We start from the raw sequence: 70,816 nt of genomic DNA, 5'->3' as shown, positions 1-70,816 counted from the left end.
CCCGGCGTGTGGTTCCTCCTTCCCCTCCTCTCCTGCTGCTATTCAAATGGTCCCTTCCTCATGGGGCGCAGGGCTTGGATGAACTATTCACAGCAATGCCCCGGAAATGAGTAGTGGGGAACAGAGAAAACCAAGACACAAGGCCCACACTTTCCTCCCTACTCAGGCTTTGGTTTTGAGAGAACTTCAGGAGTTTCAGGAGATGTTGACAGGTTTTTAAAAACAGAAAGATCAAGTCAAAATTGAAAACTCTTCTCTACAGATTATCCAAAAGGACTCTTGGGTTATTGAATCAGATCATCTCTCTACAAATCCATCTAGACTCCTTTATTTGCCATAATATTACCAGTCCCAATATTATGATTTCCTTGCAAGTAAGTGGAATAGATACACAGTCAATTTTTAACTCATGGAATCTTTCTAAACTATAAATCTGATTGAGTTGTTCCCCCACTAAAACCCTTCCGTGGTTCCCTTCTGCCCTCAGGATAAAGTCTAAAGTCCTTAGCCTAGCCCTTCCCAATTTCTTCATAATTCACTCTGCTTATTCCTCTAGTACCATCCTCTTTCCAGGTCGTGCTCCTGCCATGCAGTTCCACTCACCCTACTCCCTGCCTCTAATCCCCCCTCGGCCCCTTCACTCAGCTGATTCCTACTTATTTTTCAATTCCCAGTTTAGAAATTGCTTCCCTGGGAAGCCTCCCCTGGCTTTTTCTCTGGATTAGGTGCCCTTCCTATATCCTCTCATAGCATCTGTGCTTGCATAAATTATCAAGATTCCAGTTCAGCTGCTTGTCTGCTCCACTAGACTCTGAGTTAGGAGCTAATAAATATTTGTTGAACAAATGTACAAATAGAGAAGAGAAAACCTGAAACAGCAGATAATCCAAAATTCCTATCTGCTTGACTTTGAGATACATACTTTGTAGCCAAGCAGCCTTTATAAATCTGACTCAGGTAAATATATAAATGGTATTACATTCCTCGTAGAAGGCAATATCAAAATGAAAAGTGTGAAGGGAAAACCAACTGTGATAAAACCTTGACCACAGATAATTCATGGCATGTATAAGCCACACGTAGGTGACAAAGAATTGTTTGCCATTGTGGATGCTTGTTTTAGAAATATCAGCCTGCCTTGGATTGCAGGGAACCATCTAACCCTCAGTTAGCGGGTCCCTACTTATCTGAAGGCATCATGCTCAGCTCTCCGTAAGGACATCCCCTAAGCCAGAGGTTGTCACTCAAGGGGCCATAATTAAGATACCTGGGGAACATTTTCAAACTTCATATCCTTACCCTCTGGAGATTATTTTACAACTAGCCCCTTACTTCTTGTGACTGCTCTAAACCATCCCAAACGACAAGAACCTGTCCTAGATTTAAAGGGACGAGACTCGAAAACTTTCCTTCACAGGAAGGCAGCGTAGTTTAGTAGTTAAGAGTAAGAGCTCTGTAGATAGACTTCTGGGGTCAAATCTCAGCTCAACCATTTCACAGCTACATGATTTTGGACAGATTCTTATCCTTATTTTTTATTTTTATTTATTTATTTATTTTTAATTAATTAATTTATGTATTTATTTTGAGACAGAGTCTTGCTCTGAAGCCCAGGCTGGAGTGCAGTGGCGCGATCTCAGCTCACTGCAACCTCAGCCTCCAGGGTTCAAGCGATTCTCTTGCCTCAGCCTCCCGAGTAGCTAGGATTAAAGGCACTCGCCACCATGCCCAGCTAATTTTGTCTCTGGACAAATTCTTCACCCTCTATGTGCTTTAGTTTCCACAACTGAAAAATGGGAGTAAATAAACTTCATAGGATTGTTAGGAAGATCAAATGCAGTAATGCTTGAAAAGTACTTAGCTCAGTACTTAGCAAAACAATATGTACTTACTACAATCTACCTAATACTTAATATTAAAATTTGATCCAAAGTCCTTCAACTTTGAAAATGAATTCATCTTTGTAAATGTCTAGCCTCAAAATAACCCACTGAAACTTGAGCTTGTTGGCTGGCCCTCATGAGAAAATAAAGACTGTTTTATTCTGTATAATTTGCCTTGAATCTCTGAGAACTCTAATCAGATACCCTTGGGCCTGCTGCTGGTAAACACTTTGGAGGGTCCTAGTCTTACTGAGTTAGAGCAGGTAATGAAAAGGCCAAGGCTCAGCCAGGCACAGTGGCTCATGCCTGTAATTCCAGCACTTCGGGAGGCCAAGGCAGATGGATCACCTAAGGTCAGGAGTTCGAGACCAGCCTGGGCAACATGGCGAAACCCAATCTCTACTAAAAATATGAAAAATTAGCCGGGTATGGTGGCAGGCAGCTGTAATCCCAGCTGCTCGGGAGGCTAAGGCAGGAGAATCACTTGAACCCGGGAGGCAGAGGTTGCAGTGAGCCAAGATCATGCCATTGCGCTCCAGCCTAGGTGACAGTGAGACTCCCTCCCAAAGAAAAAAAAAAGAAAGAAAAGGGCAAGGCTCATATATTATAGTAAAAATAATAATAACTGACATTTATTGAACATTTACTATGGGCACTACATTGAGTATTTTACCTGTGCTTCCTCACAACAACTCTAAGAGACAAGTCCTATTGTTGTCTTCATTGTGTATGTTAGAAAACTGAGATTTAGATAAGCCAAGAACTCGTGCAAAGCCACACAGAGAACAAACGGTTGTGCCAGGATTTGAACAAAGACTGATGCCAAAACTCAAGTGAACTCCTATGCCACGCTGCCCTCCTTCCCTACCGCTCTGTTGGGATTGTACACAAGTTTCCTTCAACACCCCAATTCCTAAAATGGACACAGATTGAGAGGGAGGCCACAGTTTCCCTTTAGTGGCTCCTTGGACCTCAAGAATACTGTCTTCTGTCCAGCCAGCCCTAAAAGGAAGAAATGATTAAAAGAGGAACACAGCACGAACAGTAATAATAATCATACATTTGCTTCACGTTATTTCCGGAAGAGGCAGTACTGGGCACTACAATAGTAAGAGCAAAGAATATTGAGTAATTTTCTGGAGTGGAGCCATAGCTCTTCTACTTAACTATATAAATTTTGATAAATTGCTTAATCTCTCTAAGCCTCAGTTTTCTTATCCATAAAATGGAAATGATAATATTTGGCTTACAGGATCAATATGAGAAATAAATGAGAAGATACAAACTATCACACACTGCTTGTGAGGGCCACCATCCTGGTACAGTCTCCATGGAATTAAATGTGCACACGCTCTCTAACCCAGCAATCCCACTCCTAGGTATACATCGCAGGAAAACTCTCTGGGTTCATAAAGAGGCCTAGATAAGGATACTTATCACAGCACTGTTTGTGGTAGTAAAAAGCTGGAGGCAATCCAAGTGTCTATCACTAGGTGAATATGTAATAAAATCTACTGTATGAGCATAGCGGTCAGAAATAATGAAGTTGATTTCCATACAGCAACATAGATAAAGCTCAGAAACGATGTGAAGTGGAAAAAGTAAAAGCAGGATAAAGCATATAGCACAATGTCATTTATGTACATTAAAAAGCGGTCAAAATGACACTGTATTTTTTAAGGATACAGATAGATCTATTTTAAAATGTAAATCAGATCATGTAATTCCTGTGCTCAAAACCTTCCTCTGGTTTCCCTCCTTATTCAGAATATAAGCCAAGATCTGTGCTTACAGTGGTCCACAAGGTCTTGCATGATTTGCCACTGACCCAGCTACCTCCCAGCCTTCTGTTTCTCTCTCTTTTCTCACTCATTTTGCTCTGGCCATTGGCCTATACTGACCCTTCTGGCCTCCTAACATACCAGGCAAGACCTGCCTCAGGGCCTTTGTACTTGCTGTCCACCCACACCTGAACCACTCCTACCCTAGACGTCCACATGGCTGGTCCTTAATGTGCATTTGATGCACCACACCGTTTCAGTGAGGCTTTCTTACATCACCCTGAAGAAAGCGGCAATCTCCTCCTGACCACCCACAATACAACTTATCCCCTGCCCTGATTTTTTGTTTGCATAGCACTTATCACTATTTAACGTATCCACTCATTTATTTGTTCACAATCATCTCACCCCACTAGAACGTAAGCAACACAAATGCAGGTTTTGATTGTTTTGTTCACTGCTGTGAACACCTACAACTGTGCACCTACAACTTCTCAGCACCTGCAACTCTGTTCAACACATAGCAGGCACTTTATATTTGGTGAATGGCTGAATGTCTCTAAATAAACATATAGAGTATGGATTGGAAGAGCACTAACTAAATACATGAAAGCAGATGGCTCCCACAAGGAAAGGAAATGAGAAATAGAGTGAGGGGTGAAAGGGAAAAATAGAAGGAACCGCAAAGGGGCCTTATGTGAACTGATGATGCCGGTGTGCTGTGAACGGGGCTTGGTGATTAACTCAGTTCTGTGCACTTGAGCTTCCACAAAGGAATTGCATGAGATAATGTTGTAAGAGGACACTTCTGACTCCCTCAACTTTATCACACAGGGTGGTCCCTGGGCCCTTCCCACTTTTGCTGAAGATAAAACTGGACGTACAAAGAATGAAGATACAAGGGAAGCAGCTTAAAGAACAAAATATGGGAATTAAATAGTCATAACCCATGACTCAAACAGAAGCATGCAGAACAAACAAACAAACAACCAGACTGACAGAAGAAAAAGCAAACACATGATTGGGAATCCTGAGAAAGCCTAACTGCAGCCCAGTGTCTAACAATAAAGAGAAACATCTTCCTTGAATGCAATTCTCAGAAATATCTTTCCCTGTGCAATAATCTGCAGTTATTCTAATGGTTTATATTCAGTCTGTGTTCTTCAAACCAGCTGTCAGAGCCCCTTCCTAATCATGCCCACCTCTATCCTCAAGCCTATTACCTCACTCCTAACTCAGCTCCTCACATCGTGACTTACCCTGCATGCAGCAAGTTTGGCCTGTGACAGTTACTGGCATGGCCAAGAGGTGCCCTCCTCACTCCTTTCTATCTGGTCTTGGCCCTCTAGCTCTTTTCAATCCTATTCTACAATCTTTCCCCGACTTCTAGAAACCTTCCCTATGCCATCCTGACTGATTTCCCTATCTCCAACCTTCCTTCGCATTTCATCAGCACTGACAGCTAACCCTGATGCTCAGCCGAAATTAGTTTTCCCTTTCTGTCTGATGGTGTCCTGGGTATGTCCCTTAAATTCCTTTATATCTAAAAGCCTCCAGAGGGCAGGGCCATGATCTATGTACCTGTTCCTTCTGAATTCCATGCTCCCACCACCGACCCTTGCTACGCAGGACAAGGATCTACTCAATTGTACCGAGCAACCAAAAGAGACACTTAGGACAGAGAAAATAAACACATAGCTGTATTGATTAACTGATTAACAACTATGTCTTAGGATGCCTAGAAGTAGGAATTTTTTTTTTTTGAAAGAGAGAAAGGGCCAGACAGAGGTGGGAACAGGAGACTAGAACACGCACAATCTTCTATTTAAAGAGCATTTCCTAAGGATATTTCCTAATAAGGGCCCTGGGCCTGTGGATCTCAGTTTAATTAGGAAACAGTCTCTCCCAAAGGAGGTGCTTGGCCCAGGGGAGGTGCTTAAAGAAATACAGAGAAAGGCCAGAGAACACGAAGTCAGCTTGTATGAATTCCATCATGCCCCTGGCTCCCTCCTTCCCTCCCTCCTCCTCCCTGTGTTTCTCTCATTCTCTGAGCTCTTTCCAAACTCCAAAACAAAAGTTCCATCCCAAGTAGCCAAGAAGAACTCATGTCGAATCCAACAATCCACCCACTAAATTGAAGGCTGTCTTGTTTTCCCAGCCAACCCCACCTACTCTCCTTCATCCTGAAGGTCATTGTGTTCATTCCTCTGTCTCTAAGAAGGGCACTGCCCTCACTCAGGACCTTTCCTTTTCAAAACATTTTTCCAAGGAAGTAAGTTCCACTGGTTCCCGTGCTTGGGTGCTAACAATCCTGCCAATCTGGAAGTTTGGCCTCATGGCTCCTGCTAAACAACTTCAAATAGAGTGTGGACACAAAATGCCCTCCTAGAAACTTGATAAACGTTCACGAGAGGAAAGCTATGGAGCTGCTACATAATTATTTCAGGTCTCAAAGCTTCCAAGGAGTGGACTTTAAAATGCAACATCTCCTAGAGATTATATCAATCTCTTTGCATGTAAATACAACTCCTTTCCTGATCCCAAATTATATGAGTTTGCTCTTCCTTAAAATTTCCAGAGAATGAAAACTCTGGAGCCAATCAAACCAATGTCTCAAAAAAAAAAAAAAAAAAAAAAAAAAGGTAAAGGTTTCTGGATATCTAAGCTTTCCCAGAGTTTCCAAAGCCCTGACTCAAGTACCTCTGCAATTATGGTTGGAGGCAATCAGAAATACAAGAGTAGAGGCTTTGTGTTCAAGGTGACCGCTTTAAATAATAATAACCATGGCGTATGCAGTGCACCAACAGCTCTAAATGGAAACAGTTCAAAACACATAAGAAAAGGTAAACTGTATAAAAGCCATCATGAACACGGGGTCTGAGTTATATATCCAAGGTCTAGAAGAAATTAGTTAGGGCCAAACAAAAAACAGAATCTTCTCATATTCTCTTCCTGTGTGTGCCTTCTCTAGAAGTCTATGTCTAGTCATGGTCCCTCATTCATTCGTTCAACAAATATTTACTGGTCCTCAACTATTCAGCACTGGGGATACAGCAATTAAAACACACACACACAAAAATCCCTCCACTCAAGTCACTTACATTCCAGCAAGAAGAAGCAAACAACAAACAAGTAGTAAGAATACATATTGTGTTAGGCTGGGCGCGGTGGCTCACGCCTGTAATCCCAGCACTTTGGGAGGCCGAGGCGGGTGGATCACGAGGTCAGGAGATCAAGACCATCCTGGCTAACACGGTGAAACCCTGTCTCTACTAAAAATACAAAAAAAATAGCCAGGCATGGTAGCAGGTGCCTGTAATCCCAGCTACTCGGGAGGCTGAGGCAGGAGAATGGCGTGAACCCGGGAGGCAGAGTTTGCAGTGAGCCGAGATCGTGCCACTGCACTCCAGCCTGGGTGACAGAGCAAGACTCCATTTCAAAAAAAAAAAAAAAAAAGAATATATATTGTGTTAGATTGTGGTTTGTGCTGTAGAGAAAAGTAAAGCAAGTAAAGGTTAGGATGTGCTCAGGATGGGAGTTGAGATTTTAAAACAAGTGGTCCAAGAAGGCCTTGCTGAGATGACACTTCACCAGCAGCAGGCGCAGGTGCAGGAAAAAGCAATGGTGCAGATATCTGAGAAGTGCAAATATAAAGACTCTGGCCATTGTTTATTGTGGTAAAATGTACATAACATAAAATTTACCATTTTAACTGTTTTTAAATGTGGCGTTAGGCCAGGCATGGTGGCTCACACATGTAATCCCAGCACTTTGGGAGGCCAAGGCAGGCAGATCTTCTGAGACCAGGAGTTCGAGACCAGCAAACATGGAAAAACCTCATCTCTACAAAAAATAGAAAAATTAGCCAGATGTGGTGGCAAGTGCCTGTAATCCCAGCTATTCAGGAGGCTGAAGTGGGAGAATAACCTGAGCCTTGGGAGGTCAAGGCTGCAGTGAGCTGTGATCATGCCACTGCACTCCAGCCTGGTGACAGAGCAAGACCTTGTCTCTAAAAAAATAAAAATAAAAGTATATAAGGCCGGGCGCGGTGACTCACGCTTGTAATCCCAGCACTTTGGGAGGCCAAGGCAAGTGGATCATGAGATCAAGAGATTGAGACCATCCTGGCCAACATGGTAAAACCCCATCTTTACCAAAAATACAAAAATTAGCTGGGCGTGGTGGCAGGCGCCTGTAGTCCCGGCTACGTGGGAGGCTGAGGCAGAAGAATCGCTTGAACCCAGGAGGCGGAGGTTGCAGTGAAGCAAGATTGTGCCACTGCACTCCAGCCTAGGCAACAGAGTGAGACTCCGTCTAATAAATAAATAAATAAATAAATAAATAAATAAATAAATGCAGCATTAAATACATTCACATGAGGGTCAATCATCATCACCATCCACCTCCAAACCTTTGCCATCTTACCCAACTAAAACTTTGTGCCCATTAAACATTAAATTCCCATTCCCTCCTGCTCCCATTCCTCAGAAACCACCACTTTACTTTCTGTCTCTATGAATTTGACTATTCTGGGTACCTCATATAAATAGAATCATACAATATTTGTCTGCTTGTGTCTGGCTTATTTTATTTAGCATAACGTCTTCAAGAGTATCCATGTTGTAGCATGTATTCGAATTTTCTTCCTTTTTTAGAGTGACTAATATTTCACTCTATGTATATACCACATTTTGTTTAACTGTTTGTTTGTCTATCTATCAATAGACACTTGGGTTGCCTCTCCCTTTTGGCTATTGTGAATAATGTCACTATGAACGTGGGTGTACATATATCAGTTTGAGTCCCTGCTTTCATTTCTTTTGGATATATTCCCAGAGGTGGAATTTCTGGGTTATATGGTAATTCTAAGTTTATTTTTTCAGGAATCGCCAATTTACTGTTTTCCACGGTGGCTGCACCATTTTACCTGCCAACCAGCAGTACACAAAAGTTCCAATTTCTCCACATTCTCACCAACACTTGCTATTTTCTGTTTTTTTAATAATAGCCATCCTGAAGGGTGTGGAATGGCACCTGACCATCTTGGGCTGGCACAGAGTGAGATAAGAAGAAGTAGTAGGGGATGAGGTCAGAGAGAAATCAGGAGGCCGGATCATTCATGGAGGGCCATAGAGTCACTGTGAGGACTTTGACTTTCACACTGGGTATCATAGAAACCCTAGATGAATTGGCAGTTTTGCATATTGGCTACTGATTGTCATGTTCTTTGAACTAAGTATTTGGTTCTCAAACTATGGAACAGGCCTCCTCCAGAGTTTGAAAATACAGCATAGAAATGGGTTCTGCAGAGTTCTCCACAGACATCTCATGGTTGTGACAACAAAGTGAGAGCTAAACAAGCTGAGGCCCTCTCTCACCGGCCTCCCTCTCCAGATGCCATATACCCACCCATGGGAGATTAACATGATGGATTACTTTCATCCAGGTTGTTCACTTTATGGATTATCTTTAGCCAGGATTCAATCACTTAAAAAAACAATAATCTTTGTCTCATTCACTATTTTGGATTATCTCCTCCATTTTTCTTGGTAACCAAGAGCTGATATGGAGATGAAGGATAGATACTTTTTCCCAGAAACTGATGAAATTAAGGACTGCAAAGACAAAGGCAGGTAGATTCTCGGAAAAGGGGCAGGAGCAACGTGAATCAGGCACTCACCAGCCTTGCAAAATTAAATAGATGAATTCAGTCCCAAGCCCTGGATGCCTCAGCAAGGACTGTCAGAAATGTCTGAGATGATCAGAGCTAGGGAGAGAAAGGGCCCCAAAGGGAAGCCTGAAAACACATTTTTGAGAGGCAGAGAGTACCTCTCATAACCTCACTTCCCCCAGGCGACAGGGATGAAAGCTTCTACATCAAAATGAGAAGTCCAAGGAGTTATAGATTTTCTCAACAATAAATAATCTGGAGAGAATGGCCTCCCAACCACCATTTATAAATGTTAGAAAATACACATTTGTGTGTGGTGAGGGCAGGGGGATGGAGAGTGGAGAAAGAGAGAATTATGGAGTTGTCCCCTCTGGGAGAGGAGGAGGGCCAGAAATCAATTTTCACTATGGCATTCTTAGGATTCAAATGGGGGCTAGGAGAGGGAAGTATGGTCAAATCCGGAAACCTAAATGACAAATTTTTCTCAGTAAGAAAATAGGCCAGGTACTCTAGGATTCTGTGTGCTATTTTTCTTTCCATCTGAGGACCACCTTGTTCATCCTCCTGTCTATACACAGTACGAACACCACCACCACCCGCCCTGGGTAAACAGAAACTCCGTGGCTTCCCTCAGGCCATAGTCCCTCCCTTATATTCCCTTCTCGGTGGTCTCATTAAAGAAGTCTTGGGTTACTCTTTTCGGCCCAAAGATTTATAATAAAAATGAAACTAGGATTTAGCAGAAGGCTGCTCTTCTCTCTCTCTTCAGGTAGAAAAATAATGAACCTACATGGCAGTGAAAGTTTTAGGTCATTCATTCATTCATTCAATAAGTATTAAGTACCTACTATATGCCAGTCGCTGTGCTTGGTGCTAAGAACACAACAGGGAGGGGAAAGACATGTTCCCTGTCTACGTGGCACTGTCTTTAAAAATGTTCTTATCTAATCCAAAAGTGCCAGAAATGCCTAATCTGAATCTAATGATGAAAACAATCCATCAAATTCAGACCCAGTGACTTTCTACAAAACAACTGACCGGTACTCTTCAAAACTGTGAATGCTATGAACAACAGGCTAAGGAATGATTCCAGATTAAAGGAGAATAAAGAGGCATGATAACAAAATACAGTGCATAAACTTGAATTGGATCAGGGCTAGGGAGAAACATTTTACTATAAAAAAAATTATTCAGCTAGCGCAGTGGCTCACACCTGTAATCCTAGCACTTTGTGAGGCTGAGGAGGGCGGATCACTTGAGCCCAGGAGTCTGAGACCAGCCTAGGCAAGATGGTGAAACCCTGCCTCTATTAAAAAAAAAAAAAAAAATTTTAGTCTGGCATGGTGGTATGTGCCGGTAGTCCCAGTTGCTTGGGAGGCTGAGGCAGGAGGTTCACCAGAGCCCAGGAGGTAGAGGCTGCAGTGAGCTGTGACCATGCCACTTGCACTCCAGCCTGGGCAACAGAGTGAGACCCTGTCTCAAAAAAAAAAATTAGTGGACAATTAGCAAAATTTGAATAGGCACTGTTTTACATATGTGTGTATATATATACATATATGTATATATATACATATATGTATATATGAGAGAGAAGGGGAGAGCACACAAATGTGGCAAAATATTAGCAATTTGTCAATCTTGGTGAAAAATGAATGGGTATTAATTACACTATTTTACAACTTTTCTGCAGGTTAATATTTTTCAAATTAAAAGGTTGGGAGGAAAACAAGAATATTCCGACAGTAAAGGTTATGGATTTTTCTTCTCTGAATAATCTTTATAAACAAACTTGCCATCATTTTTTTATTGGAAGGAAATCCTATCCAGAATGATCTAGCCCTGAATCAAGAACTCTAGATCAGAGAGGTGGGTGGGAAGACAGAACTCCTTTGTCTTTGATTTACAACCAAAATTGTCAGCAAGTAAAAATGCCTGGAAAGAAACCACAACCTTGACTCATGTTAGTATGGTTATAAAAAGTACATACTGTTATTGCCATTTTGTGGGACTAACACAAATTAATAAATCAGAGCTCTAGGCTTGAACACTAAGAAGCATTGGGGAAGACGTGCAGAGGCTGGAGACAGAGCAAAATATCTGGCAAATGGCATACCAGGGATAGAATTATGTGCAAGAATTAGGGTTACGTGGAAAGAGGGGTGAAAGGAACCAGAATGTGTTGAGCTGCAAGCAAGGTTCATATGCTATTTCATTTAACCCCTATTTATTCAATGAGAGAAGTATTATTATTCAATCTTGAAGATGAAGAGAGGTTAAATAACTTTTTCAAGATCATATAGCCAGTAAAAAGAAGAGTTAGAATTTGAACATGGTTCTTCATGAATTCAAAGCCCATGTTCTTCCTACTGTGGCACCCAGTCTCCACAAAGAACAAGGAGTCTAAGGGCATGGCTACTAAAAGAGGATTTGAACCAGTTCTTACCCTTATGCCCAGGTCATCCCCTGCCAATGCCTTCTCTTTCCTCCCACATAGACACTGATGGACCAGAGCTGGAAGCAGAGAAATCATTAAATCTGAAAGTTCCATCTAAACCATTTCCTGCTAAAATTCTAATCCAATCAGGTGCCAAAATGTCTCCAGACAATCTTTTTAGATGCCAAGAAAGGAGATTCCAAAGCAACCCTGTAACTATTCCAATAGTTCATAGACACAATTTTACATCTAATTATAATTCCTGCTCCCACAACTTTAACCCATTGCCTTTTGCTTGGTTTTTAGTGGAAAATACAGGATAAAAGATCTCTAGATGCCAAACATAAGTAACCCCTCTGAGACTTCTTCCATCACACCGTTCTGTCATCATATTCCAAATCTTGTCTACTCACTATCTCATTCTTGAGAGGAAAAAAACCATCTTCAGTGCAGGTTAGGAAGTGCTACAGAAGGAAATGAAAGCTTGATTTTCACTGGCCAAAGGAAAATGGGGTGGTGGGAAGGGAAGCGGGTATTTTTTTTTTTATGGTAGCCCAATGGCAGGAAAATGGTTGCAATTTCCCTGACAATCTACATACCTCTAGATTTGGCCTTCCCAAACCTCAGCAGTCACCTAAGGATTCCAGATGCTACCAGCACACACCGTTAGGAAACATCTGTCACAAAGAACAGCCCCAACTGGGACAAAGGAGAGTAGGAAGGCAGATGGTGCCAGTTTAATGAGGATGGTTTAACAAAACATCTTTTAAGCTTTCTAATTCACTTGGCCCTTTGCTCCCCAGACTTGGCTGCCAATCAGGAGCAGACTGTGGGGGGATGTTTGCCAGAGAATGACAATCCCTGATCCTTAACTCAGGAGAACCCAGTACCAGAAAAATGTCAGCTTGTCAGTCATTCTAAAATATGATTAACCCCATTCCAGAGCTAACAATTCATGGTGATACTGGGGAGAAGGCCTTGAACTACGTGAGGTTGCTCGGTCTGGTTTGGTTGTTCTTGACAGCCAAAGGCCTTACTTAGCAGAATATCAAAAACAGGTATTAGTGTGCCCCATGTCCATGTCTAGCTCTGAGCTCATGACAACTAGAGCATTTCTAATATTTATTAATCATTCATGGAAATAATCATAAAGACTAATGGATATCTGGCATCAACACTGATCTCTTAGCCTTTCTATTTTTAGATTGCCTCATTCTTTTTTAAGGTTATTAAAGGATATGAACTTGAGATAAGAAATAATGGGTTTTCTCAACATGTTATCAGTATAGAAAAATCCACGAAGAAGATAAATTACTTTTCCATTTCAGTTTCCAAGGGAAGAAAGCCCCAGATATGGCCAAAGACAAGGGGATTGACAAAGCAGCCTCAAAGGATCCTGATTTTATTCAGGGGTGTTGCATGAAAATTTGGATTAAACCTAAGGAATCCCAGCTGAAATCACTGGTTTCAGATATATGTGGATCATTATCCGAGGCCTGAATTCAACCTAGCTGACATGCCATTTTTCCCACCAGAACTCTATCTAGTAGATTCCTACAGTTTGCAAAGACTGCATCCCAGACTCCCGCTATACTCCCTGATCCACCCTCCTGGCCTTTAACATTGGTAACTCTAAACAATGAGATCCTCACAGATATCACTCAGATTCACCCCGGCAACCATCAGAGAGTGCTGCTGCCCTTCTTTAAAGCAGGCTACAGCCCTAAATCACATTCACCGTGATTGCTGCATTGCAGCAGATAACTGAAGTGTGAGTGCCCTCTACCCTCCTTCTGGAAAATGACACTTTCTTCAAGGATTGAAAGCAACACACACACACACACACACACACACACACACACACACCCCCTACACCTTCTTCCTACCAGACCTGCAATTTTCTGCTCTCTGTTAAATCCAAACTTTTAAGATTGTATTTCCAGATCTTTCTTTTCATTGTTCCCCTAACCCTTACTCTTATTATTAACCTTTTCTGTAGCTCTTTCCTTGAACAGGACCAATCTTTCCCCATATATGAACATCTTGCTATCATCACCTCAACCATCACATGGACAGTCCCTCTCTGCCTAGAACACCCTTTTTCCAAACTGTCCAACAAGCCTCTCCTTCAGGAAGCATCTCTAACCACACCTACAGATGTCTGACCTCTCCGCTATGCCCTCTTTGCCTGCTCTCGTCCCCTCATTACTGTCCAGAGTTCTGTCCATTTGCCCCTAACTTCTTTCCTTGCTGCACTGCCAGTGTCTGTGCCTTGATTATGTGTCCAGCCTCCTCCATCAGACTGACCTCCTCTGCTCCCCCTTCCTTTGGATTAGTTGGCAGTGAGTATGAGTCTCTTGCACAGGAGGTTTTAGGACAGAATGGCATAACTCACTGGCCTAGAACTTTGCACTGGGAAAACGCCTGGTTAGGGAAGAGGGTTAGCAGTGGTAGATGGTTAGGTGCAGCGAAGTAGCACAGCTCCTGCCTGATGACGCTTTCAGCTTGCCTGTTCTTCCCCAGCTGAAGCCTGAGGTACAGAGTTAACTGGCCACAGCCAAGGAAGCACCCCATGATCTACAGCCTAATGTGGTGACGTCAGAGATAATGAAACAAGAATGCAGGTCCAAGTCTCTTCCATACCACAAAGTGAAAATGCAAAGGAAGTAACCCAAACTGGCTGGGACTAAGGACGTTATCTGTGACACTTACTATTGGCTCCAGTGTCATCCCCTTGATGTCCTATGACCAAATTGACAAACAATACAGTTTTATTACTTTCATTGCTTTACTTAATTGTGAAAATAAGTCACCTAATACTTTGGCATTAGGCAACCTGGTGTGATACTCAAACTGCAATAAAGAAAACTCAGCTTAGACTGCAGAAAGGAGGAGTGCTCCAATAATCAAATGGTTGAATATTGTTTAGAATAGGATTTTCATTTGTTTTGGGAGGATGGGGAAGTGTCCATGAAGTACTTTTATATTGTAAGCTCCCAGAAAAGAGAATTTTCTCTGTTTACTACAATTTGTCCTGTACTGTCTATAAATAAGTTCACAGATGCATTCTGTTTAGTTTGGAATCGGTCTACAGTGAGAAATTGGATGACCTCTATATGGTTTGGTGTTTCCCTCAAGTGGATACCACTAAAAGTTTCTAAGTGACAAAGGCTGGACTCAAACTACCGAAAATCAGATTTCAACTAAGTGTAAGTGAATACAAAGACAAATTACAAATTAGAAAATTCAAGCACCAAAATGATTCCTTTTGCAAAGGAATTCAAGCAAAAGCAACGTCTTTTTTCCCTAAATTATTGCCACCACCACGACCACCAAATCACCACACACTCACACACACACACACTCACACACTCACACACACACTCACACACTCACACACTCACACACAATGCAAGACAAATCACTCACACACCATGCAAGACAAATGGTGGCAAATAGAGAACTCCCCTCTTTGGGAGCTTACATTTAAGAGATTTTGTGGCTACTTCCCCGCTCCTCAAAATAAGTAAAAGATATGTAAACCATGGACTGAAACGTATAATCCTCAATCAGAAACACACAGAAAAGTGTTTATATCAGAGGCAAGGGCATGCCAAGATCCCAGATGACATCATAGTTGACAGAAGATATGAGCAGGAAGGGCTTCATTTTCCAGTGTTGGCAAGATTAGGGAGTATCTTCCCTGCACCTCAGGTCAGCCTGAGAAAACTTCATGGAAGAGGGGGTGATTGCTTCATATGGGGATTTGGTTTCCCTGGGAAACATCAGTTCAATCTACATCTTCATGGTGGTGAGAAGCTTTGCTATGAGCCAATAAATCAAACCTCACTTAGGCCTTCCTTCCATGTCTCCCATCAAAAACAAAAAAAAATAAATAAATAAACTCTACATATGCTTTGAACCAGTAAATCCAGTTTGCTCAACTACACAGATCCAGTTAAATGTTTACTACAGATTCTAATACAAATCTAAATATCAAAATATAATAATAATAATTCTCAGTCTGTGTTGAAAAGGAAAATAGAAAGAAACAATTTCAGTACTAATAAGTGTGTTACTTCTCCGTAGGGAAAGAGAAGTAAAGCTGAGATGGCTTCCCTAAAAGGTTGGAAAGAAAGCTAGGGTAACCAAATCCAACTCATACTAAAGAAAATAAATATCCAAGCTTATCTCCCAGGAGTCTTCTGAGAATGACACCACCAAACTGACTGCTTACCAGGCATCTTCCCACACCTGTGAACTTTCTGAGTCCTGCATTCTGTCTGAATGATACTTGAGAGAATACTTTGTCTCCCTATCTAAAATAAAAACTCCTTAGGATAGAAACTGTTTTATGTTCACACACTAGGCTAGAAATTATAATTCTGCAATAAATATTACTGGCTCAACCAAGTATTGAACTTGAAAATTATGACAGCCCCCAAACTGCTCGGGAGACCAAGGGGAAACACAGCCGCCTCCTCCAATTCACCTACCTACCCTACCACCCCAGCACTGCAAGTCTTAAATCTCATTCTAGCTGGGCAGAGGCCGAATTCCAAGAAAACCCATTCCGATGTAGACCAAACCACTGCAGGCCAAATGTACACCAAAATGATGTAGACAAAATCTATCCAGATGCAGGCAAAATTCATGTAGATACAGACCAAAACATTTTTGCTTTCTTCCCTCCATATTATGCAGTCCCAGCTACATGCAGACACTACACTAGTACCATTGTGCTATGATTTGGGTAAATAATCAGACATCCAAAGCTTCTCTAGAGGCTACGTATACTTCCTATTATCTGGTGTCATTTCAGAATGGTTGTGAATAACGTGGCTTTTCTGAGTTTCTCTGGGACAACTTCAGAGATGGCAGAGTCAAATCCAGGTCTCTTCATTCAAGATTTGACACATTCACAGGTTTAGTTTCAGTCAGAATCCAATTCTGGAAATTGTTAACATTTCTATCACACCAAAAAAAGATTATCAACTTGACAAATCAGAAAAGCCTGGGCTTCTGCTTCTAGAGCTCTTCAGAAACTAGATGGGCTACCAGGATGAATCAGAATTAGATTTTCCAAACAGAATCACAACGAGAACTGGGAAAAGCCAGGGAGGGTGTAAAAGGTTAGAGATTTAGGCTGGGCACAGTGGCTCAAGCCTGTAATCCCAGCACTTTGGGAGGCCAAGGTGGGCGGATCACGAGGTCAGGAGATCAAGACCATCCTGGCTAACCCGGTGAAACCTTGTCTCTACCAAAAACACAAAAAATTAGCCAGGTGTGGTGGCACACACCTGTAGTCTCAGCTACTCGGGAGGCTGAGGCAGGAGAATCGCTTGAACCCAAGTGGTGGAGGTTGCAGTGAGCCAAGATCAAGCCATGGCACTCTAGCCTGGGTGACAGAGCAAGACTCCGTCTCAAAAAAAAAAAAAAGAAAAAAGATTAAGAGACTTAAAAAGTGATGTGTGGCTGGGTGCGGTTGCTCACGCCTGTAATCCCAGCACTTTGGGAGGCCAAGGTGGGTGGATCACCTGAGGTCAGGAGTTTGAGACCAGCCTAACCAAACATGGTGAAACCCCGTCTCTAAGAAAAATACAAAAATTAGCTGGGCGTGATGGTGGGTGCCTGTAATCTCAGCTACTTGGGAGGCTGAGACAAGAGAATTGCTTGAACCCAGGAAGCCAAGGTTGCAGTGAGCCAAGATCGTGCCATTGCGCTCCAGCCTGGGCAACAGAGCAAGACTCCCCCTCAAAAAATAAAAAAAAGTGATGTGATACATTGAACAGCAAAAATCAGTTTCTTCTCTCCCTTCCTCCCCTTTGATTCTCTACTCCCCTTTTCTCAACCCAGCATCATATCAACCCAGCACTCCTCAGAAAAGTCCTCACAAGAAAACAGTAGAAGGAAATCCATCTGCATGTCCATCTTACTTTCCAATCTGCAACTGAAACATAGGATGGCCTTTGTCTGCAATGAACCCTGATCCACACTCATTTTTTCTAAGAAGACTTGCTAACCAAACTTGGTTCTGTTTCTTTCCCAAAACCCTTCATTTTCTTGTAAGCATAGACTGTAGAAGTCCACCCAGTGGTCCCATCTATCACTATATCCTGTCTCTACTCTTAGACTAGCCATTGTGAATGGTCATTGTGAATGGCCCCTTCTTCCATGTATCTCCTCCCAACACCCACCATAATGTGCTACACACCAGGTAGCACAGGAAATGCCAGCTGTCTCTCTGGTTATCTTCCTTCATGCCTTCAAATGTATCATTCTGTCCTCCCTTGTAAATGGTTGGCTGTCTCTCTATCCTCTCTTACAAGGCTCTGCTGAATTCCTCTCATAGCCTTAGGCAGATGCTCCATACCCCCACCATCCCCCTTAGAAAGTTAATTTGTTTTATTTTGTTGTAGGAAAGACATCAGGTCATCTGAGTTAAATGAAGGCTGTATCATACCTCAAAGTCCAGAGTTTTTATCCATATAGATCAATATGACTTCTCCAACCAGAACCCACCTGCCTCACTCTTGCTTATTATGTCATAATTCACCACAAAGAGCCCCGACAGCATGCTTTTTAGGGTACGTTCCTTATCCTCATTCCCTGGTTCTTTCTATTCCCTCATCTGCCTTGTGATTTCTGTGATCATAAAAGAAAAAAGACCAGACACAGTGGCTCACACCTGTAATCCTAGCACTTTGAGAGAGGTCAAGGCAGGAGGATTGCTTAAGGCCAGGAGTTTAAGACCAGCCTGGGCAACATAGCAAGACCCCATTGCTACAAAAATACCCCTCCAAAAAATTAGCCAGGCATGGTGGCATGCATCTGTGGTCTCAGCTACTCAGGAGGCTAAGGCAGAGAAATCGCTTAAGCCCAGGAGTTAGAGGCTGCAGTGAACCATGATCACACCGCTGCACTCCAGCCCAAACCACAGAGTGAGATCCTGTCTCAAAAAAAAAAAAAAGTGACAAAGATAAACCAAAAATATATAATCAAAAATTATTTTTATTAACTTGGAATATACTTTTTAAAGGAAATTGGGTTTTCCACATGATTTTGCTTAAACTAAGATTGAAATGAGTCTGCCTTCTGGAGACTCACATGTTAACTGATAAGAGAGATGTTTTCCAAAGGCACTGGACAGCAAGACAAAGTGAACCTAGAATTAAACGATTGCCACATACAGTCAATAACTCAGGTGTCATACATGGATAGGTGTTGTCTGGGTTTCTGGTATTGGGGGTATTGCCGAAAGTGTATGTGTGTGGGAGGTGGGGAACAATTTAAGACTCCAAGGACCTTCAAAATTAAACAGCTTTAAACATGTTTTGTGATAGAAAGAAACTGCCTCTTGGAGACCAAGTAATCCAGTCCTGTTTCAGGCTTCTCCGCTAAGCCTTTATCAATCAGTAAATATGCCTATCATGTATATAAAATTGATAGATTCCAAGAGAGAGAATAGAGCCAACAGGTTTCAAGGTTTATTTAGTGCTGCCTCATTTGCAATATACTTGGGACCTGAGACAAGCCTGCCTTCAGTGTTTTAAAGACCACTAGCAGCCCCACCCCAACGGAATTTGGTAATCTTTCCTCCTGTAGCTAATCTGTAATTCCCACCACTGCTTGTTTTTTATTGTATTTTATTATTATTATTTATTTTATTTTATTTTATTTTTAGCTACTTGAGCACCTAGGAAGAAAACCCTCAAAGTCCTCTCTCTCATCATTGTGCACCACCTTATCAAACTGGAGCTGATATTCTGCAATGTCCACATCAGTGTCCTCCCTAAGTAGATGAGCCACAGATAGTTTCAGAATCTGAAGTGACACCAGGTGGTAAAACAGGAAGGAGGCAGCAGACCCAGGTGGGAAAATCTTCATTCATTCAAACAACATGTCTGTGCACATACCATGTGCTGGGCCCTGTGGGAAAGATAAAGATAAATAAAGCAAGCCCTAAATAAATAAAACAGGCCAGAAGGGAAAGCCAGGAATGGAGGCATGCAAAAAGGAGGGAAGAATGCTGGAGGACAAAGGCTAGGAAATAACCTCCCCTAGCTTACATGTTCCTAGGACCAGCTCTACTGAAGTTTTCTGGCTTGGAGTAGAATGGAATGTAGGCCCCAAATCACTCCACCCCCAGCAAACTTACCCACCCTCCTCAGGCCCACAAGGCCTCTGGTCTGCACTCCTCAATCCAGAGCTCTGCCCTGGCACCATGGAATGCTCTCTGCTCAAAGCCCTCAGGGGTTCTACACTGGCACCACTCCAGGCCCAGTCTCCTCAGCCTTCTTCCTCCCTGGCTGTCTCAGTTATCTTACCAACCCCATAACCATGAGGAATCACTTATCCATGGTCTTTTTCTGGTAGGGGGAGAGGGCAGGAAGTGGGACCCCAAGGAGGCTGGAAGTAGTGGAACTTTTGAAGGGGGTTTAGGAAAGGGGACGAACAGTGTGAAGGAGGTGGCATAGCCCAGAATCCAGGAAGAAAGCTGGAGGCAGGCAATGGGAGAAGCAGGGGCACCCAGTTCAGAGAGACAGTGGAGTGGAGCTTAAATGGAGCTTGGTTGGAGACCAGGCAACAGGAAATGGATTTTTTTTTTAAAGATGGAGTCTCGCTCTGTCACCCAGGCTGGAGTGCAGTGGCACAATCTTGGCTTACTGCAACCTCCACCTCCTGGGTTCACCCGATTCTCCTGCCTCTGCCTACCGAGTAGCTGGGACTACAGGCCTGAGCCACCACACCCAACTAATTTTTGCATCTTTAGTAGAGACGGGGTTTCTCCATGTTGGCCAGGCTGGTCTTGAACTCCTGACCTCAGGTGATCCACCCGCCTCAGCCTCCCAAAGTGCTGGGATTACAGGCATTAGTTAGTTACTGCACCTCGCCAGGAAATGGATTTTGAAGTAAGCATGTGTGCCAAGAGAATACTGGATATGGAAGAGGTCCTGACTGGTTGAAGGAGAGGCTGAGAAGGGGTTGGTGCCTTGCCTGTGAAAATACGGGGGTCGGGGCCGGGTATGGTGGCTCACACCTATAATCCCAGCACTTTGGGAGGCTGAGGTGGGCGGATCACTTGAAGCCAGGAGTTCGAGACCAGCCTGGCCAATGTGGCAAAACTTAGTCTCTACTAAAAATACAAAAATTATCCAGGTGTGGATTATGCCTGTAATCCCAGCTACTGGGGAGGCTGAGGCATGAGAATCGCTTGAACCTGGGAGGCGGAGGTGGCAGTGAGCTGAGATTGCGCCACCGCACTCCAGCCTGGGCAACAGAAGGAGATTCTGTCTCACAAAAAATAAAAAGATAAAATAAAATATGAGAGTCAGTCCCAGGTCCAGATAAAGAACCTCCACTCAGGAGCCCTTTCAACAAGGATAGACGCACCAGGCTCCCATACTGGGTTCCTCTACCATCATCCCCCAATTCTCACCCCCCTACCCACATTGTCCCTCACCCCAGAGATAAAATTAAAAGGGAGCTGGTTTAGGCTTCACTGTGGGAGATCTCCTAAGAGAGTCATTCAGCATTCATAGCATATGTTAACTGACTACTCATTGATTATTGTGATGGAGGAAATAAAGACGAAAAAGATATAGTCCCTGCCTACAGAGTTTCCTGCTCTCTGGAATGGAGATATTCAAACAGTAGGGCTTCCAAGACCCTGAAACAGGTGACCAAAGGAAGGTATCTCCTCCTTCCCTGATGTCAATCTTCAAACAGACGAGACTGGACTCCCAGGGATGGAATAGGTGGAGTCGGCATAGAGACTAAGGGCTGAATGGACAAGTGATCAGCTCAAGAAGCCACTGGTCTCAAGGGAAAGGGGTACTGCTGCCTTGACTCAATAGGGCTGCTAATCCTCTACACCCTAAATGAGATGAAAGAAAGACTGGGGTGGAGGCGAGAGAGGGGAGGAGAAGGGTAGAGGCAAGACCCTGGAAGTAGAGTCTATACTAATTATATACTAAGACATAATACTGGAATTAGAGCAGAGAGAATTGCTCCAGATCTCAGAAAGAATTGCCAACTGAGAAAAACCTAAACATCACATTGACTTTGCCATAGTGCTTCTCTATTAGACATGGACCAAGGGCATTAACTGAGCACCTCCTTTGTGCCTGGCACTATGCTGGGTAGTGGATGAGTGGCCCCAGTCAAGACTACAGAGCCAGGATGCCTAGAGGCAAAGGAGACAGGCAGGAATTGGAAGGATGGCTGTAATGACAGAACAGTAGGGGAGAGGCATCTGGGTGTTTGATTTATGTCTGCTCCAACAGTCCTAAGCTGTCTTCCCCTGCCTCAAGCTGGGATTTTCCCAGATGTGCATCGCTTGAGGGAAAGAAGGGCGGCACAGGGGGAGGGTCTCCATGTCCTTGCATCTGGTCCCAAGAGCAATCCCTTCTCCTTTCTCCCTGTGCTGTTCACTGCCTGCTGGGTAGAGGGTGGGAGGCTGGGGGAAATGCCAGGGCCCCCAGATAATCACCAGGTAATGAAAAGAACTGGCCCAGGGCTGGTGGGGAATGCAGAAGATGCCGAGTTAGGGCTGTAAATCTCCCTGGGAGAAGGGGGTACAGAATGGGGGACACTGACAGTTGGAGCCCATCCAGGTGATTTCGCATGAAGTATCTGAACCTTGAGGGGTGGGATGGGGGAAGATGAGAGGCAGGCAGGGGTGTGAGCCAGAGAGAGGAGAAGACGCTGAAAGAGACAGGGAGAAGAGAAGCAAAAAGGAGAGATGGAAGGCAGGGCAAGAGATGGGAAGAGAGATGCGAAGAGCGATGGGGAGGCAGCCAAATGAGACAGATGGGAGGGGAGGTGGATGGAGAGACTAAAAGGCACACACAGTGAAACTCATAAAGACGTGATGGTATGACAGACCCTCCGAGACTGAGGGAGGGAAGCGGGGAGGGAGAGAGAAGGGCTGATGGTGGACACAGTCCTAGAAAAACTCAGACCAAAAAATATCTGGAGTCAAGGAGATAGACAAAATGGCCGACAGACAGACAGACAGACCTGCCTGACAGAGATGAGGGTGACGGAGGCAAAGAAGGAACAAAGAAAACAAGGTTGCAGTGAAAAGGGGGGAGGGAGGGAGACAAAGAGAGAGAAGGAGGCAAGTGTAGAGCAGGAGGAGGGAGTGAGGCCAGGGAGGGGGATATATATTTTCTTTATGATCCTCTTCAATCTCACTCAGCTCGCTGCTGAGCCGCTTCCCCTCTCAGGTGCTGCTCGGTGGCAGATGTGCCCAGAAAGCTGATACGGTGAGGCTGCTGCCAGAGCCCCCAGGCTCTCTCCCAGAGCCAACCTGGGGGGCTCGCAGAGACCCCTACATGGACATGACAACCCAACCTGCCTTCCTGTCCCCAAAATGCTGCAGTCCAGAGAGGCCTGAAGCCCAGCTCTTAATTTTTCACAGCGAATGCAGCCTGGCACAACCAGTAGAAGGGGAAGTGGGGCGGAGGAGGAAAAATAGAGGCAGACAGCCAAGGGAGGTACGTTCTGGGGAGGGTGCTGGGGACAGTCTTTGGTCGGGGTCAAGGGGAGAGGAGTAAAGAGAGGTAAGGACTGAGGAGAGATCTGCATTTGAGAATGAAATTAGCATCATGCAAAGGATAAGGGAGATAAGACACCAGTGACGCCCATTACTTTGGGGTCAACAATTTATAGACACCTACTGAGAAGCCATGACCGATGCCTTCAAGCAACTCTCTACTAACAGACCCCACAAATATATACATGAAACCCATGAAAGGAGAAACTGAGGCATACAGTAGAGATCCTGAGACCAGTGAATGTGCATGAATCTAGGTTTTCAGGGACCAGAGATAGAGTAACCAGCCAAGTTTCTGAAGACCTAAGACAGCATGACAACCTGGACCCTGCCTGTTTTCCCCAAGCTTTCTTGAGGCTGAGGAAGTAGCTGAGCTCTGCAAAGACCAGCTCCCCCAGCTCCTCTCAGGGCCGGGGAAGACCCTAAGAACATTAACTCAGGCAATCTGAAGGGAAATTGTCCCCACTCCTTCCCTGCCAGCCTCATGCAAGGTCCAAGAGGCCACATGTCCCAGGATAGCCAGAGCCTAAGGAGTCTGCTTAGCAGCAGGAAGAACTTTATCACAGCTTATTTGGGCCTCCCAGAGGTAAATTGAAAGGCTTCGAGGAAACAACTGAGGTCCCTACCTATTCCTACACCCATCCCAAAGGGGTATGGGTAGAAGGCCAGGGGACAGAATCAGAAGGACTTTACAACCTAGGAGAAAAGGAGAAAAGCCGGTTCCCAGGCAACAGCTAGGTCAGTCAGTAGCTGAAAGACCCCCAAGGCAGCTGTAGATCTCTGTTCCTTGCCTGAGTCTCTCAAGCGGGCAACAGGGAAGCTCTGAAATACCAGAGAGGGCCGCTAGGGAGTGCTCGCCAACAGCCAGGCTCCAGAAAGGAAGCAGCCGGCCAAGCCAAGAAGACCGGAAGGCAATCGATCAGAGTCGCCCTGGCAACCGGGCTGAGCCCGAGACAGACAGCACGTCGATAATGAAATCATCGTTAAATGACTTCAAGCCCTAATTAATAATCCAGGCCAACCGAGGCCATGCCTGACTGGGGTCAGGGGAGGGGATGTCATTGTTGGGGAGCGCTGGAAGCTTCTGGACAATTAATCAATTAATCTACTCACTCAATAATTGGCTCCTTTGTCCTCTGCCATGCCCCCTCCCCCACCTCATCCACCTCTGACTGTGGATAGGGGAAGAAGAGATGTGGGGCTAATAGTTTCCAAGGGTCACAGTTCCTCCCTCTCCCCTCCTTTTTTTCCACACAACTGTTTCCTGAGCCAGCTCCCAAAAGCTTCCCTAAGTCAGGACTTGCCTGCACTCTTCCACAGGACCTACCAAAGAGTGAACATTTCAGGGCCCGGAGTCCCCTGCTATCCAGGTACCTCCCCAGATCCCCTGCTCCCTACCCCACTTCCTCCCATCTAATCCCCCCTCCCCAGTACACACACACACACACACACACACACACACACATCACTGACCCACAGCCCATTCTGACTCTGACTGAGGAAAGAGCACTAAACAGTGAATCATGAGAGTTACCTAAACCCTAGCCACACCAGCTCACCACTTACATACATAACCTTGGGCAGGTTACCTGCCCTCTCCAAGGCGTCCATTTCCTCATCTGAAACCTGAAGGAGGCCAAGCGCAGTGGCTCACGTCTGTGATCCCAGCACTTTGGGAGGCCGAGGCAGGAGGATCGCCTGAGCCCAGGAGTTCAAGACCTAGCCTGGGCAACATAGCAAGACCCCCATCTCTATTTAAAATAAAATAAAACCTCAAGGGATCCAACTGATTTCCAAGGTTCCTTCCTGTAGTATCATCTATTATTACAATAATCAGACCTGGATCATTTCCCACTCCTCTCTACTCCGTTCCCTTACTTTGGGGAGGTAAGAGGGAGATTGTAAGGAGTTCCAGGTCCTCATTTATCAGGTGCTTCATCCCCAAAGAACTCACCTCGAGAGCCAGAAAAGGGGATGGTAGAAGAGTACATGGAGGGAAGGCGCCCCCAGCCCATCCCCCACCTGGCCCGTCCTTCTGGCCTTTGCCACCCACCTTGCTTATTGCTCTCCACAACCCCCAGCAGGAAATGAAAAGGGTACAGGAAATTGCACTCTAAATCCCCTAGCTCCTGGCTCCCTCCACCAAGCCAGGGAGCTGGGGGCAGGCTAACTTCACAGACCAGGCTTTCTCTGTTTGTAATTAGTAAGACACTTAGGAGGAGAAGGGGGTCCCTGCAAAAAGAGCCCCTCTCTCCAAAACAGCTAATCAGGTTATCCAAAAAAGTGGTGCTGGGGAAAGCATATGGATTTGCAGAGAAGGAAGAACCAGAGGATCTTGGGCAAGATAAAGACAGCTGGTGAGACATGGACTGGATAGGTAGGTGGTAGCCTCCTTTCTGGGAGAGGTGATTTATAGCGCCACCTGAGGCCAGGAGAAATGGTGTGCAGCCAAACGCTGGGATGGGCAAAGAGTGTAGAGAGGGGACATTCCAGAGACGCCCTGCAGAGAGGACCAGGGAGCAAAACCCACCAGGTCCATCCCACCCCTGTGGACACTTAAGAGGTTAATAAAGTTCAGAATGTTCAGGGCTTACGTGTAATTAAAGCCAGGAGCTGGGTCATTCCATTTCTTCGAGTTCCATCTTTTACTTTCCCCTCCCCGACATACACACATCTTTTACAAAAGACATTGAACCAGATCCTGGACTTTAGATAATACCTCCACTAAAGAGGTGGGCTTACTGTCAGCAAAAGAAATGTAGAATAGACTTTAGAAAGGATTTCCTTTGAGTTAGGGTTGGTAAATGCTAGGGCAAATGAAATGATATAGAATCTCCAACAACACATTTCCTACCACACACACACACACACACACACACACACGCACACCCCAAACAGGAAAAGGAAAGCCGTCTCTCAATTGCTATTCTTTTTCTGGGGGATTGGCCTCCAGGTGATGTGTCCCACATCATGGGACAAAACAGCCTCTCTAAACATTAGGAAAATAACTCCCGTCCCACCCTTCACTCCAGGAGGAAGATGATTGTTTCCCTCCCCAGATCTTGGCAAATGCCCTGCTCAAGGATCACATAGCATGTGGTTAAGAGCCCTGCATGCAGCTTGGTGGCTTCCCCCCAAGCCCTCCCTCTCCTGTTTTATCTTAACCTCTCTGCACCTCGTGTCCTTTCTTTGGACGCACCCTATGAACCCAGTCCTGGAGAGAGGGAAGGAGTGCAAAGGCAGGAGAGGACAGGGTCTTGCTCTCTGGGATGTGAGAAGGAAGACACAAAAGACAAGAAACCGAAGCAGAGAAAAAAAATTCAGCATATACATCAGTAGAGTGTAAACAGATCCTTTTAGTGCTGAAACATGCATAGGAGAGTGAAAACAGAGATTTAAAGTATGAAGCAAGATCAGAGGGAAGTAAATGCCAGGTTGAGAGGCTGGAGAGAGTGCAAAGGGGTTGGGAGGAGGAAGACTGATGTCCCTAGCAGGTATGAAGAGAATAAGCTGGGATGATATCAAAGAGGAGGATGATTTTTAAAGCCTAATAAACTTAGATTCAACTGTACACAGTTCTTTTTGCATAAATCTCATTTTACTCTCAGTAACAAGCCACGGGAGCAAGTATTAGTGTTGTCATTTTATAGATAATAAAGACACAGAGAGGTTAAGTAACTTGCCTCAGGTCACGGAACTGGTAAGTAGCCAGGAATCAAGTTGCTGCATTCTGATGCCAACTCTTGCCGGTTCTGTCCTGGGAAGCAGCCAATTTTAGAGCCTGATTGCACAGGGAGAGATTAACCCCCATCTCCCCTACCCAGGGCAAAAGACCTGCTTCCTCATGCCCTTTTCAGCCTGTTCTGCCTGGGAGATCTCGATCAAGTTGGTTAACTTGTGTAGCCTCATCTGTGAAATGGGGAAGTAATATCGAACCCTTTGAAGGTGAAAGCCTAGACTAGATAATTTATTGAAGATTTTTTAGCTTTAAAATGAATAATTCAATCCATGAAAGGAATGAGTAAAGGAGATAGCCAGGAAAGAGGTCTCGAGCCTTCCATCTTCCCATTACCCATCCCCATCCCCACCTCTATCTCCTCCCTCTTTCTGTTTGGGGACCTCTCCCCACATTTCATAGCCTGAGCAGCTGTCTCCACCTAGCCATGGTTCACTAGCCCATGAAATCCAGACTCATTCATCTTCACGCCCCACGAGGACATATCAGGGCCCAGGAAGTCAGCCTGGCTTCCTAGCATCTTGCCTACCCAGCCCAGGGTCACGGTAGAGCTACAACAGCAGGACATTTTATGTTGCTGTCCTATACCTCTACCACCACTGCTACCCTATCCCAGGTGTCTTCAAGAACATCTCAGCCCAGGCTCTCTGCTGCAGCCCAGCAAACCTGCCCTCCCAAGCCCTGCATCCTCCCCACCTCGGTCTCCTCAGTACACATTCCCCAACACACACACACACACACGTACACACACACACACCCCTATGCATTCCTTCCCTATCTGCCTCCAAGGTTCACATTAGCCATCCCTTACCCCAAGATAATGCACTTCACTGAGAGTTCTAATTTGCTAGTTCTCTTCTTTCAGTTTTGCTGCTCCCTGCTAACTAAATGAATACCATTCTCCCTACCCTCTAGGGACCCTCCTAGACTTCCTTCAAATCTTCCTCCATCCTTTCCTATTTGGTCATTCCCAGTCTCCCCAGTGCTAGAGTCACAGGACTTGTTCCAGCTGCTCCTGACCAACTCAACTGATAAGCCTTTGTTGAGGGCGTGCCCAGAGCTCCATGCCTCTTGGTTGGTCTTGATGACCAGCCTCATCTTACCATGAGCCTAGGAGTTCCGGCAGGGCAGGATTTGTGCTCCTCCCTCTGGATCTCCTCTCAGCGCCCAACACAATGGGCAGCACACACAGGGGAAGGTGTGCGACTCGCTGATTCTGCTTCTTAGGAGTCAGGAGGGAACTAGGGAAAGAAACTCAAGCAGAGACAGAATTCCAGGCCCACACTTTGCAATTTTCCTTTAAAAATCTCAAAGGACGCGTGTGTGTGTGTGTCAGATGTATAGATGGGAGAGAAGTATGATGGTATGAGGTTCTAGGAGTCTGGTTCCTGCCTTGATGCAGGAGTCTTGGGGGAGCTGGACTCCTAGATCCACTGCAGCCCCCAAGAGGACACAGTCCCATGACTCTGCAGCCCTAAAAGGGCAGCCATACTGCTGAGGCACGACTAATGCGGGTTGACGTGTCCCTTAGGTTTTAATTTGCTCAGTCCAGTGTGCCAGTCCACATGGTTTCCTTTGTTCTGCAGTTCAGTCCGATCCCGGTCCTCCCTTCTTGTACACACTCAACAGCACTTCTTGCAATCAGAGCCTAGTGCATTTGTTAGGCTGAACCATTTGCAATTTCTGATATTCAATTTTTGGGGGCCTATAAACTCTGTGACTTTGGTTTTTCTCTCCTCAAAACACTTCAAGAAAACTCCAGGCTAGGGAGAGGAGCAGATTGAGGAAAGGCAGAAGGGAAGAGCTAATAGACTAAGTCCCATGTGCCAAGCATGTTACATTCGTTATCACAGCGCTAATTCCCACAACATGAAGCACCAAAAATTATTTCCTACATTTTACAGCTGAGCAAGCCCAGGTTAAGACTCACATGGTGAGGCCCAGGGCTGGGATTCAAACTTAGCCACAGACCCACCGCCACCTAGAACCAGGGAAGTCCTGGCAGAGCCGGAGGGCCAGCAAGCAGTGTCTGCAGCTTCGCAAAAAAGGGAGAGAAGAAAACGAGCCAAATTCGACTTCGCTGGTTGGATCGGTCCAGAAGAGCCCCAATTAGTAGGGTGCGGGAGCAATGCCCAACCTGAAACCCGAGGGTAGACGGCCCAAACGAAGAACCCAGGCAGAAAGAGAGAGGGTGGGGAGAGGCCTGGAAGGCGGCGGCGGCAGCGGGCAGAGAGGGGAAGCGGAGGGGACCTTGGAGGGGAGCCCAAGGGGGTGTAGGCAGCACCGGTGGGCAGCGAGGAGCCCGGCTGCAGAGTCTACCACGCTCGGCATCCGGGGCGGGCGGTGCGGGGCGGAGAAAGTCCAGGAGAAAGTCTGACAACCACGGGGAAAGGGGGAGGGAGAGACCCTGTGGAAGAGAGACGGAGACTGCGGCAAAAAGAGGAAAGGAGGGTTACGGGCACCGAGGGGGAGCTGGAGTCAGCCGCAAGGAGAGAGGGAGCGGGGGAGGAAAAGAGGCGGGAGAGAGACCCTAAAAAGCAAGCTAGACGCTCCAGCCGGTCGCTCTGGTGTGGGGAGGGAGCGTCATCTCAAGGACACTGAAAAAGGCAGGTGGATGGTGCAGAAATGCGGACGCCGCGGCCCCGGGCGGGCGGGCACCGGCCCGCTGCCCTCGCCCCGGGACGCCCCCGCTCTGCACCCTGCACGCCCGAATCGCACCCCCACCCCCGACCCCACTCCCGGCCCAGCCAGTGCTCGGCGCTGGCATGAAATTGGCTGCAGCGGTAATGAGTCCGCGCCGCGCGGAGGAGGCTGAGGGCCCGCCAGGGAGCCCTGCGCGCCTCGTTTAGCTTGTTTATTGTTCAGGCCTAATTAAAACGTTCCACCGCGCTGCGTTTACATCCGCCCCCCGCTAATGAATTCTCGGCCGCCGGGCGATTTCGGAAACTGCCGCGGGCCGGAAGGGGGGTGGGAGGCGACGGGGCTGGGGAAAGAGTGAAGGAGAGGACACCCACGCACACCCCTTTCCACGGCCAAAGGAGCCATTAGGTATCTGGCCATTGGCTCCGAGGTCCGAGTGAGCGCCCCGAGCCCCAGCGCCCCCAACCCCTGCAGGCGTTGGGAGGTGCGGAAGGCCGGGCCGCAGGGCTCAGAAGAGGGGAGGCGGAAGGGAGGCCAGGAGCGAGTGTGTGTGTGTCCTGTGCGTGCGGAGGCCTGTGGGCCGGGAGGGTATTGCGCGTGGGCACACCTGCTCCGTGAAGCGTGTCCGCGGAGCAGCCTGTGTGCGCAGGAGTGAGTGTGTGCGTGTGTGTGTGTGTGTGTGTGTGTGTGTGTGTGTGAGTGTCCGTCCCTTTGGCTGTTCATGTGCCTTTCTCCTCCGCAGGGGGAGTCTGCGCTGGGCTTACAATGTTCTTGTTTCTCCCGCCGTAGCTGTTTGCCGTTTCGCTGTTTGCCTCCTTGTCACGACCTCAGCGAGGGCAGATGGAGCCAGTGGAGGGAGAGAGACAGACGGCAATGCTTGGGTAGCCAGGGCTCCCTGCCGGCCCCACTCCTCCTGCAGACACGAGCACACACACACACGCGCGCGCAAAACACACACGCTGCCCTTCGCCACACGTAGCCAAGTAAAATACACAGAAAGCAACTGAGATACCATTCGCACATGACCACATGGAAACACACAAATGAACAAACGCATTCAGGCATAGCCACATGCCAGTCACACAGATGGATAGACAAGAGCCTGGGGTACAAAGCCACATGGCACAAAGCCATCTGGATGTATATGCCCCTACACACGCACACAGAAAAAAATATGCAAACTTAAGTACACACCTATCCAGACAAGTGTGAGTGCACGCACACACACTCACTCTACCTGACACGTCAGTGCATCCCCATTGGGCCCCAGTTTCTCTCAGCAAATTCAGATCACCCAGCCTGACTTCAAAACCTGCCCCCTTCCATTCCCCTTCATGATGGTTCCTGAATCCAGCTCGTTGCTCCAGGCTAGCAAAGCTGTCCCCAGCCTCATTTATGGTTTGCTCACCTGCCTCAGCACCATCAGCCAGAGGTACTCCTGCTCTTCTCCTAATCTATTTCATGCCCTGTTGGGTTTCTCTTTGCACACCTCTCTAACTCCCCCACTCCTAGCAGCCTTCCCTGATGAACTAACTGGCTGGGATTCTGAATTTGCCCTAGTCATTTGCACTTGTTGATCTTTGCTGTGGTGAATGTCCACGGGGTAACTTTGCAGCTATAAACATAATGTTGGCAGGAAGGATGACTGTAAGATGCCCAAGGCTAGCACCACTGTGCCCAAGATCATCAGATGCCAGGCCTCATCCCTCCAGTGCCAGGTTGTGAATGCTCCTGGGAGCATTACTGCCCAGTTTTAACAAACAGACAGAAAAATGAAACTGGCCCTCAAGCAGCCACTGGAAGATCTCCTTCTGTCATATCTTGCAAGGTTCCCCTTCAGGATGGCCTTTCAGAGCCACTTTGGAGGAGGGCACACCCTTCTCTATGTCTTCCCATTTTCACCTTCTTTTTAACTGGAAATACTACTCCCCAGCTGGGTCCTCACCTGATTCTCCAGCCTTGATTCCTAACACTTAGGCTGTTTTCAAAAATTAGATCTACCCCTAAAGGATACAAATTTGCCACTGGTGCAGATGCTCAGAGCTATACTGCAGGCTCTAAAGGTGATCCCCAAAGAGAAATTGCCAGGAATGACCCAGGCACCTGCAGCAGCAGCTGAAACCTTCTATGTTAAAGGAGATAGCAGGCATTGGAATAGGTTCTTTGTACTTAAAGAAAATGACAAGGTCACCCTAAAAAAAAAAAAAAAAAGGAAAGAGAAAAACTCATTGATTGCCTCCCCAGTTCACTGCAGGGTTGTTTCATCAGGTAAACATGATGCTGGGTTGATTCCAGCCCAGCATGTCCAGGTAGATAGGTGCCCTGCCTGCTTTCCCTCCCCCATTTCCCCTTAGTCTGCCTCCCTCTCAACAGCCCCCTCTCTCTCCGTGCCCCTCTCGCCCTCCTGCAGTTAGAGGTACCCTCTGCTCCCTGTCTTTTATACACACACACACACACACACACACACACACTCTTCTTGCCTCCATCATATTTCTTTCTCCACCTCTGTCTTTCTCTGACTGTCCTCTGCCAATTTCTCTACTCCCTTTTTCAATATCAGTTTCTCTCCCTCTGATCTCTGCTGGGGCTCTGCCATTCTTTTTCTTTCTCAAACTTCTATCTTTCTTCTGTTCTCTCCCTCACACCCCACCATAACTGCCCCAAGTGATCCATGCAGAGGGAGGGTGTGTGGCTGTCTGGTTCAGCACCAGACAACTCTGGCATTTTGAAGAGCTTGGAATTGCCAGGTTCCTGCTCACACACACACAACACACACACGCACACATACACACTCACACATATGGGCCTCCCCGCCCACCTGAGTCCCAGGCCCTGGAAGGCCAGCAGAGCCCTCAACCCAGAATCCCCATCTCACCCCCTGCACCCTCTACCTGACCCTTCTTACGGCCTCCCCACCATCGCTCTCATTTCCTTTCTCCTTGGAAACCCATCTTCTCCCTCCCCTTCTCTGCTTCTCTCAGTCTACTGATACATTCTGGTATATTATCGGCCCTGGCCCTGGCCCTGGTCCTGGCCCTGGGTCAGTGTGCCTTTGGCTCAGGGTACATGGCTTTCAGTTTCTCCCTGGGCCTGGGACCTTCTCGTGCCTCTGTGTCCGTGGCTGCTCTGCTATGGCTGGTTTCTGGGTGGCTCTGTCCTTGTGTGAGTCTTCGATCTTTCTGTCTGCTCTCTGGATGATCCTCTGTCTTGGCTCTGTCCTGTCTCTAGGTCTGTCTCTCCTCTGTCTTTCCCTTTCCACTCGGCAGTGTCTCTGTTCCCTCTGTCCGTCTCTCTTCATCTCCAGAGTGCTGGGACCCACTCTGCCTTATGGGTCCCATTCTGTCCATCTTGGCTTGAATTTACTGGGTCTTTCTGTCCCTGTCTGTGTGTCCGTCGTCTCCCCCCTTCTCTGCCTCTTTTCCTGCCCCGCAGTGTTGGGGATGGAGTTGGGGGGGGGCGCTGGCGCGGAGGGCTTGGAGAGGGAAGGGGGCGGGTGGCCCTTTGTGTGGAAGATTGACGGCCCGCGGCGCAGCCTCCGCAGCGCTGATTAGGATGCAGCGCGGTCTCCGACTGCAGCATTCTCCTCCTCATCGAACATTCTCCACACTCCAAATGGAGATCCCCTCCCTGTCTGCTCCCCTGGCCTCTCGGGATAGTATGGCTTACCCCTGCCCCCAACCCAGTTCCTCCACTGGGAGCCACTGGAAATTCTGGGAGGGCACCCAAGGGCCCCCTCTCCCACCCAGATATCTACATGTCTTGTACATTCTAAGAGAAAAGGAATGAGGAGAGGTGGGAAGCCGACTGGAGGAGCTTTACTGGAAGGGGGTGTGGGAAGGTCACAAACTGCTTGGGAGAGTTGTCTCCGCATCCCCAGCCCGGCAGCACCTTGCACCCCTCAGACACACATGGAGCAACAAGTGCAGGGAGATGTGGCAGGTCTCAAAACACAGGAAGGGGAGCAGGAAATAGGTGGCATACCTCTTTTATCCCCTCAAAGCACCTGTAGACCTACCCTGTACATAGTAAGTCCACAGTAAAATGGTCAGCTCCTATTTTATCAGTTCTCCCCAAATCAGTGCCTAAATCAGTGGAACTCAATTCCTTTTACTATGCCTCCTGACCCACCACCCCCAGTAACTCAGTATCTGGCCCCTGAACAATATCCCCAGCCACACCTTCCAAGCACCCCAGTAATCATCAAATCCCAGCTCCAAATCCCAGTCATTCCAACCACGACTCCTCCAGCATCTGCCTTGTGTCCCTGCCCCTTCGTCTTCCTCTTCCTCTCCCTCCCTTGCCTACCCCCCCGCAGCTTGGCCCACTGGGTTTCTCCCCCAAAGACAGGCAATCACTAATGAGCATTGAGTGCAGGGAGGGGAGGGCCAAGGGCAGCCTGGTGGGTGGGAGGGGATTCCAGAGCTAGCAAATAATGAGCCCTGTCAGCATCTGTCAAATATGCCGTCTCCCTCCATCATCCCTGCCTCCTGCCTCCTGGCTCCTGCCAATCCATCTCCCTGCCGACACTGACGGACTGCGCTCAGGTGCAACTGCCAAGAAGCCCAGACGCACAATGCCTGGTCTGCTCCAGATCCATTTTCCCCAGGAATGTCACCAGACCCTGATTTTAAAACTCTGAGCAACCCTAGGAATACAGGGTTGCAGGATGAAACCCAAAGAGGAAGAAGAGAAATTGCCCTCTGTTCAATCTCAGCCCCTTGTCTCCACTATCCACTTTCCAAAACCAGAACTTAAAACTTCAGGCAAAGGTATAGAGTGTTAAATCTCCGGAAGACCTTGCCAGCTTTGAAGAGGTTGTGAATGCCTCCAAAACTAGGGAAACTGTTGGGGGAAAGCTGCGGCTAGAAACCCAAGATCGCTTCTTGTAATATACGCAATTTCCACCAGGGGGCGAGGAACGCGGCTCTGCGGAGGAGCGGAATCTTCTCAGCAGCAACCTGCGAAGGGCTCAGCGGCCACAGGAGGGCAGCAGAGAACAGCGCTCCCTACAGATCCAGACATCGGCCCTGGATGCTGTCTGGAATCCAGGCAAGGCCAGGCTGGGCTGCCCCAGGCTGGGAACGTCTTTAGCTCGAGCAAGAACCCATGAATTTCTGAATTCAGGAATCCTTGCATCCCTTCTCAAGCTCTCTAGTACCTGAAATGCCATCGCCCTCCTCAGCCTCCCTTCCATTTCTCGTTCTCCTAGCACTGGGGCTGCTGGCACAGAAGGACCCTGTGGCTTTTCCCTCATGGTATAGCAGATGACACCCACGCTCCTCCGTGACATTCCCTAGGGTCCCAGCTGATAACTGGAGCCAGAACTAGAACCCACGACTTCTTGGTTCTCAGCGCAGGGGTCTTCCCATTGTGTCAGCTGCAGCTCCTGAAATAAAACCATACCCTACAGGCCACAACCAGACAGCATATCAAATCCCTGGCTTAAACAATCAATGCCAAAGCTACTGTGTTCCATATGTTTACATATGGAACTGGTGCATACAAGACTGTTAACCCAGGACACAGATGTGTGCTGTAGCTACCTGGCTGTGCACCCCTCATCCTCAGGTACATGGCCCTCTGTCCCTTCTCTTCCTACTTTCTGAACTGCAAAAGAAGCTTCTCTTCATTTATAATTTGGGCTTTTCACTGGAGTTCCAGAAACTCCTCAAAGCTGTAGACACAGAAGCCTTTCCCAGTTCTAACGTTGGTCTATCTTACCACAGCCCTTTACACCTGGAGGAGAGGGCCTGCACGTGATCTTCAGCTCTCTCTTCCCAGGCATCCCCTCACCTGGTCCCATCACTGCTTCTTGCCTCTCCCGTCCCTCTGCTGACCAACCCATGCCTCCTCCAGATTCTTCTTGCTGCCACTGGTTCTCCTTTTATCTCAAAAGCTGAGCCACCCAGGGAGGTAGGCATAGAAAAGAGAAAGGAAGAAAGGTAGGAGGGCTTAGGAAGAAAATCTGTCTACAAGCCCGAAGAGGACTCTGTCCCTGCCCCCTTTACTCTCAGCTGGTAAGTTCTACTTAGAGTCTGACCTCAGTCCTCTGGCTAGTCCTCACTTTATCTACTCTCCTTGAAGCTAAAGAGCTAGAGAAGCTGAGAGTAAATGAGGAGAAATGGATCCAATTGTGTCGGGGGTATATGTGCAAGCTTGTGCACTGATGGCCTGAGTGTATGTATACACTTGCATCACACACCACCCCTTCCCCATTGCCCGCACACACACACGTATTCCATGCCATCCCCAATCTAGGATTCCGCCTATAAAACGAGGAGAAAAACATCCCAACCTCTCAAACACCTTATTCTAACTTTCATCCTCCAGGCGAAACCTAAAAAGACAACACCCTCCCCCTCTGTTTCCCACCTTCCCATGTCCTTGTCTACTCTGATTTTTGAGATTTCTTCTTAAACCGCATGGGGTGCAGCCCCTACACACCTTCCCCAGAATCCAGGAGGCACTAGAGCCTCCTCCCTGCAAAGGACTGAGACAAATGCCAATCACGTCGGGGCCTCTTGCAGTGCCCATTCTGCTATGAATTTCCAAGGTCAAAACCATTCTGGTGTTATTAAAAACATAAATGTTGCATACCAGGCAGCGGGGGGAAAAATTATAAGGCAGCCAGATGAGAGGGAGATGGAGGGGCCAGTAATTGTCTTCGTCTTCCCAGAGTCAAGCTCCACAGGGCTGGAGCCGCACACAGAACATTGCTTTTTAATTTAACTCAGTAAGGTCAGCGGCAGCAAATGAGGCAGGGGAGGAATGGCACCTCAGAGGGAGGGCGCCGGGGCCTGCAGAGCCGGGGCTCCTGGCCAAGATCTCCAAGAAGTGCCAGGGGAAGCAGAGAGAGAATGGCAGGGAGGATTTGGTGACCCTTGGCTCACCAGAGAAGGGAGCTGGACTGAGGGGGAGTGATATAGGAGCTCCAAGAATCATTATAAGAGCTTCTGAGAGCCTGGGATTTAAGTGGAAAGAAAGAAAAAGGCTTCAGAGGGACTCCTAAGTGAGACCAGAAGGCCTGATAGAGACAAATACCCCCATCTTCACTCTCCCCAGTACCCACTCTACAGAGGAGAATAACAAGGCTCATGGTTGGAACTCAGAAGTTCCCCTTTCCCCCAGTACCTATGAATCCTGGAACCCAAGTGGAGAGAATTCTCCAGTGAGGTGGGCCACTCTGTCGCATCCCCTTCATCTCCAAGGATCCAAGGGGGCAGGGGAGAGGAAGATGGCAGGAGAAACTGAGGCAGAGCCGCCCTCCCTCAGAAGCTTCCTCATCTTTCCCACTTTCTTAGGGTCGCAGCTTCCCATCTGCAGCTCTGATAGCTGTATGGTGGTTCTCTCCATTTCCAGTGCTATAGGAAGTATTGGAGTTAGACTAGAGAAGGGACTTCCCAGATCAGCATCTTGGTCATAGGCACAACCCAGGATTGGGTAGAAAGGCTAAGGAAACTAGGATTTTCTGAATAGGACCAATGAACTGAGCATGATGGGATTAAGGAGCCTGGAGAAGGTGGGAGACTCACTGACTGGGAGTGGAGAGGAGCTGTGAAAAAGCCGTGCAACAGTCACAGGCAGAGCATCCAAATACACTTTGGGACTTACTGGAACTTCTGCAGATCAGACCTCAGCTCCTCCTGCTTCAGTTTCAGACTGTTGCCCTTTTAGGGTTTTTGTTTTTGTTTTTGTTTTTGTTTTAGGGAAGGAGGATTAGAACAATAAGTTTGAGACTGAAGGACAGTGTTTTAATTCTCTGTCTCCATCCTTAAGTGTCCTTGCTACTTGGCAGGTTTCTACTTCCCTGTCAGTCAGGAATTAGGATACCCCAATGTCAATTTGGAAATCTGAGGTTTGCTACCCTCATAATGTACAGCCCTGCCATCATCTCCTCCTCCCTTTCCAGAAGGTCCCACTTTCAGCGCAGGGACCCCAATCCTGCAGTTCTCCATATCTGCCACAAGGTGGCGGCCAAAGCATCGATTGATCCAGAGCTAGACCTGGTGCCTCACTAGAGCCAGGACCCTGGCCTCCACCCAGTCTCCACTCACCCCTTCCCCACCTGGGGGCTGCCAACCCCGAAGGACCCAGGAAAGGAGAAATGTTCTGGAAGGACTCCAGCTCTTCGGATAAATGGGCTGGGTGAGGATTGGGCGGGAGAAGGAAAGGGAAGGTGCAAGGGAAACCAGAGAAACACAAACCGGAGAAACACTCACCTGGAAGTGGGGGAGCAGGCAGTCAGGAGCGGTGAGAAGCCAAAGTTGAGAATCACAGAGGGGCTGTCTGCCGCTGCCCATACCACACCCAGCGCCCCAGGGGCTCCAGCACAGCAGCCTAGAGCTGTTAACTTGCCCAGAGGCAACCAGAGCAGGAGAAGTACCAGGAGCTGGGGTTGGGGGAGCCTACACCAGAGTAAGCCACCAAGATCCGGTCAGGGAAAGGGTCTGCACCACCTCCTCCTCCTCAGTATGAGACCATGAGACCCAACGGGACTCCGTTATCCCTGCCATTCCCAGAAAACATTAAACAGGGAAGGGTTCAGTCAATCTCCCCTGCAGTACTGATTCTCCTGGTGCGGGAAGAGGATCCTGGAAGACAGGAAAGAAGAAAGAAGTCAGATCCCTAGAGAGAAGAAAAACAGCCCTGCTCACAGGGAAGTGCCAGTATGTGGGGAACAGGAAAGATAACAGGAAGAGGCCTGCAAGCACCTTGGCAGTGGTTTCGAAAGGAAACATTTGGGATCCGGAACCAGGAGGATCAGTCAAGGAGGGCTTCCTAGAGGAGGACAGTATGGGACAATCTTGTAAAATGCTGAGAGGCTGGTCTGGAAAAAGGAGAGATAGTTCAGGCTGAAGACAGACTATATGTATGAAACTGTTTGGGGTCAGGAGATGACTAAATACGTGGATGGCTGCTCAGGTGGCGCTTAGAGACCACACCACCCTGCAGTGGGAGAATGGGGAGTTGAAGGAACAGGCATGGTGCATGTGAGGCAATGAGGCCTCAAGACCCAGCTGGCATGGCTGGGTAGCACCCGGGCCTAGCTGAATATTCCTCCCTCTCCCCCACCCCCACATAGCCAGGAGAATAAGAACAGAATATAGGATCCTCCAAATAGGGCACAAGAAGGACTCCTAGACCAGGAGTCAGGGGCCTGGGTTTTTCAGAAGCAGCTACTGCATAGCAGGGGACACTGGGTAAATCTTCCCACCTCTGAGGACTCTGGCTGCTGTCTATACAGGCTGAAACTGATGCTCTCTGACCTCCCTTTTCTGAGACTGTCCTGTTGATGACTGCCCTCCTCCCAAAGAATGGTCTGACTCATCTGTGACCTGCCAGGCTTTAGCCCTCCTTCTCTCAGTGTCCCTATACTCCAGACACACTCCTCCATCCAGAAGAAATTACTCCATTTCTGTGGTGGAGGGATGGAGGTGCAAGGCCCCAATTTCACGAACTTAGCCTGGGCCTATTGGGCATCAAACATGACAAAGAGGATCTGAAGTTAGACTCAAGGAAGAACTTCCCAACACAAGTGGCCTGAAAACCTCAGCTTGTGTGAAGTGCAGTAAGAATATATACCAGCGGCCGGCCAGGCACGGTGGCTCACACCTGTAATCCCAGCACTTTGGGAGGCCGAGGCAGGCAGATTATGAGATCAGGAGTTTGAGACCGACCAGCCTGACCAACATGGTGAAACCCCATCTCTACTAGAAATACAAAAATTAACTGGGCATGGTGGCGTGTGCCTGTAATCCCAACTACTCAGGAGGCTGAGGCAGGAGAATCGCTTGAACCCGGGAGGCAGAGGTTGCAGTGAGCCAAGATGGTGCCACTGCACTCCAGCCTGGGCAACAGAGCAAGACTCTGTGTCAAAGAAAAAAAAAAAAAGAAAGAAAGAAAAAGAAAAAGAAAGAAAGAAGGAATATATACCAATGGCCTCCAAGAGACCAGGAAACTGTTTTGGACCTCTCAATAGTGCCAATGAGACAGAGAGAAGTTTTGACTGTGGTTATGGTCCTCCTAGTTAGAAGGTTGCACATAAAGACTTCTGGGGGCCGGGCGCAGTGGCTCATGCCTGTAATCCCAGCACTTTGGGAGGCCAACGCAGGCGGATCGCGAGGTCAGGAAATCCAGACCATCCTGGCTAACACGGTGAAACCCCGTTTCTACTAAAAATACAAAAAATTAGCGCAGCATGGTGGTGGGCGCCTGTAGTCCCAGCTATTCAGGAGGCTGAGGCAGAAGAATTGCTTGAACCCGGGAGGCAGAGCTTGCAATGAGCCGAGATAGCACCACTGCTCTCCAGCCTGGGCGACAGAGCGAGACTCCATCTCAAAAAAAAAAAAAAAAAAAGACTTCTGGTAATTCTACCACCGTGAAGTGGAGTAGGGTGAATCTAGAGTTAGGAAGTGCAGGTTGGTTAGAAGCTAATGGTCAAAACCTGTGGAGTGGGTGGCAGAGAAGAGAAGTGAGTAGGCCTGAATTCTCCACAGTCTAGGCAGCCTCCCATCCTGGCCCCACCTCTTTATCACCCTCCCAGGTCAGACCAGAGCCTCTGAGCACTTCCAATTCAAACCCTGAGTGAAGGCCTCAGATCCTAGTCTCCATCTCAGACCCTGGACCCTGATGCTATCCCTCTGTGCCTGGAAGGGCAAAAGCACCCACTTCTCAGGCTCCCCAACCAAGTAGAAACAGCCTTCCTCTCCTGGCCTCCCACCTCAGCATCACCACCTACCACATCCTAGAACCTGCTAGAGATTTGCATAAATCAAAGATATCTTCACCTGAGTCTTCCAGCTCCCCCAAGGCACACCACATGCACACATACACATATGCACACATTCGCCTGCACACATGCAGATACACAGGTGCATACTCATACATGCATCATACATGGACACACATAACCTCAAAATACACGCATATGCAGACACACCCTCATCACAAACACTCTCGCATACATGCAACATACACATACTCATAAACTCACCCACATTTACAGACACACGTCACATGCAAACTTACACATACTCACTCATCAAACACACTTGTTCACACTCATGTGCACATCCTCCGCTATTCCTTTCTATTGACTAAGGATCAAGAGCCCAGTCTTCTAGATTCTAGAGATTTAGAATGTCCAGCAGAATGCATGTAAACTCACAGGAAACCTATTTTGAGTTTCTTAGCCCAAACTGGAACTTCTTTACCATATCTTCTTCCCTGCCTCCAGATCTCTGGACCTCTGGTCCAGATCATGGAAATAGAGCCTGCAAAGATAACTCATTCGTTCATGCAACAAATGTTTTCGAACACCTGCCACCTATGTGCAGGAAGCTGAGGTAGACACATAAAAGCATAAGACATTCTGCCCCCTAGTGTAGTGGAAAGAGCAAGAGCTCATGAGACAAGGATCTGAGTTCAAATCCTGCCTCCGTCTCAACAAGCTGTGTTACTGTGGGAACATTACATAACCTCTCTGAGCCTCAGTTTCATCACCTGTAAGGTGAGGTTAATAAAACCCAGTAATGCTGTGAGGAGTAAAAGGCAGGGAAAACCTCCAACAGCAATGTGCCCACCCATGAAAAGGGTCCCCATTCCCTTCCCTAGCCCCTGCAGTGGAGGTCGGGGGAGAGCGGCTCCCCAACACCCTCCCTGTCCTGCCGTCACTGAAGCAGAAACCCAGTCTCCTTCGGCCTCAGACCCCACAGGTGCTCAAACTTCGGGAAACTTAATCTCGGACTTGGGCAGCTCCGATCTGACTCCCCCGCCCCCGCCCTCGCCCTCGCCCCCCCCCCGCCCCCGCCCTCGCCCTCGGCCCCCGCCCCTCGTGGTCCATCATGCCTCTCGCACGTTTTCAGGTCGCGTTTTCCGTAATAACCTTTAATGCGGCTGGCCACGGCCCAAATGTTCGCGATGGAGCGCTGGGCCCAGCGCATCAGATGGACGATGAAGCGTTAATCATCCCCCAGGGAGCCGTCCCGCGGAAAGTCGTCATTAATTTCTCTGAATTACACCAATTCCGAGACATTCTTTATGGACAGACAGTGCGGGAGACAGTTATATGACAGGACTTGCTGTGCTAAGCAGATGTGGGAGAGATTGCGTCGCCCCATGAATACTAAACAATCACTCCGAAGAAACCCCACTAGCTCCTGCGCTCAGAGCTGGGACTCGGCTTAGCCCGTCTCCACCCTGATGGGCACACCCCTGCAGGTGCCTGGGGTTGGGGGAGGAAGGCTGGCGCCCATCCCTGCTGCATAGGTGGCCTCCTCGGCTCCCCTCCGAAGTCAGGCCTCGGCCTCAGAGCAAGAAGTGGCTCTGGGACTCTCACCCTCACCTTTCTGGGACCCTGCAAGGACCCACAAACACCCTTGCCTTCCCTGCCATAGCCTTTGCTCCCTGCATTCCTTCCAGGGCCTGAACTGCTTCTGAACGTCTTGCTGTCTCCCCTCTCTCCCACTCTGATCCTCCTCTAGCTCATCACCCAGACGACTCACTACCTGCTCGTTTCTGAGTCTCCATCCTGGTTCTCCCACCTCCCATCCTGCCCCGCCTCCATCCCTCCGACCCCCTCTTCCTGCCCACCTCCCACTCTGCTCACTTCCCCAGCCTGACCACCTTCCACCCTACCCAGGCTACCTGCCCATCTCCCCAGACAACCCCGCCTGGCAGTGGGCATAGCTTTCCCATTCCCTCCCTCGCTCCAACCGGCTGCACCCTACACTGTGCCCCATTTCAAGTCATCTCTCCTACATCTGCTTTCACACCTCGCTCACCCTTCAGAATCTAGCGGGGGAAGGACAAAGTTCAGAGCAGAATGAAAGGAAGGAGGTGTGACCCTTTTCTCTCTCCTGCCCTCTGCCTGCCGTCCTCTCTTCTTTCTGGGATACTGGGAGGGGAGTCAACGAGAGCTGGGGACACCTCCCCACCAGCAGAGGGGTGGGCGCCAGGGAGTTGGGTAGAAGGAAGGGGGTGGCCGGGGAAACCTGCCCAGGCGATGGGTCCCACCTGGGGAAAGCCCCGCCCACCACAACGAGCTCCGCCTCCCCTGAGCGGCGGGGGAGGCCCCGCCCTAAGGCCCAAGGGTCCGCCTTGGCAGCCCGGGGACCTTGGGAGGGTCAGGTTTCTCGGTCACCTCAGGCCACTGTCCCTCAGGGGAGGACAGAGGTAAGTGCACACTGTTCTTGTCAGGCCGTCCCTCCGCCTTTGCCGGAGGGAGGACCCCCTCAGCGCCTTGCGCGGGTCTGGGGGAGAGGAAGGAAAGTGCGCAGCCTCTGCGTCTTCCCTTCTCGCAGGTAATTTATGTCTGAGAGCGGAGCAGATGGCGGGTAATTTAGCAATTACCGTGTGCAGCAACGGGACTCGCGCCTCCACATGGAAGCCAAAGATTCCCCGCCGCAGTCTCATATCATTTGCTGCCTGTTTTCTCTATTTTGTCTGCCCTTCCCCCGCCACACCTCGCTGAATCCCAAAACTCAGGCGGAGGGGATCTCCTGCTCGGGGTCCCTTTTCATCCTGACCCCTCTCGACATCAGGCCTAGGTTTTCTGCCTCAGAAAACACGAGGTAGAGTCTGTTTGCTCACTGGGAGTCTTTCCTTCCCCTCTCACCTTCAGCCTTCTTGCTGCTGTAAGTGACCGTACTGTACTGAGAGGCTGTGGGGTTCTCTCCCAACCTTCTCCCCTACTGCCACTTCTTCAGGCTTTCCACGATATTTTCCTCAAATATCTGGGTTCCAGACCCCCGGTTTCAGAATAGGCTTCTGGACCCCAGAGTTAACCCAGCGGCTAAGGAGCCTGGGTGCCTGCATGGGCAGCAAGGGGTAAGCAGTGATTGTTAAGGTGAGAGGAGCCCCAAAGCCCTTTGGAGCTCTGTACACGCAGTGAGCATGTAATGAGTATGCAATGGCTGACAGAAGCTGGCCTGAGTGAGGAGAGGGCAGGCAGAGGGGACAGGAATGAGGCTGGAGGCATCTGACATGCCTCCTTCCCCTTCTACTCCCTTAGTTTCTGGGCCACCTGGGGAAAGGATGCTGTGAGATAGGCCCTGGGCCTGGAGACCTCCCTAAGCTGCATGGGAGTCGGGGGTCTCCTCCCTTCCCTGTGCCTCTATCCAGCCCAGCCCAGGACACAGGACACCCACAACCAAGAGGCTGTACCCCACACACACCCTGTCTTCGGCCAGGGCCCCTAGATCTCTGACCTTCACTGTCACCCCTAATCCTGGACTGCAGCTTGAATGCTCCCATTCCAACAGGACTTTAGGTGACCTCTGGGCTCTGCAGAGCTGGCCTCTCAGGCTTTGAGACACCCTCACCACAAACTCCCCCAGCTCCTCCTCATTCCTCAACACCAGAGGAGCACTAATTAATTAGCGTGTGCAACCAGCCATAGGCACGATCTCGTTACTCACCACAGGGACCCGCTGTTAACATACCAGACCCCCGGGACGCAGGCACTCGCCAATTACACAGCTAGCAGCTCGGCTAATCACAGCTCCTGGTGACACTGTGGCTTACAGAGGAATCCCCACGTCCTTCCTCCCACCTCCCCCTACACTCCTGCCTCTGGGAACAGGAAGCTGGAAGGGAGGATGTGAAGACTGGATGGGGAAAAGTTGAAACGCTGGGGAACAGGAGGCCAGCCATGGAGTAGCTGAGGTGAGAGTGGGACTGAAAAGTTAGAAAGAAGAATTCTCCTACAAATCACTTTAGGCTGTAAACAGACACTATGGAATTAGTAACTGCAGCAAGAGGGTGTGCTGGTGGACTACAAGAAGGACTTCCTGATGGGGCCATTGCTAGGGTAGGATTGGACCTGACAAAGAAGCAGCCAAGGGAAAATGGCCTGTGAGGTGGAAGAGGAAGGGAAAGAGGGGAAGTTCCAGGAACTCGGGTATCTGGTGCCATCCTGTCCCTCAGCTGCAGTTCAAGGGTACAGAGAGGAGGCGGCCTCACTGCAGACACAGATAGACGGCTTCCCTCCCACACACATCCCATTGACTTTGCCATTCTGCTGTCACTCCACAGCTTCTCCGAGATTTAACATATTGACTCTCTGAGCTGCAGAAAATTGAATTTTCTTCATTACGACTGTCTCCCGACAAAAGCAGCTCATAAATTCTCCAACTTTTTCAGGTTTCCCACCCCCTCACCACCCAACATCTCTCCAGGGTATTCACATATTTGAACACGCCATTCACGTGGGTGTAAAGGCAAGGCATGACCAGCACTCCCCACGGACACACCATTCACAAAGACAGCGTTCACCCCATCCCTCACTGCCCATACATAGATCCAGTCTACACCCAGACCTGGCCACTGTCATCAGAAATGAGGGTTCATGTCTTCCACAACCAGGGTGGGTCCAAGTATATGGTGCCCCATATAGCAGATTCACATGTCCCATATCAAGGGGTGAAAGGTCCCATGCCTTAGCCAATGCGTGTATGTCTATATTGTGCCCCATTAGCAGTCTCATGGATGACACTGTCACGTGGGACAGAGTCATCTGTCCTGAGATACAGTATTCACTCCAGGTCCACCTCATTGCTACCTGGGCATAGCTACAGGTCCCTCCCCACAGTACTGGAATCCCTGCCCACACTCTCACCTGGGAATATGCCCACAAGTATGAAACATACGCAAGTCTCTCAAGCTTTGTATAGTCATAGACATGGAAGGAGGTGAGGAAACATCTCCTAGGACCTAGTGGGGAGTCTTCCTTCACACCACAGCAACTTCTCCTGTCTCCTCCCAACACTGTCCCCTGCCCATACACATGTTAAGCAGCTGGTCTTCTTCCACGACTATAGTACCTCAGCAGTACTCCTTAAGGCACAGACACCTCCCTTCCACCATCAAGGGATGTTGGACTTGGCCTCCCACTCCAGAGTGTGCTCTCCCCATCTGACTCTCTCCTGCTTAGGCCCCAGGAACATCACTGGGGGAGGGCAGGGCCTAGTTCCTTTGGCACCTGTGCCAGCCTGGCAGCTGAGGCTATAATAGATGGGCAAGAGGCCAGGCTGATGGCCAGCACCATGTGGCTTGTGCCCAGGGCCAGATTGGGGCGGGAAGTGGTGGGCTAGGTGCCCAGGCACTCCACCTTCCAAAATGCCACACAATCTGTGAGTGGAGAGAAACAGAAAGAGGGACTCAGATAGATTCAGACAAGGACACCCCCTGAGACCAGACTAAGTCAATCTCTGGCCCTTCAACAGCCGCTCCCACCCCTACAACACTGACCCAGGCACAAAGGAAGTCACACAAACAAGAGTGGACGACCAGTTATTTTCAAGAATGACTAGCCCAACCTCACCAACAGCAAAACTAGATTGTGGGGGTACAATCAGAAACAATGATAAGAATGATTCCTCTATTAGGAGAGGGGCTGAGACTTGGGAGGTCTGCATGCATTTTTATGTGAGCTAATTAATATACAAATGTTATGTACAATGCAGATGAACGTCTATTGCCTTTGCAATCCCAAACCTGCTCCTCTTGGTACTAATACACACACACACACACACACACACACACACACACACACACACACACACACACACAGAGTCTATATGATTAACTGGACACACACACACACACACACACACACACACACACACACACACACAGTCTATATGATTAGCTGGACTGTTTTTTCCAGCAAGTAGGTTTCTAAACTATCTTCCGTCTTATCCCTTAAGAGCAAGTTTGGAACTACACAAAGATGGCCAGGAAGGTTGGGATCCACAATACAAGGAAAGGCTTTCTGGAGACTCAGATGTACCTCAAATCCTCTTTGTCCAGAAGGAGAACAACCTCCCCCATGCCAGCCTTACTAAGGCATGCCCACCCATAAACCTACTCCTGACTGGGCACGGTGGCTTACACCTGTAATACCAGCACTCTGGGAGGCTGAGACGGGTGGATCATTTGAGGTCAGGAGTTTGAGACCAGACTGGTCAACATGGTGAAACCCTGTCTCTACTAAAAATAACAACAACAACAAAAAACTAGCTGGGCATGGTGGCGCACGCTTATAATCCCAGCTACTGAGGGAGGTGGAGGCAGGAGAATCGCTTGAATCTAAGCGATTGTTACAGTGAGGTTACAGTGAGCAGAGATCACTGCGCTCCAGACTGGTGATAGAGCAAGACTTCGTCTCAAAAATAAATAAATAAATAAATAAATAAATAAATAAACAAACAAACAAACCTACTCCTTCTGCCAACATCCCCTCTCAGGGAAGGACTGCATCCACTCAGATGCCCAAGCCAGTACCCTGGGATCAGCCATGACCCTTCCTTCAGGTTAGGATGAGACATGAGAGCCTGTTGCATGTATTAAATGACTTAGTGACTTTTTTTTTCTTTTTTGAGACAGGGTCTCCCTTTGTTACCCAGGCTGGAGTACAGTGATGCGAACACAGCTCACTGCAGCCTCGACCTCCCGGACTCAAGTCATCCTCCCACCTCAGCCCCTAAGTAGCTGGGACCACAGGCATACGCCACCATGCTCAGCTAATTTTTGTATTTTTTGTAGAGACGAGGTTTTGCCATGTTGTCCAGGCTGGTCTTGAACTCCTGAGCTCAAGCAGTCCTCCCACTTCAGCCTCCCAAAGTCCTGGGATTACAGGCATGAGCCACCACACCTGACCCCCTTAAGTGATTTTTTTAAGCTAAAAGTTTAACTTTTTTAGCATCACATATCTACAGACATCAAAATCATTACTTCAGAAATCAAAATGTCCTGTTTCCTTCATTGCCCACATCCTGCATGCTACTTCCTAAATATCTCTGCGTCTATCCTATTTGCTGCATTCTCTCTGGCAGACGAGAGAGAGGTCTTAGCAAGATAACTGAGCTGCTTCCTTGTTGCGTTCTCAGGCTCCAGGGTTAACCTCCCCGCTTCTCCCAATTCCCATAGCGCTAGGGAGGCCAGAGAAGCATAGGGGACAGGCAAAGCCACACAGTTTCCCAGAGAGAAGTATTTTGAAACTGCCAGAGAGCTGATAGAATTGCAAAGTACGTGAAATCAGCTATTTAAATTGTGACCACAACACACAGCTATTTATTTTGTGACAGGGGAAAAATTTTCAAACTTTTTATCAATAGAATAATAAAAATAAAGAAACCCTATAACCATATGAATAACACTATCTTGAGGGAAATCGGCCACATTCATGACCAATCAGCCTGTGGCCTTATGCCCCATCAACATTTTGGTTGGCTGAATTCCAGCCTTTCTTCAGCAGGGGATCTTTGCTTATGTGTGATTCACAAAGTTGATGCTCTATAAATTTCAGTGGAATAAATGTGACACTAATAGAGGTATGAGCATATGGCCAGATTAGAATCAAAAGTCTTCTCATCAGAGGTATCTCTTCTCCCAGGACAACTCTGCTGATTCTAGAATGTTGATTCAACCCTTGTTGATAGAGCATGGAATGGGCACAAGACTAGATTCTATCTCCAGCCCCTATTATATGAGGCCATATGATGGGTTCTCACCAATACGATATAAGTGGAAGTAATGTGTTACTCCCAAGCTGTGAAAGTTTAGAGTGTGTGCCTTCTCCACATGCTCGCTCTTCCCCATCTGCTGGCGGTGACACCTGGGCAATCTGAAGCCACATATTTCAGATGGCAGATCCACAGCATGAACAGATCTGGATTCTTGAGTCACCTGACCACAAATATCCACATTGGACTTATGTGATACATAAATTCTTATCATGTTGAGACGCTGAGATCTGGGGGTTGTCTGTTGCAGCTGTTATATCTACTCTAATACACGAATCAAGGTAATGAGGCCAAAATGGCAAAAAAAAGGACTTGTAACATTGTCGAATTTGGACTGTGATGGATGCAGAGGGCACAGGAGAGCACTCTCGAGTCAGGAATTCTTGATTTAAATCTCATACTAGGGGCTGGGTACAGTGGTTCATGCCTGTAATCCCAGCTTTTTGGGAGGCCAAGGCGGATCACCTGAGGTCAGGAGTTCGAGACCAGCCTGGCCAACACAGTGAAACCCCATCTCTACTAAAAATACAAAAGTTAGCCAGGCATGGTGGCAGGCACATGTAACCCCATCTACTCAGGAGGATGAGGCAGGAGAATTGCTTGAACCCTGGAGGCAGAGGTTGCAGTGAGCTGAAATCATGCCACTACACTCCAGCGTGGGTGACAGAGTAAGACTCTCTCTCAAAAATAAATAAATAAATCTCATACTAGCTATGTGGCTTTGCTCAAGTTATTTAATCTTTCTGAACTTTGGTTTTTTTCATTGATCAAAATTATATAATAATAATATGATCTGAACACTTTGATAGTAGAGTGGCTTGACGGGTCTGCAGAGTGAAGGAGCTGCAGACCTGAGTATAGTTGAGATCTCTAAACCATTCTTCCACCCAGCCCGGGGTCAACCAAGGAACTAAGAGGACAAAAGAAAATGGGCCGGAGACCTTAAAGAAAAGCCCCAAGGAAATCAAACTTTGCGCTAAAATTACGTCAATGTTTTTCCTACTTCTCACAGAGTCCACAGTTTGGAAACATTCAGAACAGCCTACAATATCTGATAGAGCTGCTTCTGTGTGTTTGTAAAGCATCCAGCAGAGTGCCTGGTACATGGCAGACACTCAGTACTATTAATAACACTGGTCATTATTATTTTCTCAGAAAGCGTCTTGTTATATTGGGAAAGGTATAGGTTTCAGAATAAGATTGTTCTTAGAGGCTTTTTTTTTTAGACCGGTCACATTCTCGTCGCCCAGGCTGGAGTACAGTTGGTGCATTCATGGCTCACTGCAGCTTTGATTTCCCAGGCTCAAGTGATTCTCCACCACAGCCTCCCGAGTAGCTGGGACTACAGGTGTGCACCACCACACCTGGTTAATTTTTGTATTTTTAGTAGAAACAGGGTTTTGCCATGTTGCCCAGGCTGGTCTCTAACTCCTGTGCTCAAGCAATCTGCCAGCGTTGGCCTCCCAAAATGCTGAGATTATAGACATAAGCCACCACGCCCAGCCAGTAAGTTACTCTTAAGTCTCAGTCTCTTCATCTGTAAAATCTGGATAGCACCTTGCACAGTTATTGTGATGATTCAATGGTGAAAGAGCACCTCTGACATAGTAGGCACTCAACTAGTGGTAGCTCCTCAAAGCATTCCCAGAGTCCAGGGCCAGCTTCCATTAAACATTTATTATGTGGTGGGCACCGAGCTACATGAGGCAATACCAGAATTAGGACTTTTGCAAAAGAGAAAAGAGACAACATTTCAGGGAAATGGATTCATTTTTCAGCAGCTCCTTCCCCAGTTCTATGGAGCCCTTCGACAATCATGGCAGTCATCTCCCTTTCCCAGACAAGAGTTAAACTATATTCTGAAAAAAAAAAAACAACAGTCCCCAAATCTCCCACTGTCACTCAGAAATATTCTTTGATCCCAATAACTGTAACTTCCACCTGTCTTCACAGTATTATTCCCCTTTTTCAAAAAATCTTCAGTGACTAACTTCCCATTCCTGATGGGAGTGAAGTCCAAACCTTTGCACGTGATGTATTGATTAGGAAAACAGTAGCTACTATAAAAAATAAACCCCACACTTTTAGCAGTGTAACAATTGAAATTGATTTATTGGTCAAGTGAAATCTAAAACACATGATCCTGATTAGTGGTCAGCTCTCTGCCAAGTGATGATTCAGGGAACCAGCTGCCTTCCATCCTGTGGCTCCACTGTCTCTAACATGTGGCCTTCAGGGTCACTGTGCCTAAGGTCATCTTCATCAAGCTAGACAGGAAAAAAAATATGAAGGATCTTTTTTGGAGGGTTTTATGGGCCAGACTTGAAAATGGAACACATTAATTAAAGGAGAAGCTTTAAAATGTGGTATAGCTAGGCCGGGCACGGTGGCTCACGCCTGTAATCCCAGCACTTTGGGAGGCCGAGGCGGGTGGATCACAAGGTCAGAAGATCGAGACCATCCTGGCTAACATGGTGAAACCCCGTCTCTACCAAAAATACAAAGAAATTAGCCGGGTGTGGTGGTGGGTGCCTGTAGTCTCAGCTACTTGGGAGGCTGAGGCAGGAGAATGGCATGAACCCGGGAGGTGGAGTTTGCAGTGAGCCAAGATCGCACCACTGCACTCCAGCCTGGGCAACAGAGTGAGACTCCATCTCAAAAAATAAAAATTAAAAAATTTAAAAATGTGGTACAGCTGTGTGTCCAAGAAAAGAAAGAAACAGGTTCTGATAAACACATAGCAGGCTCTGGCTCATTTGACATTCAAAACTCTCTATACTCTGGCTTAAGTCTGTCTTTCCAATTTTATCTTCCATTATCCAATTATCCAACTGTAGCTTCTTTTTGTCGTTGTTGTTGTTTGTTTTGTTTTTTGAGACAGAGTGTCAACTCTGTTGCCCAGGCTGGAGTACAGTGGTACCATTCTGTCTCACTGCAACCTCTGCCTCCCGGGTTCAAGCGATTCTCCTGCCTCAGCCTCCCAAGTAGCCGGGATTACAGGCACGTGCCACCACACCTGGCTAATTTTTGTATTTTTGGTAGAGACGGGGTTTCACCAGTTGGCCAGGCTGGTCTTGACCTCCTGACCTCAAGTGATCCGCCCACCTTGGCCTCCCAAAGTGCTGGGATTACAGGAGCGAGCCACCATGCCTGGCCTCCAACTGTAGCTTTTATTCAGCTTTGCTGAAATCACAACCTACCCCAAAATCTAAGGGACTCACAACAACCAATGCTGGCTTCTGATTTATGTATATGCAGGTTGTGAGTAAGCAGCAGCTCAGCTCCACAGGTCTTCTCATTCCTGGACCCAGGCAGAAGGAGCAACTCTCATGTGGATTATTCCCATTCTAGTGGCAGAGAAGAACAAGAAAGTGGAAACTCATGTGTTCAAACATGGCATGAGTCACGTCTGTTCACATCCCATCAGCCAAATCATGAAACATGACAAAGCCCAAAGTCAATACTTGTAGTACAAATACAATGACATGTAGTATTCCTTCTACAGGAGATACGGCAAGTCACATGGCAGCAGGCAGGAATGAGACCAATTAGTCCATCCACTACAACTGCCATTTTCCATCTGGAGTACATGGCAGACATTACTACCCAGCATTCTTTCCTCAGAATCCTCAACACAACATTTCAGGCAGACATTACCAATAACCTGAGTTTGCCTAAATAAATAAATAAAGGTTGAAACTGACGTGCTATTATGTGACTCTAGGCTCATTATCCATTCCCACCTCCAAATCTTTGCTTTGGCCTAGAAGAAGTTTACCCTCCCCAGTCCCCATCTTGCCAAACTATCCAAATTTCATCTATCCTTCAAATACTTGAATATTTGAAAGTAATGACTATAATTAAAATAATGAATTACATTTATTATTTTAAAATAATGAATTACATATATTATTTTAAAATAATGAATTACATATATTATTTTAAAATAATGAATATTTTCTGTTCATTCTTTCAATAAAATTAACTGAATACCTAGCATAGTACCTGACACATATTTGTTGAATGAATCTGTTTCACATTACCTTGTGCCTTGCACTGAGCACATAAATGCTCAGTGAACATTTGTCTCCCGTTAATGAACCAGCACTGTTCCTTAGAACAATGGGAGTTAGTATCACATGCCAGAGTTTCTGGACTGGGAGTATGGTGACTGCTTGTGCTTAAATCCTGATTCTGCCACTTACTAGCTGGATGACTCCAGGCAAGTCATTAATTGTGCCTCAATTTCATCATGTGTAAAATGGGGACAATAACAAGGCATATTACATAAGCCTGTTGTATTAAATGGGAAAATTCTTAGCATGGTTTGAACAGATCATAAGCACCCAAGAAATGGAAGTTGTTACCATTTTTAGCTCCGAGACTGTTTTCTCGTAGACCTTTATTTTGGGCGGAAGACAAGAGCCAAGAACACTTGAGACTTGGGTCCTTGAACAGACCTCACTCTTAACCCACTCCAGACCTTGAGCTACCTCCTCATTCAGAAACTGGTTCCCTAACTCATAAATCCTGACTAATGACACAGACACATCACCTTAATGTTTGTGCAGCCCAGTAACTAATTGTTAAGTGCCTGGAGATCTTCAGATAAAAGACACTCAGGGCAGACACCGCATTCAGTCGTAAAAGCAAAACACTACCAAAAAACTTGGAAAAGGCAGAAGCTCCACAGTTTAGTAAACTAGAAAATTAAAGCAGGCACCTAGGAAGAGGAAATCAATCCTTAAGACTGTAATCCTTTAATGCAGAGCCAGAGAAAGAGGTTATTCTGAATGCTTCCGACTACAGGGATGGAGAATGGCGAGAGGGGGGACAGGATGCCCAAGTCTATAACGTGACTGGGGGTGTGAGAGACGTGTCAATCTTTCACCTCTCCTAAATAAAAACTGGAACGTCAACATGTATTGTTATCCTAATTAATTTAAGCCACTTAAAAGGCTTGGGCAAACAGGCCCCATAAGTGGCTTGTTTGTGAATTGTGACAGGTCCTGAATTATGCCAAGCTCCCTTTTCAATTTCATTCTTCTCATTCCACCGCTCCTACCACCACCTCAGGCAATTGTATCCTCTTCCTAGACCCAGAAGCCACTCTGGGGGAGCCCAATCCAGATGTGTATGGTCAGGAGCCTTAGCACTGAAATCCTCAAGTTGGAAGAAGATGGTCAGCGGTGCAGAAGACATCATTCTTGCAAGGTCTGTCCCTGAGATTGAAGTAAAGAAGAAACTGCTATACCCCAGCTATCAGTTTCCCATCCCCAAAATGGTGGGTAGCTGTGGTGTAGTGGCAAGAATATATGACGTGGAATTAGCCAAGGCTAATGCAGTTCTACATTTCATAGCTTTGACACTTCACACCGCCTCCTTAACCGTACTTCAGTTTCTACATCTATAAAGCGTGCATAACGCTTAACGCCTATCTCACAGGTGGGTCTGAAAAGTACAGGACGGGACGCAACAGAAACCGCTCTAACCACCGTTAAAGCGTTATACAGAAGGCGTTAGAGCCGTAAATCCTCCCCAGCCCCCAACAACGCACGTTACAAACCAGCAGCCACCCCTAATGCAGCCGGCCCCCTCCTAAGGGATCATGGGCCTTGAAGTCCTTTGGTGGCCACACCCTCGTTTTCTGTCATAGGAGTGAGAACTACGCCTCCCAGGATGCCGCGGTGAGGCCGCCGACACGGATGCCCTCTTCCCCGCCCTCCTTGCGCGCAGCCTTCTGGGATGTATAGTCCTAGATCCGAGCGCGCAGCGGCAAAAGGGCGCAGAAGAACCACAAACCCCAGAAGCCCTCGCGCCCACTCTTCTCCCTCCCCTCCAGAAGTCGGAGTGCTGTTTTTGTTGTTGGTGAGAGGTGAGGGGAACAGCTGATCCGTCTGTTGGGTAAGAAACTTGGCCTAATTGGGGGCGATCTTATGGGAGGGGAGGGTCACCCCACTTTCCAGTTTGGGGAAGGATAACGTAACGGAACTGTCGAAGGGGAATACAGGAGCGTTTGGATTTTAACGCTTTCCGTACTGGAGAAGCCACCCCCGCTGTTTGGGGAGTTCTTGGTTTCAAGGGGACTCTGATTACGGAGGGGCACCCCCTTGTCGTCCTCTCCTTCTTCTCAGTACGTCTCTATAAAGCTGATCCCTTTAGGGGAGCTGAAATCTGCTTATTCGCTCCCAGGCAAGACGTGTGCCCTACACGTCTTCCCTCTCTCCCCTACGCAAATCCAAAGGCCTTTACGACGCTGAATCCCTGGGGAGGAAGGGGGACCTTCCAAGTTGTAGAATGTCAAGGAACTCTAGAGCCCTACAGAGTAGGGGGTGGGACACCCGCTCTCCGCCCCCTCATGTGAACATCTGAATCAGGCTACACACCTACATCTTAGGTGCCCAGAACTTTCTTTCGGACATGAAGAACGTTTACAGCTGTTACGGATTTTCTTTGTGGGGTGTATTTTAGGGTTCTCCAGGTATATCTCTGGGGACAATTTACCCCCACCCTTAGAAAGCTGGAAGAATTGCATTTGGAGAAAACAAGGACTAGTTTCAACCAGGAATTTTTCAGAAGATGAACATTAAAAAAAACTTTTTGTTCTACCTATTTGGGGGGCAGAAGTTGCTCCTTTTTGTGTTGCTGGCTCACCTTTATCCACTGAGTTTCTGTTTTCTTTTAAAGCTCCTGTGCCCTGGACTTCAGCCTGGTGTGGGTTTGTGATGTTTGGGGGCGTGCATATGACTAGTGGCAATGGCTGGTTGGACATGTCAGCTGTGAGTGACACAGGAAACAGATTAGTGGGCTGGAAAGGAGTGATGAATAAGAGGGCCATCTCACAGCCCTGGACTGAGGAGTTCTCTTGATCATTATTATTGTTATCTGTCCTCACCCCACCCTCATATTTTCCAATTAATTCTCCCCAGCTAACTTGGAACACCCCTTCCTCTCAACCCCATCCTGTGGTGTGTCTCCAGCTACCAATACAAACAGATGGAAGGATGGAGGCTGAGGGGAGCAGAGAGAAAATGAGGAGAGAAATACTAAAGTGAAACTAGTAGGTTTCTAGTCCTGCTGCAGGCACAGTCTGGAGAGGAGAATGTTAGGTTCTTTTTGAACTATCTCCCCTTTCCTCAACGTTAAATATACATTTCCACTTCTTGGGGCCCCTTCCCACTTTCTAGTCTGTTCCCTGCCCCGGGGGTGGGGCTTTCCTGGCTCCAGGCCCCCACATTCCATCTCCCCACCCCCACCACGTTCCTGCTAAGCGCCTCACTCCACCCTTGAAGTTGCCACCTCCAGAATTCTTGACTTCCTGGAATAATAAGTCGAGGGACAGAACCTGTCTTTCCTTATATCCTCCCCTTCCCTTTGTCTCTTGGATGCCAGCGGAAGCTTTCTGCTTCCCTAGAATTCATGGGGGTAGGCAGCTCAGAGAGATGAAAAGAGCTGAGAGCTCGGGAGCCTAAGGATTTGGGCTGTCAGTTTCCCCCGACCCCCAGCCATATTCTAGCTCTGAAAACTCAACCATTCCTTTCAGAGATTAGTTGCTGCTTTCTGATGTCATAACTCATTCCTGGATACAGCTGGGTCAACAAGCTTAGGAGTAGGTAAGGACACCTCTCTCAATGAGAGGGCCCCACACTTCAGTTGGATTTTGAATTCAAGGGCCAGGATGTGTGGGAGATGGGATGGAGAAATGGAGGCTGTCGACCAAGTCGCAGTATCCCAGGCTCTGTCCCCCTCAGTGTCCTTTTGGGAGCAAAATTAGAGAAGTCTGAACCCTCAGAAGGGTCTATGAGCCAGAGCAGGTACAGTGTGAGACAGGATGGGGACGGACTTGGAAGGCCAGACCTACGTCCTAGAGACTAAGAGTGATACCTCAAAAATGCCCCGTAACCCTCAGGGACTAGAAACCAGGTATGCCTTATCTCCAGGTATAGTGGCAGGGGCTGTGAGTGTGTGGTGCTGGAGCTGTGGGGGGGAAGGAGGTGGACTGGAGAGACTTTAGGGTATCAACCCTTTCTTTCATAGGAGAACAGATATCTCAAGGCCAGGATGGAAGAATCACCACTAAGCCGGGCACCATCCCGTGGTGGAGTCAACTTTCTCAATGTAGCCCGGACCTACATCCCCAACACCAAGGTGGAATGTCACTACACCCTTCCCCCAGGCACCATGCCCAGTGCCAGTGACTGGATTGGCATCTTCAAGGTATCTCTGGAACCCCTTTTGGCTTAGGTTTATGGGCTGTGGGTTGGTTGGAATAAGGGGAATGATTGGGCTCTTGGATTCTCAACCTCAGGTTGATAGAGAAGAAGAGAGAAAGATGTCACAGATGACAGAGGCCACCTGTATAACCAAAGCACATATTTTCTCCATCTTAGCCTTGTTCTTTACTGACACATTAGTGTCCCTCCACTTTCCCTTTCTCTTGTCATTGTTGCCACTGTAGCTCCATCCTGCCCCCCTTATTCAACCCCTCAGCCCTTTCTTCCATCCATAGAAGGTAGTTCCATGACCATACCTTTCTCCAACCTTGGGCTTTCACAGGTGGAGGCTGCCTGTGTTCGGGATTACCACACATTTGTGTGGTCTTCCGTGCCTGAAAGTACAGCTGATGGTTCCCCCATTCACACCAGTGTCCAGTTCCAAGGTACAAGGGAAGATGGAAAATTGGGAGAGAGGAGCCAAGGGAGTGGAGGTTTGAAAGAAGGTAGTGGGCTCAGAAACATTGAAAGTTAGGCACAAAGGACAAGGAAAAATAAACGAAAATAAATATAATGAGAATATATCCAACAGGGCTCAGCAGATAGAGAATCACGGGATTATCGCAGAATCAGGGACATAGAAACAGAAGGAACTTCAGAGGGCATCTAGTCCCGTGTCCTACCCAAAGAAGGAAAAATGGGGGAGTAGGGAAGAGGGAAAGGTAGCATTATGTGGTGAGAAGAGGGAAAGCCCTGGGTTCAAATCTCACCTCTAACACTTACAAGCTGTTTGGCCTTGGGCAAATTACATAACCTCCCTGTGTCTGTTATCTTAACAGTAAAAGGGGATGCCTGGCTTATAGGGACATTACGAGGATTTAAATTGAAAGCTATAGGCCAGGTGTGGTGACTCCAGCACTTTGGGAGGCCAAGGTGGGTGGATCACTTGAGGTCAGGAATTCAGGATCAGCCTGGCCAACATGGCAAAACCCTGTCTCTACTAAAAATAAAAAGAAAATTAGCCAGGCGTGGTGGTGCATGGCTGAGTAGTCCCAGCTACTCACGAGGCTGAGGCAGGAGAATCTCTTGAACCCGGGAGGTGGAGGTTGCAACGAGCCAAGATCGTGCCACTGCACTCCAGCCTGGGCGACAGAGCAAGACTCTGTCTCAAGATAAAATAAAATAAAAAGTGTTACCACAGTGTCTGGTACATGGTAGGCACTCACTACATAGTAACTAGCATTATTATGATTATGTTAGAGGGGGAGTGGGTTTGGGAAAGAAAGGAAGGAGAGGGACAGGCAGAAAGGAGGGAGAAGAGTACCCTAGGAAAAGAAATGGCCTGTGGGAGGTGGAGAAGAGAAGAAACGGTATATGGAACACCAAGCAAGAGGCTGGATGGAGCCAAGGACATTGGATCATTGGGGTCCTGGGTCCATTCTTCTTCCCACAGCCAGCTACCTGCCCAAACCAGGAGCTCAGCTCTACCAGTTCCGATATGTGAACCGCCAAGGCCGGGTGTGTGGGCAGAGCCCCCCTTTCCAGTTCCGAGAGCCAAGGCCCATGGATGAACTGGTGACCCTGGAGGAGGCTGATGGGGGCTCTGACATCCTGCTGGTTGTCCCCAAGGCAACTGTGTTACAGGTGAGAAAAGAGCAACAGAGTTATTCCCAGGCAAGGGAGTGGGAGACAGCATTGCAAGAGGACCCTTCCTACCTTACCCTCCCCTCATCTGTGGCCTCAACTAAAGACCTCACTGAAAGTTAGACAAAGTCCTGCCTCCAGGAGAGTCTCAGTCTAACATAGACATACACGAACATGTAAGGCAGGAAAGGAGACCACCCAAAGGCCGGTGTAACTCAGGATTTCATAAGAACTTTTGCAGCCTTCCTTCTCCACGCACTACATCCTGCCCTCTATGCCCTAGAGGAAGATCAAAGGGTGGAGAGAGGCTACTCCAGGGAACATTCAGAGAAAGGGGAGCACAAGACCTGCCTCCAGGACAAGTGAGGAGTGAGCGCAGATAGGCAAGGCCCCGGACCTGTACTGTCCAATACCAAAGGCTCTTAACTATATATGGCTCTTGAGCACTTCAAATGCAATTAATCCAAACTGAGATGTACGATAAGGGTAAAATATACTCCAGATTTTGAAGACTTAGTATTTTTTAAAGAGAATGTAAAAGACTTCAATAATTTTTATTTTGACTACATGTTGAAATGATACTGTTTGGGGTTTTTTTGTTTGTTTGTTTGTTTTTTGGGGTTTTTTTTCTTTTCTTTTTTTTTTTTTTTTTTTTTTTTTTGAGACAGTCTTGCTCTGTCACCCAGGAAGATGTTTATATCTCACATAAGTGAAAGATGTGTGAGCTCCTACTCTCTGTTGCGTTTTCACAATCATGTTTCTCATTTGAGCCTTACAACAATTCACACTAAGGGATCATGTTACAGATGAGGACACAGAGACTTAGAGAAGAAGCTTGTTCAAAATCACATAGCTAGCTGGGTGTAGTGGCATGCGTCCGTAGTCCCAGCTACTGGGGGAGACACTGAGGTGGAAGGGTTGCTTGAGGCCAGGAGTTTGAGGTATGGTATGCTATGGTTGCACCTATGGCTAGCCACTGCACTCCAGCCTGGGCAACATAGTGAGACCCTATCTTTAAAAAAAATCACATAGCTAGTAAAAATTGCATTGAAGATTTGAACCCAAGTCTGTTCAACTCCAGAGCAGATAGGGTAAAATTAGGGGAGCCATCCCTTGTGTCTGTGTTCATTGACTTGTGCCACACGGGGGATTCCTGCAATTGCTGGGTGAGGAAAGGGCCAGGCCTAGGGTGGGGAGAGGTAAGAGAGATGGGCAATTCAGAGTGCCATGAGCTGGTGCGTCTGACTGGGTGGTGGACGGAATTCGGTAGCACACTGAGCATCCCCTTCCTCACCTCTTTATAACCCAAAGCTATGTAACTTCCCAACCCCAAAATGCACCTGGAGAGTGGTGAGGATGGGACCTTAGAAGGGGTACTCCGCCAGCACACTCCCCTTCTCCTTCTGCTGCCTGTAGAACCAGCTCGATGAGAGCCAGCAAGAACGGAATGACCTGATGCAGCTGAAGCTGCAGCTGGAGGGACAGGTGACAGAGCTGAGGAGCCGAGTGCAGGAGCTCGAGAGGGCTCTGGCAACTGCCAGGCAGGAGCACACGGAGCTGATGGAACAGTACAAGGTGGGAGCTGGGCCAGGTAGGGGACAGGGCCTGGCTGCTCACCCAGCGTCCAAAATCTGAACCCAGTGAAGAGGGTGAAGGAGAGATGTTAGTGGGCTTTTATGATGGTTCTGGCATCAAGGAAATAGGTTTAAGGGGTAATGGGTGGGATTAAACTTGATGTGACAAGAGACATGTTCCAAACTTGTAATGAGATTCAGTTCTTTGAACATAGGAATGCTGGGGTAAGGTGGAGGTGGCCATATTGATAGGTAAGGGAATGTTCCCTTACAGTTTCTTTTTCAAGGAAGGCAATGTGATAGCCAGGTGGGAGCAGTCAGACCCTGGTGTGCTCTTCCTAAGCCTTTGTTCCACCACTTGAGAGATGAGTCCCAACCTCCCTTTTCTTCTGGGGGAAACTTAATTTCAGGGGATTTCCCGGTCCCATGGGGAGATCACAGAAGAGAGGGACATCCTGAGTCGGCAACAGGGAGACCATGTGGCACGCATCCTGGAGCTAGAGGATGACATCCAGACCATCAGTGAGAAAGTGCTGACGAAGGAAGTGGAGCTGGACAGGTGAGGGGAGTCCACTGACCCCATCACTTCCTCTCCCTTCCATGACCCCCACACTCCAGCCCCCTCTCAGGCAAGCAGACCTGCTGTCTGCCTCACACGCTTTCTCTTTCCCTCTCACCCTCACTCAGGCTAGTTACTGGGGATACCCTTTTCTGCCGAGCTCTCTACTATCTTTCCAAATGCTATTCTGTATTCCTCCACTTCAGAAATAATCATAGTTACCACTTATTGTACAGCAAAAGCTGAGCAAGAGCTAGGAGTGGAGGATTTGGAAGAAGCGAATGGATGGAAGTCAGTGCAAGATAAGAGAGGATGGATTTCAGATTTGGCCACAGGAAAGATAAGATTAGACTGTGTTCTTACTATTAAGAAACATTATAACTGGTGATCCATGAATGTTATGGAATCTCTGCCCTGGAAAAAAAAGACACAAATCATAAACTCTTAGCACTGGAATTGTAAGATATGTGTGAGGGTATGTAAGAGGTCACCCTCAGGAGGCAGCCTCTTTTAACATTTGACAGCTGTCATTTTTGTATCTCTTGTATTGAGCCAAACTCTACTCTCCTATAACTTACCAGGGGGTACCGAGACCTCTGGAGCCACATAGAATAAATTTCTTTCTTCTTTCAGAAAATTGTTTTCTCTACCAAGTGGCGTAAATATTGACCACCACCTCCCATGTCCATCCTTCAAATTTTCACCAGTTTAAACACTCTAGTTCCTTATTTCATTAACGACATAATTATGTTTCATTTAGTACTGGTAGGTGTGATATTTTAAAAAACTGTTTAAAAGAAAGAGCATTCTATCCAAGGCCCAAAGTAATAAGTGAGTTCATCTGAGAGGCTTCTTCAGGATATGTTAGTCTCACCCTAGGGAGATATTAGATGTCTACATTCTAAGTCATAGGTTAGAAAAGCAGTGGTCAGATTGAGCATCTGGAAAAGATTAGGGGCTGTCTAGACCAGGGGTCAACAACTATGGCCCACAAGCCAAATCTAGCCTGCCACCTGTTGTATAACCCACAGGTAAGAATAGTTTTTACATCTTTTAATGGTTAAGAACAAATTAAAAGAAGAATATTTTGTGACATGTGAAAGCTGTATGAACTTCAAATCTGTGTTCAAGTTTTATTGAAACATGATGCTCATTCGTTTACGTACTGTCATTGGATGGTCCTGCACTACAATGGCAGAGTTGAGTAGATGCCACAGAGACCACACATGGACTGCAAAGCATAAAATCTTTCCTATCAGGCCCTTTACAGAAAGAGTCTGCCAACTTCTGGTCTATATCAAAAGTTTATAATCAATAATGACTGCCCTTGTCTCAAAAAGACTAGATTCTAATATCTTGATTGAGTGAAGACAATGGGAGCCATCAGCAAAACATTCCTTAAAATATTACACAAAAAGATAAGAAAAACTATTTCTGTCTAAATTCTTCTCTAGAACCTGGAATCTTGGTTTCCTGGGGCTTAGAACTGGATCAGCTGGCTTGGGGATTTATGCATCCCAGAGTAAAATGGAGCTCTGGGCCTAGAGCAGCAGCAGCAGAGCACAAGACAGAGGCCTGAGTCCATTCCTTCTCTGGGTGGAGCAGATTGTCTGACATGTCATCCCACCAATCACAGGCTTAGAGACACAGTGAAGGCCCTGACTCGGGAACAAGAGAAGCTCCTTGGGCAGCTGAAAGAAGTACAAGCAGACAAGGAGCAAAGCGAGGTAAGGGGCTCAGAGTTGATTTGCTTTCTCCATTGTCCAGCCAGTGTTTGATTCCCTCTCGAGAGCCGGACACCAACGGGAATAAAAATGTAAAGAAGACATTGTGTGCACTCTACTAGGGAACATAAGACATATACCCAAATCAGGATTAGTCAGAGTGGAAAAGTGCAGTATAAGAGTGTCACAAGAGAAATTTTTTTTGTTTGTTTTTTGGAGACAGAGTCTCACTTTGTCTTCTGTGCTGAAGTGCAGTGGTACGATCTCAGCTCAGTGCAACCTCTGCCTCCCGGGTTCAAGCAACTCTCATGTCTCAGTTACCTGAGCAGCGGGAATTACAGGCGCATGCCACCATCAGCTAACTTTTGTATTTTTAGTAGAGACAGGGTTTCACCATGTTGGGCAGGCTGGTCTCAAACTCTTGACCTCAAGTGATCCACCCACCTCAGCTTCCCAAATTGCTGGGATTACAGGTGTGAGCCACTGCACCTGGCCTCAAGAGAAATCTAATAAAGTATTGTGGAGCTCCAGGGAGGTGTATGAGTGCACATCTTGTTAGAGACATTAGAAAAGTCTTTTTAAAAGGGGTGTGGAGGCCAGGCACAGTGGCTCATGCCTGTAATCCCAGCACTTTGGGAGGCAGAGGCAGGCGGATCCCCTGAGGTCAGGAGTTCAAGACCAGCCTGGCCGACATGGTGAAACCCCATCTCTACTAAAAATACAAAAATTAGCCAGGTGTGGTGTCAGGTGCCTATAATCCCAGCTACTCAGAAGGCTGAGGCAGGAGAATCACTTGAACCCAGGAGGCAGAAATTGCAGTGAGCCTAGATCGCACTACAGCTCTCCAGCCTGGGCAACAGGGTGAGACTCTGTCCCAAAAAAAAAAAAAAAAAAAAAAAAAAAGGGCGGGCCATGGCTTGGCGTGGTAGCTCACACCTGTGATCATAACACTTTGGGAGGCCGAGGCGGGAGGATTGTTCAAGCCCAGGAGTTCAAAACCAGCCTGGGCAACGTAGTGAGACCCCATCTCTACAAAAAATTTTAAAAATTAGCCAGGCATGGTGGCATGCACCTGTAGTCCCAGCTACTCAGGAAGCTGAGGTGGAAGGATTGCTTGAGCCCAGGAGGTCAAGGCTGCAGTGTGCTATGATCGCACCCCTGCACTCCAGGCTGGGTGACAGAGCAAGATTCTGTCTCAGAAAAAAAAGGGGTGGGGTGTGGGGCATGTAGTAGCCTAGTACTTTCAAACCTTTTTAGCAGAACCGTTTCCTCTCCTCCCACCAATAAAGTTTTTAATCTTGTGTGGAATCTCACTGAATAAACAAAAACAATGTTTTATTACTATAAATTTATTTTTATAAATTTGAATGTATAACCTTTACTTAAAAGGTAATGAAAGCAATTAGGTAATTTTGAGGCATACCAAACTTTGAAATGAGAGGCTATCGATGACTGTTCTGCCAGCCTCAGCAACTAATGTATTTCTGTATTTTATTTTGGTTTTACAATATCGAGAACACCTTGAGTCAAACACAAGTAGGTGCAAATAACAATTTTTAAACTCTCCACCTTGCAACTCAGTTTACTCTTCAATTCAATAGAAAATACAGTAGAAACTATTCTGAGCTTTGCACAAAAATGAATTAACCTGGAAACATATGTCAGTTGGTGATCTCCAGTGTGTTAACTTGTGACTTTATGGGTTTTATTTGTTTTGTTTGTTTGTTTTGAGACGGAGTTTCATCTTGTTGCCCAGGCTGGAGTGCAGTGGTGCGATCTCAGCTCACTGCAACCTCTGCCTTCCGGGTTCAAGCGATTCTTCTGTCTCAGCCTCCTGAGTAGCTGGGATTACAGGCACCTGCCACCACGCCTGGCTAATTTTTTGTATTTTTAGTAGAGATGGGGTTTCACCATGTTGGCAAGGCTGGTCTTGAACTTCTGACCTCAGGTGATCCGCCCACCTCGGCCTCCCAAATCACGCTGAGATTGCAGGCTTGAGCCACTGCACCTGGCCCTGTGTTTTTTTTTTTTTTTTTTAACATAATTGTTAATAATTTAGAAGACATTCAAATCAAGTATCTGCAGAACTCCTAAATCCCTTCTTCAGTACCCTGGGTTTAATGTGGAAGATTGTTAAAAAACCCTTTGCTCAGCAGTGAGAATAGGTAGAATTTGAGTAGACAGAAATGAGCGTGAGGCTATTCTAGGAACAGAGAAAGACATGAGCAAAGACTTAAAGGCCAGAACACTCAGGGCAGTTGAATGTGTGGGTGAAGTGTTTGAGATAGGGCCTAGGTTAGACTGTGGTGGATCTTGAGCTTCATTTTTATTCCACAAGCAGTGAAAGGCTTTGATGATTTTTCAAGCAAGGGTGACATGTGCTGTACTTATGGCCGGGTGTAGTGGCCCACGCCTGTAATCCCAACATTTTGGGAGGTGAAGGCAGGAGGATCCCTCGAGCTCAGGAGTTCAAGACAAGCCTAGGCAACATAGTGAGACCCTGTCTCATCTCTACAAAAAAATACAAAAATTAGGCAGGCGTGGTGGCACACACCTATAATCCCAGCTACCAGGGAGGCTGAGTTGAGACAATTGCTTGAGCCCAGGTGTTGGAGGCTGCAGTGAGCCGTGACCATGCTGCTTCACTCCAGTCTTGGCGACAGAGCCAGACCCTATCTCTAAAAAAGAAAATAACTGTATTTAAAGAATCAGAACTGTACCTAAAGAAGAATAATCTGATTCCCTTGTGGAGAATGAACTAGTTATGAAGTTATTCAGTAGTACAAGCAAGAAATGACCAGAGCCTGAGATAACGTGGTTGTGGTGGTAATAGAGAAGGGGAAATGGCTGTGACCAGGATGGAGAAGCAATAGGTTTTTCTGTGGGCCGCTAGGGGGAGGACAGAGCCAAGCATGGCACCAAGGGCACCAGGTTACTCCATCCTGAGTAACGTGGGAGCTAGTTGGTACCCTGGACGGAAATAAGAGTAGGAAAGACTGGGATGGGGTGGGAGGTAGACTGTTGAGTTTAAGGGGCCTGTAGGGCATGAAGACTGAGTTTTGATTTAAGAGAAAGAATGGAGTAGCAGAAATGGTACATGGAATGCCTACATGGAAGACCCGAGGCTGTGATGCTGGATACCTCAGTTTGGGAGCTGGAGACTGGATATGCAGGATTGAGTTATTTGAGCTGAGAACCCAAGAAGGGCTGGCAATAGCTGAAGGCTTAAGTGTGTGTTAAATCTGAGAAGTGGAACCTTGACCTCTCTCATCACAATGGTTCACCTCCTGAGCCACCCCAACACACATACCCTTTCCTTACCTGCTTTCCACTTCCCTCAGGCTGAGCTCCAAGTGGCACAACAGGAGAACCATCGCTTAAATTTGGACCTGAAGGAGGCCAAGAGCTGGCAAAAGGAGCAGAGTGCTCAGGCCCAGCGACTGAAAGACAAGGTGGCCCAGATGAAGGACACCCTAGGCCAGGCCCAGCAGCGGGTGGTGAGTGAGGCCCCTTGGCAACAGGAAACGGGAAATTCCAAGGGCAAGTTGTAGAAAAGCCTGAGTGTCTAAAGAGAAGGGGAGAGACATGGCTAAAGACTAAACAACACAACCCCGAGTCCTAACGCAGTGGAGTGGAGGGAGCCTGGTTACCTCCCCGGCTGACAAATGATTCACTGGGAACTCTGATCTCCATCTTCTCCTTTCTCCTGAGGCTGAGCTGGAGCCCTTGAAGGAGCAGCTTCGAGGGGCCCAGGAGCTTGCCACCTCAAGCCAGCAGAAAGCCACCCTTCTTGGGGAGGAGTTGGCCAGCGCAGTAGCAGCCAGGGACCGCACCATAGCCGAACTACACCGCAGCCGCCTGGAAGTGGCTGAAGTTAACGGCAGGCTGGCTGAGCTCGGTTTGCACTTGAAGGAAGAAGAATGCCAATGGAGCAAGGAGCGGGCAGGGCTGCTGCAGAGTGTGGAGGTAGAGGGATGGGGGGCATCTGGCAATCTGAAGGCCACTGCCCCCACCTCTGTGGGGACTCCTACATGTGGTCAGACCCTCTGGGAGGAGAGAAGAGGGGTTGAGAACCTTAGAGGACTCGGGTGGAGAGGGGCTTTGAGGAGATACACTTTACTCTCTAGGCATGACCCATCCCTAACCGGGGTATCCCAATCCTGATCACCAGAGTACCTTCCTTGGAACAGAAACATTTTCTGTCCTAGACCCCAGGCCCTGCCATAATGCCCGTTCTTGATCAAGCAGCACCTGCCGTCATGTCCTGTCCTTCATTCAGAGGGTATAGGAAATGAAGGCAAAAAGGGGAAAGTGCTCTAAAAATGATGCTTTAAATAAAGGAAAGGACAAGTAAGGGATGATGCTGTTGACAGTGGCGTTCCTTTTTCTTCCCCCTCCACCCTCCCATTTTCCTTCTCGGCTGTCTCCCAGGCAGAGAAGGACAAGATCCTGAAGCTGAGTGCAGAGATACTTCGATTGGAGAAGGCAGTTCAGGAGGAGAGGACTCAAAACCACGTGTTCAAGACTGAGCTGGCCCGGGAGAAGGATTCTAGCCTGGTGAGGCACCCAGCCGCCAAGGGTCCTGTCCTATGGCCTCCTGAGGCATCCATACCCCTTCTCTCTGTCTTGGGTATGGGCTCAGAAGTGCTAGGTGTCTGCTTACATGTTGGGTGGCATTTCACTTGCACACGCAAGCCCTCATTGGTTTGAAATGTGCATTTTTTTCTGCTCTCAGGGTACACATCTGGGCCCAGTAGAGGTGACTAAGGAGAATTATAGAGTGGCCCCTTGGTATGACCAAGGCCTCTGCACCCCAGCCTAGAGGAAGTCATCCAGGTCCCCACTCGAGAGGCAGAGACTAAGACTTAGAAAACTGAGTCTCTGTGGCCCAAGACAAAGTACTCATGGAGGAAGAGTGTTGGGAATTCCTGTGTATGTGTGTCAGAGCAGGGAAGAAGCAGAGACATGGGGAGACCTGGTTCTAGATTGTTGGTCCTGGTCCCAGAGTCCAGGTTCTTGGAGGTACATTCTAGGCTTCAGATTCCATCGGGCCCTCTTCCCTCAGGTACAGTTGTCAGAAAGTAAGCGGGAGCTGACAGAGCTGAGATCAGCCCTGCGTGTGCTCCAGAAGGAAAAGGAGCAGTTACAGGAGGAGAAGCAGGTGAGTACCCATAACCCAGGCCCCGTGGATGCCACAGGTGAGGACTTGAGGGCTAGAAACTTTGTAAATTCCTGTCATCTCTTGGCTTAGAAACTGTTCTCTCCAAGAGGGCCCGTACCCTGGCTTCTCTTATTAACCGATTTGGCAGGACAGGGGATGATCTCTGGGAGAAGGGAGGGATGTAAGTGGTGAAGCAGGGGTGCTGGGGGGAGTGTCTACCTGAAGTTGCCCCAATCTTTGCTGAAGGCATCTAATCCTGATGCTCTTAGCACCCAAGGAGCTAAGAGTTCTTCTTTGGTGCAGAGAATGGCTCTGCAGGCTAGCAAGTTTGGCACCTTCCCATTCTCTAGCACCTGCCTTTTTCCTTCCCAATTCCAGGAATTGCTAGAGTACATGAGAAAGCTAGAGGCCCGCCTGGAGAAGGTGGCAGATGAGAAGTGGAACGAGGATGCCACCACAGAGGATGAGGAGGCCACTGCGGGGCTGAGTCCGTATAGCCCCAATCTTGTAACACCTCCTCCCCACTCTACCTCCCGCTGTTGAGGGAGGCTCCATGTAACCTTGCTGGGAGCTGCCTTTGCCTTCTATATGTTTTGCCTTTTCTTTCCCAGACCCTGGCCCCTGTTTAGTCTAATGATACCCCTCATCCAGAGGAGAGAGCTGGTCGAGCTCCTCACAACACATCCTTTTTTCTTCTCTGCCTGCTTCGTCTCCTACAGGCTGCCCAGCAGCTCTGACAGACTCAGAGGACGAGTCCCCAGAAGACATGAGGCTCCCACCCTATGGCCTTTGTGAGCATGGGGACCCAGGCTCCTCTCCTGCTGGGCCTCGAGAGGCTTCTCCCCTTGTTGTCATCAGCCAGCCGGCTCCCATTTCTCCTCACCTCTCTGGGCCAGCTGAGGACAGTAGCTCTGACTCGGTGAGCAGTGGAGGAGCCTGCACAGAAGCAGTAAGGAGGGGTAGGGCCAAACCCAAGTGTCCCAGCCTGGAGTGCAGCACAATCTTGGCTCACTGCAGCCTCTGCCTCCTGGGCTGAAGCAATCCTCCCACCTCAGTCTCCCAAGAGTAGCTGGGACCACAGGCAGGCACCCCCGGCTAATTAGAGAAGGAATCTTAGCCATCCAGGGCTCCCTTTTTGCCAGGGGAGAGGAGGCAGGCCCAGCCTCTCTTCAATGCCACACTAGTAGATATCATCCCAAAACCCAGACCAGCCCAATAGCCTCACTGCTTCTCCCCCCACACTCATTCTCTTATTATTCACCAGCCCCTCAAAACGCCTCTCCTGCCTCACTCTTCCTAAGCCCCTCAGGTCACTGTCCTAGCCTTGGCTGCTCTTCCCATACCTGTCCCAATGTGCTGCTCCCCCATCTTGGGACACCACCCCAAAGCCCAACCCTGTCTCTTCGGCATCCAGGAGGCTGAAGATGAGAAGTCAGTCCTGATGGCAGCTGTGCAGAGTGGGGGTGAGGAGGCCAACTTGCTGCTTCCTGAACTGGGCAATGCCTTCTATGACATGGCCAGGTGAGTTCAACCAGCCAGGCCAGGAGGAAGGTGGGAGGAGGTCACAGGGAAAGGGCGTCCGTGTGGACAGTCACCAGGCCCTGCTCCCAACCCCTGCCCTTCTTGGCCTCAGCCAAGAAAAGGAGATACAGGTATGGTTAACAAGGAAAATGAGTCACTGCTCCAAATCCCAGATGCCTTCAGGTAATCCCTACCCCTGTCTTATCAATGCACTGAGAGGTCCTGCCTTTAACTGGCTTCTATGTTGTTCTAGCACCATCTTCTGCAGAGCCCAAACTGCCCTGCTTCCCCTCTCTCCTGCCTCTACCCCTTCCCCAACCACCAGGTAGGTACCTAGGATCCTCCAGGGAGGAAGGGAAGTGACCGTGGCACCCCCAGGGGTAGGAGCAGAGAGAAGACTGGGATCCAGCATCCATCTGGCTACAACTGAAATGCTTTCCCTCTTCCCTGACTTCCCTGGGTGACCCTTAGGGAAGGGAACCTACAGAGATGGGGGTTTCAGGTATCAGATTGTCCCCTTCTGCCTTCCCTTTTATTCCCAGGTTCAAGGGGGCAGGCACAGGGAAGAGAGATTTGATCATCTAGTCCTGGTTTTGCCTGGATGTGAGATGGGCTCAGGGCAGGGAGGGGGTGATGCTGTCATCCTTCTCGGCTGGAGCAGGAAGATGAAGGACGATGTCAGACTCATTTTCAGCCTCATTAGGCAGCAGACGGAGATGGAGGGAGGAGAGCAGGAGGTTGGGGGATGGGCTCTGCACTGCAGAGACCAGCAGGGACTAAAGAAGAGAGGACATGGGGAACTGGAAAAATAAGCCTTCCAGGACTGTGGGGAGAAAGACGCTGTGGGAGAGGCCAGGATGCTGCATTAGGCACAGGATAACCTGGGAACCCAGGCACATGGGTCCTGCTCTCCGAAGTCTGCAAGTCAAGAAGGGAACAGAGCACGCCAACCCTGTCCCTTTCCCCTCTGTCTCTCTTAGTGGCTTTACAGTGGGTCCCCTGTCAGAAACCAGCACTGGGGGCCCTGCCACCCCCACATGGAAGGAGTGTCCTATCTGTAAGGAGCGCTTTCCTGCTGAGAGTGACAAGGATGCCCTGGAGGACCACATGGATGGACACTTCTTTTTCAGCACCCAGGACCCCTTCACCTTTGAGTGATCTTACTCCCTCGTACATGCACAAATACACACCACACACACACACACACACACACACACACACTTAGGTTTCATGCCCATTTTCTATCACACTGGGCTCCATGATATTCTGTTCCCTAAGAACCACTTCTGTGTGCCCTGTTTTCATCCCAAGATTTCTCAGTTCATCCTCTCCTACCTGGCTCTTTTGTCCCAGGGAGGGATCCTGGAAGCAGTGGCTGAATTTACCCCCTGAAAGTGGTTTTGGAGGAACCGGGATGGAGGAGGCCTTCCCTTGTGGGAATAGAATCGTCCACTCCTAGCCCTGGTTGCTTCTGATACACAGCCACTGCACACACACACTCACACTCACACTCCCTTGTCTGATGCCCCAAAGCTAATTCCTGGGGCACCCTACCCTCTCTTATTTGGGGTTTCCATTTGTTTACCTGAGTTTTCTCTGGGGCCTGCATAGAGGCAGCAGCATGGACATCACGGCCTCTCGGGTCCCTTTTTGTTCTCAGCTTCATTGGTTCCTCTTTCCGTTCCCCCATTGCCTTCTTTGCCCCACCCCAGCCTTTTCCATAACCTTAGGTATTCAGTTTGGAGGGTTTTTTGTATTTTTGAGGATTCCTGTATTCTGTATCCTGTCCTCGCATCTCCTCACATGGAAAGAAATAATGTATTTGTGCCTTCTGTGAGGGATGGGGGGAACAAGTGGTCCCAGGTATCCCCATTTCCAAACCCCCCCTCCCTCTCCAGGTCCCCCCACAGCAATAAAAGCTTCCCCCTGATATCCATCCCTTTGTAGTTTGAACAAATATATTTATATGATATGTATGACTGTTGTCACAAAATGTGTTCTTATCATGAGGTGTGACTGGAACACAGGGCCCAGACCTCCGGCTTTTAGACCCTGGTGGAGGGAGGAGGGAAAGAGGGGACGCATCCCTGCCTCATGGCAGGGGATGCTGGGCAGTTACTGTCCTGTCATGCCTCCTGGTGTGCTGGCCATGAGTGGGTTGTCTCAAGTGGGAGTCTGGCTTGGATAATGC

The 70,816-nt window shown here is 48.0% G+C and overlaps 1 protein-coding gene and 2 long non-coding RNA genes across 18 annotated transcripts; 2 read left to right on the top strand and 1 right to left on the bottom strand.

Annotated features, from left to right (window-relative positions):
• Nucleotides 1–24,478: 24,478 nt before the first annotated feature.
• Nucleotides 24,479–35,125, top strand: LOC129009338 (uncharacterized). The gene is made up of 4 exons (XR_008492752.2): nt 24,479–24,699; nt 25,592–25,706; nt 30,495–31,137; nt 34,614–35,125. It is a non-coding gene; the product is annotated as an uncharacterized LOC129009338 (long non-coding RNA).
• Nucleotides 35,126–50,315: 15,190 nt separating this feature from the next.
• Nucleotides 50,316–53,818, bottom strand: LOC129009586 (uncharacterized). 3 transcript variants are annotated; one of them, XR_008492812.1, is made up of 4 exons: nt 53,725–53,818; nt 53,301–53,451; nt 51,430–51,576; nt 50,316–50,496 (listed from the first exon to the last, which is right to left on the bottom strand). It is a non-coding gene; the product is annotated as an uncharacterized LOC129009586 (long non-coding RNA). The 3 variants fall into 3 exon arrangements; XR_010127807.1 differs by having other exon boundaries at nt 52,597–53,451; nt 53,725–53,785; XR_008492813.2 differs by lacking the exon at nt 53,725–53,818 and having other exon boundaries at nt 52,597–53,705.
• CALCOCO1 (calcium binding and coiled-coil domain 1) lies at nt 53,671–70,601 on the top strand. 14 transcript variants are annotated; one of them, XM_054442761.2, is made up of 18 exons: nt 53,928–54,133; nt 54,917–55,008; nt 55,159–55,289; nt 55,773–55,842; nt 56,267–56,446; nt 56,786–56,888; nt 57,896–58,086; nt 59,503–59,661; nt 60,071–60,219; nt 61,856–61,946; nt 65,285–65,440; nt 65,655–65,909; nt 66,375–66,500; nt 67,009–67,104; nt 67,483–67,591; nt 67,824–68,023; nt 68,519–68,625; nt 69,606–70,601. In XM_054442761.2, exons 5-18 carry the CDS (start codon nt 56,291–56,293, stop codon nt 69,781–69,783), a joined length of 2,076 nt encoding a protein of 691 aa, XP_054298736.1. In that variant the 5' UTR covers nt 53,928–54,133; nt 54,917–55,008; nt 55,159–55,289; nt 55,773–55,842; nt 56,267–56,290; the 3' UTR covers nt 69,784–70,601. The 14 variants fall into 14 exon arrangements, with proteins under 14 accessions (XP_054298740.1, XP_063528853.1, XP_054298738.1 ...); XM_063672783.1 differs by lacking the exons at nt 54,917–55,008; nt 55,159–55,289 and adding an exon at nt 53,673–53,756 and having other exon boundaries at nt 53,886–54,133; nt 56,270–56,446; XM_054442764.2 differs by lacking the exon at nt 54,917–55,008 and having other exon boundaries at nt 53,830–54,133.
• Nucleotides 70,602–70,816: the final 215 nt, after the last annotated feature.

This window comes from Pongo pygmaeus, chromosome 10, assembly GCF_028885625.2.
Source record: "Pongo pygmaeus isolate AG05252 chromosome 10, NHGRI_mPonPyg2-v2.0_pri, whole genome shotgun sequence".
Classification (NCBI taxonomy): Eukaryota; Metazoa; Chordata; class Mammalia; order Primates; family Hominidae; genus Pongo; species Pongo pygmaeus.
The sequence above is the reverse complement of the archived record's forward strand: the minus strand, read 5'-3'. Positions and strand labels throughout refer to the sequence as shown.

Coding starts and splice junctions, on each gene's coding strand:
- CALCOCO1 (XM_054442765.2), top strand. CDS start 56,291: ATGGAAGAATCACCACTAAGCCGGGCACCATCCCGTGGTGGAGTCAAC. Junction 60,220..61,855: donor AAGGAAGTGGAGCTGGACAG/GTGAGGGGAGTC, acceptor CACCAATCACAG/GCTTAGAGACACAGTGAAGG. Junction 68,024..68,518: donor AGGACAGTAGCTCTGACTCG/GTGAGCAGTGGA, acceptor TTCGGCATCCAG/GAGGCTGAAGATGAGAAGTC.